At 37.5% G+C, this 72,089-nt stretch overlaps 2 long non-coding RNA genes and 1 other non-coding gene across 3 annotated transcripts; 2 read left to right on the top strand and 1 right to left on the bottom strand.

Annotated features, from left to right (window-relative positions):
* The first annotated feature begins 7,371 nt into the window (after positions 1-7,371).
* Positions 7,372-20,253, top strand: LOC143675935 (uncharacterized). Its single transcript, XR_013171698.1, has 5 exons — positions 7,372-7,427; positions 12,702-12,762; positions 18,722-18,811; positions 19,124-19,311; positions 19,699-20,253. It is a non-coding gene; the product is annotated as an uncharacterized LOC143675935 (long non-coding RNA).
* Positions 20,254-30,943: 10,690 nt separating this feature from the next.
* Positions 30,944-37,680, bottom strand: LOC143675936 (uncharacterized). The gene is made up of 3 exons (XR_013171699.1): positions 37,617-37,680; positions 31,606-31,666; positions 30,944-31,182 (listed from the first exon to the last, which is right to left on the bottom strand). It is a non-coding gene; the product is annotated as an uncharacterized LOC143675936 (long non-coding RNA).
* Positions 37,681-57,123: 19,443 nt separating this feature from the next.
* Positions 57,124-57,227, top strand: LOC143678460 (U6 spliceosomal RNA). Its single transcript, XR_013173269.1, has one exon. It is a non-coding gene; the product is annotated as a U6 spliceosomal RNA (small nuclear RNA).
* Positions 57,228-72,089: the final 14,862 nt, after the last annotated feature.

Raw genomic sequence — 72,089 nt, forward strand, 5'->3', positions numbered from 1 at the left:
TGGGAAGCTATATTAATAGCAGACATATTAGACTTCAAGACAAGAGATAAAGAGGTAATTTTCATAATGATAAAGGGACTATTTCTCAAAAATAATATATATATTAATGAATGGGCTTAATAACATATCTTCAAAATACATAAAGCAAAAAATAATAGAACTAAAAGGAAAAAAAGACAAATCCAAAATCAGTGGCTATGGGATGATTTAATACTCCTCCATTCATAATTAACAGAGAATAATCAAAGCAATAATGCAGGCTATAGAACATAAGTCACAATCTAGGATATAGAACAAGTCAATGAATATCAATAGATCACAAGCTTATATAGTACATTTTCTAACCAAAACAGCATTAACAATAACCAATAGCCAATTTGACACTGATAACTATCAACTCTCTAGTAAAGTCACAAATACTTGGAAATTAAATAACACATTTTTCAATAATACAGGAATTAAGAAAAACTCAGGAGACTAGCATTTTAAATGATGAGAATAAAACATGAAATATGTGTGATGCAGGTAAATCAATGTTTTGAGGAATATTTATAGCATTAATTTATTAATAATTTATGATTAATAAATAGTAATGCTATATTTTAAGAACAACTAAGGTTAATAATAAAGAGAACATGAAAAGTTTAAAATCGATAACATATTTCCATCTAAGAAGCTGGGCATGGGTGAGAAAATTAAAGAGGGTGGAAGTAGAATGAAGGAAATAATGAAAATAAAAGTAGAAATCAATGAAACAGAACAAATAGAGAAAATTCAACCAAGTCAACAATTGGTTCTTTGAAAAGATCATAATATTGATAAACCATGCAAAACTGATCAAGAAAAATAAGAGAAACCACGAATTAGCAATATCAGGAAAATCTAATAAACATCTCTAAAAACCCTTTAGCTAACATCATCTAAAATAGGGAAATATTGTAAACATTTCCCCTAAGATCAGGAAAAATGAAAATTATTTCCTCTCATCAAATATATATTACATAGGAATATCAAGTATGTCTGATAAGGCAAGAAAAAAGAAATAAAATCACAACAATTGGAAATGAAGAGATAAAATTATTCCATTCCTAAAAGAACAAATATTTGATAAAGGAATATATAAAATAAATATTAGTCCTAATACGTTCATTCAGCAAGGTCATTGTATACACATTCAACATTCAATATTTAATATATAATATTTGTATTAGTATTCTCTAAGGAAACAGAACCGACAGGATATATATAATACAAATGCTGATTTTTAATAGGAAGTGGCTCATGTGACTGTGGGGATAGCAAGTCCAAATTCTATAGGGCAGGCCACAGACGAGGCACTCCAATGAAGGTTTTCCGTCAATTCCCAGGGAAATTGGCTGACTGAAGTAGAAATGGAAATTCTCCCTTCTGACTGCTTCTTTTAAGTCCCTCAGTTCTTCTTTGAAGGCCTTCAACTGATTGGATAAGGCTTCTCTCATTGCTGAAGGCAATCTCCTCATTTATTGAAGATGTAATCAGCTGTAAATGCAATCAATTTACTGTTGATTTAAATCCAAAAATATCCACACAGTAACAATCAGGCTGGTGCTTGCTTGACCAAACACCTGGGCAATTGACACATGCACTTAACCATCACAATATTTTTAAAATACTGTTATATTCTAACAGTAAACCATTGGGTAATTAATAAGCTAATTCCATTAATGTAAAATCAAAGCATAAAATTATTAGAAACAAAAGATGGGAAAAACATCAATATTGAAAAATAAAAACCCTACTCTGAGACATTAAAGATTTTACTTATGAACAAGCTATAGAAGAAAAAGCATATGAACAATTGATACAACAATAGAACTATCTTTACTCATAGATGACATAGGTGTTTATGTAGAAAGCTCTGAATAACTGACAAAATAACTCCCAGAACTAATAACCAAATATAGCAAGGTTCATGTTATAAAATCAATATAAAAGAGTAATCTTACTTCGTTCAAAAACAATGAAAATTGGAATTTTAATTTTTAAAATAAGAATACCACTTAGTACAAGAAATGAAATAGCTAGGCATAAATCTAACAAGATATGTACAGGATCTATTTATAGAAAATTACAAAACCTGATGAAAGAAGTCAAAGAGGATCTAAATCAGTGGAGAAATACTCAATGGTTTGGAAGGCTCAATATTGTTAAGATATCAGTTCTTCCCAACCAGATCTACATATTCATTCAATCTCAAATCAAGCTCTCTGCAAAGTATTTTGTAAGATATTAACAAATTGACTCAAAAATTTATATGGAAAGGTAGAAGATTTGAAATAGCCAGTGTAACACTGAGGAACTGCAAAGGTAGATACCTAAGACTACCTGACTTCATGACTTCATTATACAGCTATAATAACCAAGCAGTGTGGTGTTAGAGGAAAAATAGACACGTAGATCAAAGAAAGTGAACAGAGAGCCCCGAAATAGTCTCACACAAATTTTTCAACTGGTTTTTGACCAAGGCAATTAAATAATGAAGAGAGGATATTCTTTTCAACAAATAGTCTTAGAAAATTTGATGTCCATTTGCAAAAATATGGACCTAGAAATAGACTTTGACCTTCCATGAACATTAACTCAAAATAGATCATAGGGCTAAATGTAAATGAAAAAAAAAGAGGCTAAAATCGAAATAACTTCGATTTTAGCTACTTGTTTTTAGGTATGACACCAAAAGGATGATCTATAAAAGAAAGAATTGATGTAAGATTTCATTAAATTTTTTTTTAAAACCTGCTCTGCAAAAGATACTATTAAGCAAATGAGCAAAAAGGTGCACGTTGGAAGAAAATATTTTCAAAACACATGTTTGATAAAAGACTTGTATCCAATATATCAAAAGAACTCTTAAAATTCAACATTAAGAAACCCCAATTAAAAATGGACCAAAAAATATGAACAGACAACTCACCAAAAAGCTATACAGATGGCACTAAGCATATTAAAGATGTTCAAGACCATTTGTCATCAGGAAAATACAAGTTAAAACAACAATTAGATATCAATAAACACCTATTAGAATGTTTAAAATCCAAAAAACTGACAATACCAATTCTTGGCACAGGTACATCAAAACAGTGACTGTGGGAATGAAAAATATTACAACCACTTTGGAATACTGTTTGACAGTTTCTTACAAAGCTAAACATAGTCTTACCATACAACCCAGCTATTGCATTCTCAGGTATTTACTCAACTAAATTGAAAACTTATGTCCACACAAAAACCTGCAAAGGAATGTTTATAGCAGCTTTATTCACAATAGCCCCAAATCCCAAGCAAACAAGATGTCCTTCTCTGCTACAATCCATACAATAGAATATTATTCAATAGTAGAAAAGAATGAACTATTAAACCAGGTAAAGATATGGATGACTCTCAAATCCATATTGTTAAGTAAAAGAAGCCAATTTGAAAAGGCTATATATATAAGGACTCATATAGTATGATTCTATTTACATGACAGTCTGGAAAATGCAAAACTACAGAGATAGTTAAAAAGATGAGTATCATTTTCAGAGGAGAATTGGGGAGGTTTAAATAAGTGAAGCCCAGGGGATTTTTTAGAGCAGTGAAACTATTCTGTATGATAGTTATGGTAGATACATGATGCTATGCATTTGCCAAAACCCAAGAACTTTTTTTTTCTTTTTTTTTTTTTATTAATGGAAAGAAAGAAAAAAAAAAAAGAAATTAACACAACATTTAGAAATCATACCGTTCTACATATGCACTCAGTAATTCTTAACATCATCACATAGATGCATGATCATCGTTTCTTAGTACATTTGCATCGGTTTAGAAGAACTAGCAACACAACAGAAAAAGATATAGAATGTTAATATAGAGAAAAGAAATAAAAGTAATAATAATAGTAAAAAACAAACAAACAAACAAAAAAACCAATAGCTCAGATGCAGCTTCATTCAATGTTTTAACATGATTACTTTACAATTAGGTATTATTGTGCTGTCCATTTTTGAGTTTTTGTATCTAGTCCTGTTGCACAGTCTGTATCCCTTCAGCTTCAATTACCCATTATCTTACCCTGTTTCTAACTCCTGCTGGACTCTGTTACCAGTGACATATTTCAAGTTTATTCTCGAATGTCCGTTCACATCAGTGGGACCATACAGTATTTGTCCTTTAGTTTTTGGCTGGATTCACTCAGCATAATATTCTCTAGGTCCATCCATGTTATTACATGCTTCATAAGTTTATCTTGTCTTAAAGCTGCATAATATTCCATTGTATGTATATACCACAGTTTATTTAGCCATTCTTCTGTTGATGGACATTTTGGCTGTTTCCATCTCTTTGCAATTGTAAATAACGCTGCTATAAACATTGGTGTGCAAATGTCCGTTTGTGTCTTTGCCCTTAAGTCCTTTGAGTAGATACCTAGCAATGGTATTGCTGGGTCGTATGGCAATTCTATATTCAGCTTTTTGAGGAACCACCAAACTGCCTTCCACAGTGGTTGCACCATTTGACATTCCCACCAACAGTGGATAAGTGTGCCTCTTTCTCCGCATCCTCTCCAGCACTTGTCATTTTCTGTTTTGTTGATAATGGCCATTCTGGTGGGTGTGAGATGATATCTCATTGTGGTTTTGATTTGCATTTCTCTAATGGCCAGGGACATTGAGCATCTCTTCATGTGCCTCTTGGCCATCCGTATTTCCTCTTCTGGTAGGTGTCTGTTCAAGTCTTTTTCCCATTTTGTAATTGGGTTGGCTGTCTTTTTGTTGTTGAATTGAACAAGCTCTTTATATATTCTGGATACTAGACCTTTATCTGATATGTCATTTCCAAATATTAAGACCATAAAACAGTTAGAGGAAAATGTAGGGAGATATCTTATGAATCTTACAACTGGAGGTGGTTTTATGGACCTTAAACCTAAAGCAAGAGCACTGAAGAAAGAAATAAATAAATGGGAGCTCCTCAAAATTAAACACTTTTGTGCATTAAAGAACTTCATAAAGAAAGTAGAAAGACAGCCAAGAACTTTTTAACACAACACATGACCTTCAATATATACGTATTTTAAAAAAATCTTTTAGAAGAGCAGGAGAGCCAAGAAAAGAAGGAAGAGTTGTATAACTCATACAAATGTATGAATCAACCTCACTGAAGGGTTGGTAAGAAAGTTGCTGACTTAAATAACTGACAATGAGCAGATCCAGTAAGTCTAAAGTCAAGGGAAATTGTACATAATCATGTTTTCTAGTTGATAAAGATGTTTCACATGTGAGGTGCTGGCTAACAATTTTGATACCACTATATATTTATAATGTAACTGAACAATGAAGCAGATGTGTGCTGGGAGTCATGCTTCTCCCCTGCTGCAGTGGAAGTTACACATAAGTGATGGGAGGAACCTAGAACTATCCACGTGGTAACGGGTAGAGTTGGAGTCATCGGCATGAACTCATTTGGAGCACACTAGACAAGCAGATGGGTACACACAGAAATACTTAAAGATCTGTGTGCATACATGGATTAGTATACACACACCTATCTCCTTGCTCTGCCAGCTGAGAGGGACTTGAAGCAATGACACCTAAGAAGCAACAAGCATATGTTGCACCCATATCTAGGTCTGTAATACAAACCCCAAAGAAAGGAACCAGGACTCTGAGAGAAACAGATAATTCTAGGACCAAAGCTGAAAAAATATGAGATGAGCCTGGAAGATGTAGTCTTCGGTGTAAGGAAGTGCTAAAAAAATGCAGCCAATGATGAGTACATGTCAAAGGGACACAGGAGCCAACTGGAAAATCTCCCAATGGCCAAAGCTGGAACAATTTGAGCAAAAAAATAAAAGTAGCATTGGATTGTATTCCAAATTATAAAATGAATATTCATGAGCCATGAGTCCATATTGATATAAATAAATCAATGGATGAATACATAAATGTGGGAGAACAGACAAATTGTAGATGCAGAAGTATTTCACATAATTTATGTAACTATTCCTCCCTCAAGGATGTAGAGCACAATTTCTCACTCTTGAACTGTTGGCTGCATGTAGTGATATCCTTTAAAAGAGCGCAGTATGGAGAAGGAGGGGAGGGAGAAGGGAGTAACTTCGCCTCAGAAAAACCTGACAGCCCTCCCTCAGCCAGATGATCAAGGTCAGCAAGTCATCTTGACAGCAGGTGCCTGGATATTACGTGATGAGAGTGGCTCTCTATCTCTGGGTTCTTCTTTCCCCAAACCAATAACCCCACCCCAGGCATGAGAACAGCATGGCACCAATTCCAATTGATAGGCCCTCTTTGTAATACCTGACCAGTACCCACAAAACTGCCTAGGTCAACAAGAATAAGAAAAATCTGAGAAACTGTCACAGCCAAGGGGAACATAGGGAGACTTAGTGAGTAAATGTATTATGTAGCCTAGATGGGATTCTGAAATACAAAAATGTCAATAGATAAAAAACTAAGGAAATCTGAAATAGTCTGGATCTTAATTATAATGTGTCAATATTGTTTCATTAAATGTGACAAATAAACCTCAATAATAAAATATGATAATAATACAGGAAACTGGGTATACAGTATATGGAAGATTTAATTAAAAGTTCATTAAAAATAATTACAGAATACCTAGAAATAAATACTGAAAAATAATGGGCAAGAGCTTTTTGGATAACATTGCAAAATATTATCAAGGGGCATAAATGAATATATGAATAAATAGATATTCTGTGTTTGTAGTGGAGAATGATCACTATCATTTACCTATCAATTATTCAGAAGTTAATCTATAAAATTAATATAATTTGAATAAACATCCCAAACAGGATTTTGGTAGAATTAGACAAATTGATTTTGGATTACATGTAGTTAAGTGTAAATTCAAGAATAGTAAAAAATTTTCTTATTAAAAAGGAGCATTATGTGGTGTATGCTAAACTGGATATCTAGAATTAGTATAAGGATGTCTTAATTAAAATTATAAGGTATTCATTCAGGGATAGACAGAGATCAATGGAGCGAAATAGTGGTATCAGATTTACACTCAAACACATATGGGAATTTGGTAAATGTGATGCAAAGGTGGCACTACAAATCAGGGGGAAAGGAAAAGAATATTAAAGAATGGTGCTAGGTGAACAAAAGAGGGAAAAGAAGTGTAATTAACAAAGTATCAGTGGCAGAGAGAGTTCAAATAGAGTCGACAGGCTACTCTGGAGGTTGCTCTTATGCAAGCTTCAGGTAGACCTTGCTACCTATCATAACCTGCCAACCCCCAACCAGGACCATTCCAGCCAATCTTAAAGAACACCTAGAACAATATGTAAGATTCCACAAGGGTTCCAGGCACTAGAGCAACTTTCCAGAAACCTGAAACCTCCAGATGGGTCCCTGGTCCAGGTAAGTCCTGAAACCTAATCCAGCGTCTCCAGAACATCAGATAGTTCCATCTCCCTACACCATGTTAGTGACAGACCCTTCCAATATCAAAAATTTAGAATTGCCATAACCCAAACAACGCCAAAGAGAAGTATGGAAAAATCAAAGGCGATGGTGGAATTAAACATAGAAGGTAGGACTTAAATGAATATGAATGTGGAATCATTAAATTAATATCTCTTTTAGTCTCTAGTATTTTAGAACAGCTAGAAGTAAAAACCTAAAAATTGTGAAATTGTAACCCATGTCAAAATCTGAAATATATTCTACAACTAATTGTGGTGCTATGCTTGGAAATTTAGAGCTTTTTGTATATATGTTATTATTCACAAAAAAGAAGGAATAAAAGCCAATTGTGGATAAAAAAAAGTATTTAAACCCTCTAACCTTCTATATTCCGGAGCAGCTAGAAGAAAAAACATGAGAGGATCATATGGTAGTCTGGGATCTATCCTGTAACCACTTTTTAAAGAGTGCTTTGAAAACTATTGCTTTTTTATTTCTTTGCTTTGCATATATATTATAATATATAATAAAAAAGTTTGAAAATGGTGCTAGGACTGTTTCCATATGGAAAATATTAATTTAGATATCTATGTAATCTCATATGGAAGAGTAAGATCCACATTTATCAGGATTGTAAAGCATTGTAAAGTTATTCAGAAAAAAATGATACCTTCTGAATGTTAATTGTGCTGGTTTGAAACTGCTGTATTTCCTAGAAAAGCCATGATCTTTAATCCTAATTCAATATTGTTTGGTGGGATCTTTTTGATTAAGTTGTTTCCATGGAGATGTGACCTACGAAATTGGGAGTAGGACCTTTTGATTAGGTTGTTTCCATGGAGATGTGTCTCCACACATTCAAGGTGGGATTGCTTACTGGAATCTTTAAAGAGGGAATAATTTTGGAAAAAGCTTCAGAGTCAACACAAGACCCAGACTTTTGGAGATGCAGAAGGTAAATGTCCCTGGAGAAGCTGTTTGGAACCAGAAGCCAAAGACCCCAGCAGATGCCAGCCACATGCTTTCCCAGCTGACAAAGGTGCTAATGACTCATTGGCCTTTCTTAAGTCTAGATATCTTTACCTGGATTTTTTAGTTTGGACATTTTTGTGGCTTTAGACCTGTAAACTTGCAACTTACAACATTTCCTTTCTCAAAGCCAACACAAGGCAGACCATGGTGGCTCAGCAGGCAGAGTTCTCGCCTGCCATGCCAGAGACCTGGGTTCGATTCCTGATGCCTGCCCATGTTAAAAAAAAAAAAAGCCAACCCATTTCTGGTATATTGCGTTCCAGTAGCTTTAACAAACCAAAACTTTAATAAACCCAAAAGAAAAAGTCTAGCGACAGAATTGGAGAAGATATTTCTAGTATATAAAATAGAAAAAAAAATATGTTTCCAGAACATATTTGACTGTTTAATAAGGAAACATTCCACATAATCAACAAGTAAGTGAGGGCAAGGATCAATTAAAAGTGTTCGGAAGGGAGAGTGGAAGTGAGTAGGAATAATATAAAACAAGATTGCTTATTATGCAAGATGGGTGACAGGTATATAGGAGGAAATGTCATTATACTATTTTGCCTACTGGGGAAATATTGGATGTATTCAACAGCCATCTCTCGGCATAATAATCATCAAAGCCCTGCTAATGTGCTGCAGTCACTGGTGTGGCCAGACTTTTTTTTTCTTTTTTTTTTTCTTTTTTTACATGGGCAGGCACTGGGAATCGAACCCGGGTCCTCTGAGCCGCCATGGCCCTCCCTGTGGCCAGACTTTAATGGTCAAGCTTGTTGAAAGCTAGGGGCTGATGTCAAGGCCTGACCCATCTCTGCTTTTGGGTTCAAGGTGGGAGGTGGGCCGATGTGAAAGTCAATGTGGAAGAGTATAGAGAGACCAAGGGGAGGGCTGCAGGGGAAGTCACAGATACACTCACTGGCCATCTTTCAGCCCTCACCTACCCTCTCCTTATCTCCTCTTGCTTGTCTGTGTGTAGGTGTGTGTTATGTGTACACTCTCATTTGTTTGCATGCAAGTGTCTGTTATGTTTCTATTTTGCAAGAGACCACAGCCTCTGGAGAAGACACTAAATCTTAACCAGCTCTGGCTGCCTCCTGGGGCATGAAGGTTGTTCACGGCAGTGTGCCCTCCCCTGGAGTATATAAAAACTCATCCCTCAGGCAGTGCAGGTGTCCCTCATCTCTGATGCAAAGCAGGAATGCAGAGCTGCAGCACTGTTGGCCTGCCTGGGGGATGAGTCACAATTGGTACCTCATCTCTAAAGCAGGAGTCCAGAGTAAAAGTGAGAGCAGTGGTACTGGAGAAAAGGTGCTGGGAGACCATGACAGCAGCCTATGGCATAAATGGGAAAGAGGAAATGCTGGAGTATCATAAAGTATTATATGTGGTACTCCACAAAAGTCATATTTAAAAGTTGTTCTCCATGTGAAAGAGAACAAATACAGATTAAATTAAACCTTGGTATCATGCTGCTTAATTCTAAAACATAAGAGTGGTTTTTGAAATCTTAATAACCCATTTTGTTGTAAAAATACTGTATATTTAATTAATTCATTTAATCTCTGATGAATGCATCTTAACTCAGTTATTACTTTGTAAAACAAAAATATTCATACATGTGACTTGTTTTTGGAATTTACTGTCATTTAATTTCACTCATCTTGATTTCAGTTATTTTATATTATGTATTTCATATTATTGAGGCATAATTAAAATGTAAAGCTCAAAGTTTTGACAAATATATAGCCAATGGATTTTCCACTAAAATCAGGATAGAGGATAAGCAGTTCCATTACTCAAGAAAATTCCTTCAGTTTGTAGCCAACATTTTCCCTTGCATTCAGGCTCCAGGAAGCCTTGATCCTTCCACAGAATGTCACATAAATAGAATTATTGAGTATGTAGCTTAGTGCTCTGAGTATATAACATTGTACCTTGGAGATTCCATTCATGTTGCTGCGTTCAGCAATAGTTTGTACCTTTTTATTGCTGTTACTATTCCATTCCATTGTACAGCTATATCGCAATTTGTTCATCCATTCACCAGTTGAAGGACATTTCATTTGTTTGCTGTTTGGAGTGATTGTTAATAAAGCCACCATATACATTTGCATACAGATTTTTTTGAACCTAAGTTTTCATTTTTCTTGGGTAGATACTTGGGAGTGGGTTAATGGTAGTTAGTGTATATCAGGTTGGATTTTTTTTTTTTTTTTGCTTTGTTTCTTTCTTTTGTGTTCCTGGCCAATTTAATAACTTTTAGTGATATCATATTGTGCTTTAATGTGCATTTTACTAGTGATAAATGATATCCAGCATCTTTTCTTGTGTTTTCTTGCCATTTTCATACTGCCTTTGGTGAAGCGTATGTTCAAAGCTTTTGCCCATTGTATTTTATTGCATTGTTTCTTTTCTAATGATGTGTTTTGAATGTTCCTTATAAATTCTTGACAGAAGTCCTTCGCATTTTTGTTTAGCAAATATTTCTCCCAATAAGTGGCTTGCTGTTTTGATTTTCCTAACAGTAGTTTTTCAAGAACAGAGATTTAGTTTTAGTTTTCTTTTTTTAATTTTAATGAAATTCAACACATTGTACTTTTATTTTCATACCCATGCAATTTTTCCTAACCCAAGTTGACAAAAATTTTCTCCTATGTTTTCTTCTAAAAGCTTTATAATTTTATGTTTTACATGGGGTCTGTGGTGCATGCTGGGCTAACTTTTGTATACGGTGTGAGAGTGGGTGACAGAGTTCATTTAATACTTATGTATGTCAGTATTTCCTGCACCAGTTGTGGAAAACACTGTCCTTTCTCCACAGAATTGATTGTGCTGCTGTCAAAAACCAATTGTCCATTTATGTATGGCTCTATGTCTGAGATCGTTCTTCATTGATCTATGTGTCTGTCCTATCATTAACATTGTAGCTTTATAGCAAATCTTCAGATTGGTTAGTAAGCTTGCTCCAACTTTATTTTTCTTTTTCAAAATATTTTGCAAATTCTAGCTCTTTTGCCTTTTGTATATACTTATTCCATTTTAGAATCAGTTTATCAAGTCTTTTAAAAAATCTTATTGGAATTTTGATTATGTCTGTAAACCAGTTTCGGGGAAGTAACACCTTAGCATTCCAAACTATTAACAAAAAATAACTCTCCCACATTTGGGGACTTTGACTTCTTACATCTGTGTTTTGTAGTTTTTGGCATACAGAACTTGCGTATATTTTGATAGCTATATATCTAATTCTTTTATGTTTTGGGTAGTGCTGTAAATTTTAAATTTTGATTTCCAGTTTTTCATTGATAGTATATAAAAATACAATTCATTCTTTTTTATTATTGTATCCAGCAACCTTGCTCAAATCCTTTTATCAGGTTGAAGAAGATCCCTTCTAATTGTAGTTTGCTGAGAGTTTTATCAGAAGTGAATGCTGATCTTTTTCAAGTCTTCTTTTTTCTGCATTTGTTGAAGGGATTGTATGTTTTTTCTTCTTCAGTATGTTGAGAGATTTTCAAATGTTGCTCCAATCTTGAATTAATTATATAAATACCATTGCATCATTTTATTATCCTTTTCATATACTGCTGGATTTGATTTGCTAATATTTTTGTTGTTTGTTTTCATGATGCATGTTGTTCCGAATTTTCTTTCCTGCTAGTGTCTCTGTCTTTTTATATTATTCATATAATGCTGACCTCTAAAATGAGTTGGGAAGTGTTCTCTGGTATTCTGTTTTCTGGAAACGTGACAGTTTAAAAGCAATTTATTGAGAGTTTTAAGTATATAAAATAATGTATACAAATACTGGTGTTATGAATTCATTAAGAAGTATTTCCACACAGAAGTGACTATATATATATAAAGCATGCATGGTCAGAAGGAAAAATAAATAAAACTATTACAAAACAGAGAATGTTAAATAAAGTTTATGTATTCTGGAATGATATCTGATACTGGGTATACAGATATACAGCAATATTGAGAAAAATTCAGAAAATTAAAAAAACACAATTTTTAAAAAACAAACAAACTAAAGATGACTGAATACTGATGCAGAGTAGTCAAAGACAGCTGAAGTCATGATGTTCATTTGTCATTTGTTCTTAGCAGCAGAGATTTAAAATAATGATATATTGATCACTTGAATGCAACTACATATGCAAATGTTACATGTATGATATTTATTTTTTAAAACATATTTCCCAGGACACTTTGAAAACATATGGAGAAAGATGTCCAAACTTCAAATGACAGAACCAACACTTAGGTAATTTCTAAAAACCCATTAGGGTGTTTTTATTATTCTAGATACCATAAAGGTTCTAATACATAAGTAATTGCTAGTAAAGTGTCAGAGGCATTATATTATCTGTTTGTTTCCATTGTTTTCATACAGGAAACTCTTACCCTTGGATGAAAAATAGCAATGTTTAAAAATGTGAACACATTATTCTTTACAGAATACTTTTACAGAAATGATTTCATTTATACAGTTACTTTTTCCCATAGCTGGTGACCATTGCTTCTGATGCTGAGGGTAGGATTTGGCTCAAGAAAAGATATTGATTAAAGTGGAAGTGAATAAAGTAAAATGAGGAATTGAAGGGACGGGGCATAAATTCAGTGAAACATGGTTTCTTAATTGGCATTAAAACTTTACTAAATGTCACAGTAAGCTTAAGTATTCATGACTTTGAAACATTAGAAAAACATACCATTTCTTTGATCTGGATATCTAGAAGAAAAATGGTATTAATGCTTTCTACACTTTAGAAAATGAGCTCAACAAGAATATGAATCATAAAATAAATTCTTATGTCCTCAAGTCCTCACCCCATGCCTGGCTCAATACATGGTTTTTTTTTTTCAATAATACATGATATAAAGAACTTTTGATTAGATGTCTTAACATTTTCAAGAAGAATCTTCTTTTAAACTTTTATGTATTAACTATATAGAACTATGAAATCAAAGTATCTTACTGCATAAATGGTCAACCAGTTTAACCCATTCATCTTTCACACCAAAATTTCTGATTGTACTCTCTTCTAAGAGTATCAAGTTCCATTCCTTGCTAATTTCCTTCTTTATTTTTTATCTGATTAATACATTTCCATTTGTATTAGGTCTAATAAATAGCTGATCTAATTTGGAGTTTATAAATTATACAGTTATATGTGAATTGACTATAGCACATAACTCTAATAGACTGGCAATCTTTTCAGAGATTAGAAGCGCAACTTATTCCCTTTCTATGGATGATTAATTTTCAGTGGTTATCAACTCTCAAACCGCGAATTAAGCAATACATATTTGCTTTGTGGATGACCAGTTTTATTAAGGTAGTAGAGTTGATGCAATTAATTATCGATACCCTATGAAGAGAAGCCAAAATTTAAATGACTTAAAGGAAGCAGGCATGTATCTACTGTTAATGGTAAAATTCCGTTACTATAGTAAGGAAATAGTGCCAGAGAGTTCATAATTTATGCAACAATCTGGAATTATGCAAAAAATATTCCTAGAGTTCCTGGTTTTTACATCTTTGAAGGACAAGTGGTTTATACCAATACCACTTAAGGTAGAATGAATCAAAGATGATAAATGTTTAACTTGACTCAAGAGAAATCTTTCCATCCTCCATGGGTGCTCAGCAGGTGCTGCTGCCTGGCGCTGGCCTATGCAGGACAAGAGAAGATGGTCGCTGGAGTCTAAGTACACTGCTTCAGTGCTGGCTTGAATAATATTTCCGAACTTAGTGTTGTAAGAACTAAGACTGGGCACATGATCTTTCATTGCTGGACCTAGATGGGAACCAGAGATTCTATGACAGCCCCACCACATCCCGCTGCAGGTTGGACCCCAGGATGGATGCTTCTCAGGGTGGTGAAATTGGCTCAAATAAGTCAACCTCTGCCCAGAAAGTTTTCCTGTTTCGCCTGGAATCCTCTGTGTCATAGTAACATCAGTGAGGTCACTAATTAAAATCTTGGATAAAATGGAAGATTTGTTATTTTTGTGCTTCTGGAGGGTTTGGGGCATAGCACTGAGGATGCCCATCACTCATGTTTCCTAGCAAAGTGAATTCTCTGGTCTTATCCTTTGTGACAGCTCGCTGAGAGGGTGGCCCAGGTAGTTAGAGTTTTGAAAGAGGAAAAGGTAGACCCAAAAGAAAATCATGCAGGTTGATGAGCACCTGAGGGGGACGTTGGAAGATTCCAAGTGTCAGACAGCCCTGGGCTTCCAAGTGAAGGAAACAAGAACAAAGTAATGCTGCTAACTCTGTAATCTTTGTCTGAATTCTTGCTTATGACAAACATAAATGGAGTTGCAATTTTTGACTAACACTAGAAAATCTAATTCCCAAAGAAGTCAAGATTTAGCTTCCAATCATGCCTTATTTCAGCATCATTCTTATAACAACTAAGTAATTCTCCAGAGAGCAAAGGCAAATAATAGAGTGTATTTTTCCTCCTCCTTGCAGTATTCGCTATTTCCATTGGACACTTAAATACTCTAATGGATAAATATACAAAGAGGGCACATTCTCTGCTATTCTGGCTGCCCTTGGGTTCACTGTGTATTTGCAGCCTCAGCTTATAGTCAGGGCTCTAGCCACATTGAACAACTTCAAGAATCCATGCTTTTTGTTATCTTTTGTGTATGCTATTTCCAAGGATTTCTGAGCTCCATTCTTTTGTCTGGTAAACTCCTATTTTCCTCCAAAATACAATTTAAATTGTGAAATGTTCTGTGAATATTGCTGTCCCCTTTCAAGGCAGCATTAATCTCAAGGTGATCAATTAATAATGACTTAGTCTCTAAAGGCAGAATGAGGCCATCCCTCAGCTGGCTGCATAAGGAACACTCAGTGGCCACTTACCAGCTGGAAGATATTGTGCGGGAGGTTTTAATGTACGATTTTATTTAATTTTCTTAAGAAAGGGATGAGTTAGGCACTATTATAATTCCACTGTACAACTCAGAAGACGAAGGCTCATGAGTTTAGGGAATATATCTATAGCCACAGAACTGATCAGAGGTTAAATTAAGGTTGCCTGACTCCAAAGCCATGGACATTACCAACATACATCACTGCCTCTCTTACTCTGAGAAAGCACACAAAACCTGAGACATATTGATAGGGTCTGGAAAGAAGAAACAGATATTTTAGGGCATCTTGGGCCTCAAAGAAGAAAGGATATCTTCAGGCATGATAAAGCAAAGCAACTATCAGACCTTGGAAGACAACTGTGGACAAGGAAAAGAAAATATCTTAAGTAGCCTTTAAAATATTACAACCTTTAATGAAAGTGACCAAATACACATTTCAGATCCACTGTATCTTTATGATTTTTGTAATTTATAATATAATAAATATGATTATACTCTATTAAACATTTATTACGTACTTAGGCACTGTCCTTAATGGTTTATATATTTTACCTTAATTCATCCTTATAATAATACCATGAGATAGATGCTATTATTATTCTCCCAATTCCAAGTGAGGAAATTTAGTAACAGAGAATCTGAATGACGGGCTCAAGGTCACATGGCAAATTAATGTGGGAGCAAGGATTTAACTTCAGCCAGTCTGGTTCCAGAGTCCAAATCTGTAATTGTGATATCTATTTCCAATAAGCATATTTTATACCACATGCACATATATACAAGCACACTCTCTAAGTATAGTTCTCATCTTAAATCAGGCTCAGTCTTCCTCAACAAATACTTTTGTTGTTTCCATGAATCATCAATATAAAGAACATTTTGACATATTATTAAATATATGTACCTGATAGATTCTCCCAGATTTTTTGAAAAAGAGAAGAGACGAAAAAGAAAGAGAGAGAATAAGACACAGTTTGTTAGGCAATAGTCCAAAAATTAATTTTAGAAAAAGGCAATCATGAAACCTGTAGCATTACACAGTAGACTTCTGATTTTGCAAGTGATCCGGCTTCCTTGTTGCAGCAAAACTTTTGGGGTCCTGAATTAAATTCAGTAATCTGCCCCCCAAAAAAGAAGGAGCATCATGATAAATGTGCATATTGTGAAATTAGAGGTAGAGAAATTTAGTTAATTAAAAAAACGATGAACTTTGGACAACTGCAGATGTAAAAACTTATCATTTTCTAGGGGAAGGACAAGCATCGGCATTCCAGAGACAATGAAGCTATTCGGCCTAAACCATAACTGCAGAATTTAAGATATCAGTGACTCTGAGTGGTAAAATATGTTTTGAGGTTAGAGGAGATGGGGTGGGAATTAGGAAGATCTTTATCTTTTACTGAAAATCTACAGAAATGGAAAAAGACATGTCTTTGAGGGGAAAACAAATAAATAAGCAAGAAAAAGGGCCTATGATTTTTTTTCCAGGGTGCAGGTGGGAGAGAGGGAAGAAAGCAAACACAGACTGGGATCTCCAATGTCACAGCTGTTCTGGCCACTCCCTTCCAGTCTTGGAGATGTTTCTAGTTAGTTTAATTTCTTAGTTGATGCTCTACTGGGTATACAAAAAAATGCATTTTAACTTCAATTAGAAATGTCTGCAAGCCTCACAACAGCCTCCAAATTACAGAAAAGTTACAAGAATGTTTGAGGTTATCCATGCTGTATATTAAGTTATTATTTTTACTAACTACTTGTTAAACTCCCACAAAATTAACAAAATGACAATATAATACTACCAGAGACTCAGCTGTTTTTTGCCATTTTGCTTCAGTATTAAAACACAAGCTCTGTAATAACCATGAAGGTTATTTGTACTTAGATCATGAATGGTTTTAATATAGTTTTCTTTTTCATTAAAAATATGAGTACCAGCCCATTCTAGAGTATACCCCCATGCTTAGGGCTTTTAATCGGTGGGCACATTGCACAAATGTTATTGAAAGTTTTACCTATGTGTAAACTATATGGATATCTCAGGTACTATTTAGATTTAAAACACATTAATGAAAAAAGAACAGGATTAGAAGTTATGAGACTTGTACCTTAGTCTCTGTTTTGTTACCAATTAGTTTGGAAAATTTGGCCATATTATTCAAATTTTGGGGGGGAGGGTCTCAGTTCCAGAAAGGAATGAGAAAAGGTAGGTCTAAAGAGATCTAGAAAGAAATCCTAAAATTCCATGTTTCTGTTTTTCAAGCACTGTGAAAGATCCTTCTCCAAGCTAACAGACGAGATGCCACAATTTGTGCATATAGATGCTGGTGGAAGATGTGAGACTCCTGGATCAGAGATGAAGGACAATATATTACTCCCCGTAATAGCAGCAACCAGGTTATCAACATTTTTTGTGCCAATTCCCTAAGTTCTGATTCCCATAGTACAACACAAAAAGATGAAATGATACCCCTTTTCAACATGAAAAAATTTAGAATAAGCGTAGCCCAGATATCCCTAAAGATTGGAAGATGGATCAAAGGAGAACAAGGAGTTAGAGAAAATAGGATTTAATAAATGAGTATGACTGCTGAATCACTATACTGTATTTCTCTTTAGTCTCCAGAGTCTTGGAGCAGCTAGAAGGAAACACCTAAAGTGGTGAAACTATAACTCATACCAAACTTTGAAATCTATAACTACATGTCATAATGTACTTTGAAAATTATCGCTTCTTTGTATATATGTTATATTTCACAATAAAAAATGTTAAAAAAAAAAAGAATTACTATAGAGCTGAACTTTCACAACTCTTTTGAGAAAATTACTAAACTGCTCTGTGCCACTGTTCTTGCTTGTTTTTTTTTTTCCTAATATATACCACATAAGGGTTATCTGAGGTTAAAATGAATTAACATTATAAAGCTCTTACTACACTGCCTGGCATGTCGTAAATCCTCTTTAAGTATTAGATATTATTGAGAAGGTAGGAGGAAAGACAATTGACTGAATTATGGTCAGAATTAGTAAGAATCTGTTATCTTCCTCCCCAAACTCTTTCCAAAGTTTGCTCTTTTTCAATGCCATTTTCCAGCTGTATGACTTGTGGCTAAACACTTAAACCTATCTTAACTGGTAAAGTGGGAATAATAATAATATATAATCTTATTAATTTGTTGTGAGGATTGAGATATGTTAAGTATCAATAAAAATGCTTGGTACACAGTAGATCTCAGTAAATGTAAGTTTATCATGATTACCTTATTACTTTATTGATATTAAAGCATGTACACACCATCTTATAACCATGTGTTTTCTTTTCTGCCTCCTAATAGGGTTTACGCTATTTTGGGGAAGCAAAGGAACCAGTTCAGTTTATCTTATTCTGTAGCACCTAGCACAGTTCCTTGCACAGATAAGAAAAGGTATGAAATATTGGGTAATTACTTTCTTTTATAGCGCCAGATTAATTGCTAACACAGAATAGTCTTCAAAACCTTTTCAGAAAACAACTTGAATGAATTGTCAAACCATAATTTGAGCCTGCCCATTTATTTATAAAATCTATTTTGAATTATTTGATAAAAAAAAAGTTTATTTGGATTTATCTGGGAAGTGATAGAAGTGTTCCATTGCATTCCCAGGGCTGCTTTAACACAGCCACAAACTAGGGAGATTAAAACAATTTCTCTCAGTTCTTTTAATTTTGCACTTCTTTTTTGAAATTTGTTTTTCAGACAAAAAAATATTTAGGGATCTTCTATAAAATGCCTGGTCAGTACTCTTCAAAATGTCAAGGTTATGAAAAATAAGGAAAGACTGAGGAATTGTCAGATTGGAAGAGACTACAGAGACTTGATGGCTAAATACAATACCGTCTCCTGCATTAGACCCTGGAACAGGAAAAGGACATTAGGAGAAAATGGTGAAATCTGAGTAACGTTTTTAGTTTATATAATAGCATTTTTCTGTTGTTAATTTCTTAGTTTCGATAAATAGTCCATGGTTATATAAGATGTTAATCTTCTAGAAAGCTGGGTAAAGGGTATACATGAACTTTTAATACTCTCTTTGCAAACTTTTCACAAACTTAAAATTATTTCATAATAAAAAGATTTTTAAAAGCCAAAATAGGAGCTGGCGTGGGAAACTATTATCCTGCTTTTAAAACAATGTACACTATCTTTACAGTAAAAAGCACAAAAGATTGCATAGGGAAAATTTAAAAAATATATAGAAATGGAAAAATATAATATGCTTATGGTTTGGGAGACCTGTATTAAGACATGACTAATCCTCGATTTACTTGTAGATTCAATGCCACCCAATCAAAATCTGAGCATGACTTTTTGATTCTAAAATGTATATGGAAATGCTAAAACAACAGAGAAAAGAGAACAAAGATGAGTGTACTACAACTCAATAATGAAAAAGACTACTGAATAAAGGTGGGATGACTTGAACTGAAACTTCATAAAACAGAACGTAGAAACAACTACATGGATGAAACCCGGAAGTATTACGTTATAACAAAGAAACCTGACACAAGAGCACATACTATATTATTTCATTTATATGACGATCGTAAACAAGCAAAACTAAGACAGAGAAGAATGCTGCCTCTGGGAAGGAATGTGATTTTACTGAAAACTACAAGGAAATCTATTGCAGTAATGGGGTATCTTTTTGTCTTAAATGAATTGATGGTTACACTGGTATATATTTTGTCAGAATTCGTTGTGCTATTCCCTTAAAATCTGGCATTTATTGTTTTCCCTAAATTGTGCCTTTAAAGATGATGTGCGTATTTAATAAACAAATTGTGCCCACAATTTTCACATTTTAGGTGAACAAATTTTAGAAAAATATTCCCACAAATTGTTCAGGAAGAAAAGTTATAATCCAGAAAAGCAAGATTTCTAAACGATTGGTTTAATATGCGAAAATACTTCCAATTCACCCCATTACAAAGAAATGAAGAAACTTGCATGATTATCTCAATAAATTCTGGAAAACATTTGTTAAACTTCAACATCTACTGATAATTTTTTTAAAGCAAAATTCTTAGTAACTAAGAAAAGAAGGAAAATTTGTAGTGTGATATGATAGTATCTACAAAAAAACCTAGAGCAAAAAATCTAAATGCTTTCTTCTGAGACCAGGAATAAGACAAGGAAGTCTTTTATTTCCATTTCATTATTTTTCATTTGACAAATTGTACATAGAAAATGTAAAATAGTCTAGGAAAATGTAAAACTAAGAGTTGGACAAGTTCACTCTTGCAATTATTACAAAAATTAGTTAAATTTCTCTAAACTAATAGAAATAAACAGAAATGTTTTGTTTTCCAACACCACATTTACATAGCCAGATTCTTTAAATAGGACATAAAAAGCACTAACCCATAAAAGAAAGTTTCGATAAATTTAACTACTTTAAATCAAGAATATCTCTTCATTAAAAGGCAAACCCCAAGGATTGAAAGAAGAAATTTGCAGTAAATATATGCAATAAAGTATCTAGACTATATGAAGAATTTCTACAGATCAATAAGATAAAGATACACAAGAGAAATGTGAGTGAAAGCCTCAAATGAACATTTCACACCCACACACACAAATCCAAATGGTTAAATAAACATGTGAGGTGTTTAACAACATTAATCAGACATATGCAAATTAATACTACAATTAGATACCACTTTACACGAATCATAATAGCTACGGTTTTAAAAATATCTGAAAATACCAAGTTCTTGAGAGCAGATGAAGCAACTAAAACTCGCATTCACTGATGGTTGGAATGGAAATTTTTAAACAACGTTGGAATGTGTTTTGATAGCATTTGCTAAAGCTTAACATAGGTTTACCTTAAGACACAGCCATTTCATTCCTTGGTGTATAACCAACAGATATGTATTCATTTGCACACAGACATGTGCTTGAATACAGCAGCACTATTCCTAATGATTCAGTACAGAAAACAACCCACATTTTCACAAACAGTAGAATGGATAAACAAATTACGGTAGATTCTAAAAATATGAAGTGTACAACGATGAGAATAAATAACTGCCACATGCAACAACATGGATGACCTTCAAAAATATAATGTTGACAGAACAAAAGCCATTACTAAAGAGAGCATAATGTAAGATTCTGTTTCTATAAATGTCAAAAATTGCCCAAACTAATTGATGGTTGTTCTAGTTTGCAAGCTGCCGGAATGTGATATACCAAAAATGGACCAACTTTTAAAAAGGGGAATTTAGTAAGTTACAAGTTTAAAGTTCTAAGAAAGTGAAAGTGTCCAAATTAAGGCACCAAGATGAGGTGACCTTCACTCAAGAAAGGCTGATGGGTCTAGAACGCTGTGTCAGCTGGGTATTCATGTGACTGGCATGTGCTGGTCCCTTTCTTCTGAGCTCCATTGCTGTCAGCCTCTGTTCCTGTGGGTTCCTCACTTTGCTTCTCCGGGGCTGGCTTTCATCTCTTGTCTTACCTTGGCTGTCTCCAGGTTCTGGCTCATTTAACATCTCATGGCGACATTTGCTGGGCTCCAAGTGTCTCCAAACATCCTTGTCTCTGCCTTCTCTGTTGGCCTTAAAGTTTCTGCAGGCTCCTGTCATTTCTCCAAAATGTTTCCCCTTTTAAAGGACTCCAGTAAACTAACCAAGACCCACCTGGAATGGGTGCAGCCACATTCCATCAAAAGATCATACCCATAATTGGGCACATCACATTTCCATGGAGATAATCTAATCAAATTAGGATTAAAAGAAGCCGCTGCCTCCACAAGATTGAATCAGGATTACAACATGGTTTCTCAGGGGTACATAATACTTTCAAATTGGCACAATGGTGATATAACAGTTAATTTTGTATAGGGTAGTGACTAGAAGAGGGCATATGAAAGGCATCCGGAATGCTGGAAATACTCAATTTTTTCATTTGGGTGGAGGCTACATGGGCATGTTCACTTTTTGAAAATTCTTTGAGGTGTGCACCTGTGATCAGTTCACTGTTTTGCATGTTTCTTATTTTTAGTAAAACATTTATGCATATATGTGTATAGATGATAAATAGTAGATATATTAAGAGATTTAAAAGTATTTAACATTTATAAATTAAGTGAATCTGAAAGAAGGACACTTCACCAAAACCATATGCCATTCCTTCAGAGGATGCAATGCATTGTGCTTGAAATAGCTCGTAATTAAATTAATTCAGGAATTACATAGAAATTGTCATGAAGTCTAGGTTTGCTGTCAGTACAATAAGACCTTTTTTATTAAATACCTATGGAAATATTTTGGAATCAGTTGTCAAATAACTTCACAGATATGCACATGCTGAATCAACATGTGCTGAAAACAGAAAAAATAGTTTTAATAATAAATACTATCCTACCTCAAATATACTGAAAAATTCAGTTTGAATATAATATATTTTTCCCCCCAAAAAATTATGTGTTCCCTTGATTTTGTTGAATTTACTAGTTAAATACTCGAGAACATATCTCCAAGTTCTAGGGATGTTTTCATTTAACTCACTATGAACAAACCACAGGGCTCCATATTTAATTAACATTGTAATTAACACATGTGAAACCAGAAGTTTTTAAAAGAATGGTTACTAGATAACAAGTTTGAAAATAATGGAAAGGCATGCATCTAATAAACATTATAGCAGGAAATGAATATCTTGTACCTATTTAAAAAGGGTTTTTGCCAAAACTCAGTGCTCCCAAAGCTCTAGCCAAGAGACCTTGTATGAGCTTGGGGCTGGGTTTGGGGACTCTGTCCCAAAGCAATCCTCAGTGAGGCTTCCTTCTCGTAAGCTTGGAGTCAGTGAGTGCATTTTATCTTGTAAATTGATTAGAGGCCAATGTGAGTGTGAAACCTAATTAAATATATAGGCAGAAATCACTTTTTTGAAATGTACAAGCCAATAACACCTGCAAAGAGCAACAGAGGCTGATATCTACAGCATTTGATTCTTCCAGAAAAAGTCAGTAAATCAGTCATTTGACAATGGCTTTCTTAATGCCAAGTATTCAAATATTTATGTCATTCAGAGTAAATGATGGCTTGCAATAAGCCAATGGACACTTTTACATTCTAGATTCTGTAGTATTGTGGAAATATCACTGGACACTGAGGAACACCATGGAATAAAAGAGTACATTTAATTTAAAATCAATGCAGTTGTGTAAAGTTGTGCAGAATATTCTTTGCACATATCCATGGATCACCATTTGCATAGATTCTGCAGGGATTGCATGAATGGAGCTCCCTGGAAATGTGCAATAGGGTGATCTTATAATACTAAGTTGATGAGAAGGAAAAATTTTATTTATCTCATAAAGATTGGTATATTGTATATAAAAAATACATATAAATATATTATTATATAAATAGAAAGAAATAAAATTATAATTTCACTAATGTCCTGATGCCAGGATTATCACTATTTACAATTCGCTTTGCAATTGTAAGCTTGGATATCTGGAATATCATGTAGCATTGGCCTCCGTGGTTCATAGGACATTAAGCAGGAAGAGGGTTTCTGTGGTACTTGCAATGAATGGATCCCAGAAAAGATCACGTTCTTAAAGCTAATCCATTCCTATTGTGGATGGGACCTTCTGATTAGATTACTTCAGTTGAGACTTGCTCCAGGTTGGTCTTAATCCTCTCATTGGAGTCCTTTATAAGAGTGTGAAATTCAGAGACAGAGGACAAAGAGCAAACAGAGAGGAAGCCACTGAAGCCAAAAGCTGGAAGCAAGGAAACCAGGAAGAGAAGGGAGAGACCAGCAGCCGTGGTTGTGTGCCTTGCCATGTGACAGAGGAGTCCTGGATCACCAGCAGCCTGTCTTCAGGAAGAGAGCTCTGCTTGTAGATGCCTTGATCTGGACATTTCATGGCCTCAGAACTGTGAGCTTGTAAGCTAATAAATCCCCATATAAAAAGCCAACTCATCTTATGGTGTCTGCATTCCAGCAGCTTTAGCAAATTAAAACATTATCATAGGACCTGTATCTTATTAGAGGACTCCTTGTTTGTTTTCAATTATATTTTCCTACAGACATAATTGTTTTGTATATTTCTTAAATATCTTTGCATCAATATTTATAATCGCTATAGTTCTATTTGTGTTAATAGACTACATCTTCCCAAACGCTGTTAATTACTTCTAATTTAACATCACTGAAAATGGCATCATTCTGCTTTCTGTACTATGTCCTGTTATTAATGAAGACATTGCATGTCAAGCAAGCCCTTATTAAACACATCTGTGCATCTTCAAATTATGTAAGTTTAAATTTGAATCATTTGAAGATATTACTTTATATTGTTCTTTGTTTACCATCTTTTAGCTCAATTCAGTTCTGGAGGCTGAGATTTTCTAGTTGGATTTGAATCAATTTTGCCAGTAAAATCTCACTCATTGTATATCAATCAATGTGAGAGGAGAATATAGGATGAACACTATACCCAATCCTCTCTATTCATCTCTGAATTTAGTAATTCTAATAAGAATGCTACTTAGTTGTGTGTCTGTTAAAGAATACACAAATGCCCCCCAAAACAGAATTTCTGTTCTGGGGGATATGCAGGATTAAAGAAGGAATGCAGTGAAGCTCAGACCATCATCACAAATAGCAAAGGAAAAACGTGGCTATCAGTGCAGTAGCCTCCTTAGACATGGGTAAGCAGGGCTCTTGCCTCAGGGGGCTCCTTTGATTTGATGCATCTTCCTTGAAAATTTCTAAGTCCTGCTCCAGCCCTCCTCTGATCTTGCTGGGGTCCTCCTGGACCTGGCTGGAGCCACAGCGCTCCGATGAGCCTGACGGAGGGGCTTTGGTCCCTGTTGCTCTCCTTCACAGCATTCTGGCACCCTCTTCCCGTATCTCCCTGTGTGCGGTCAATCAGATGCCCTGATGACCTCTGGGATTTGCCTGTGGTGACTTCTGGGCCCTATGGTTGAGCCCCCAGTACCAGGAATGTGACTTTGAAAGCAATTGTTCGCACTTGCCAGCTCAGTATTTCTTGCACAGGTTCATGAGAGGTGGGGCCACCATAATGTTGCTAACATGGTAATTTGGGGTCATTGAAAGTATTTATGTAGACAAGCGTGTCACAAAAAAAGTATTGCAGGGCTGGCATACTCTAAGGATGCTCTATGTTAGGAATGCCTGGATGACAGGAACTCCCTGTTCGTAAAGAGGAGAATCCAATGGAAAACCCATCTGGAGATCTCTTTTTACAAGATAGCTAAAAAAAAAATCTGGCTGCAGAGTGCATACACTTGGTTTGAAATCATAATATAAAGCCTAGGCATTGACAGCTTATAAATATGCTTCTGCACATTTTTTTCTTTTTTGCCTTTGAAGAAGTTTGGGAAATGTTCATCTAGGAGATATCTGATAACAAGGCCTAAAGAGCTAATGCATCTCTATGAAATGTTGAAATATATTACCTGGCATTTAGTCTCCCTGGCCCACTGTGAATGATGTGAATGACTTATTATTTCTTCACTAAATTACTGTGCCCAGAAGTGGAATACACTGGCCAAGCTGGGCCCCCTGTCCAGCTCTAGAGTCTTGGGTTGAGTCATCTCACCTTGGCAGCATGAAGAAACATTCAGAAGAAATGGCTCAGCAAAAGAAAGATGAATTATTTTACCATGTAGAAATGGATGCTGTACAGGCACTCATGGCCAATGCCTGGCAAAGAGGGCTTACACCATCGCCTTGTCTCAAAACTGATGTTAGTAAATTCCAAGCAATTCAAACCAAACAAAAAGTTAAAATGTTTTGAGATCTTATCAACTTGGATTATTTGATCAGGTAGGAGCCAAAATTTCCTCTCTATATACATTCTCCCCCCAACTCTCTCTCTCCTTCTGTATCCATAGATAGATAGATAGATATAGATAGATAGATAGATAGATAGATAGATAGATAGATAGATAGATAGATAGATAGATGATAGATAGATAGATAGATAGATAGATAGATAGATAGATAGATAGATAATGTAATGTACCAATGTATTGCATAACTTACATTCCAGAATCTTTAAATTTATGCTTTGAAATATTTTTTTTCCAACTGGCCAACATAGATCTGTGGTGACTGCAGTTTCAATGTTTGCGATGTACTTTTGCTGTCATTGCTTTTTCAGCATCTGGCTACATTTCTCATTTCCCTTGTTGCCACATTAGCTTCTGCTGCTTCATATCTACACTCTTTTTCCCTTGTTCCTGCGCCTGCTAAGAAGAGCAGTTGGAAAATTAGCATTTTATTGGGGGCATGATTCTATTCACTGAGTGATTAATTCTGTACATTAGACCTGAAATGAAACTTGGGTTCAGGGCAAAAGTGGAAGGGTCCAGCGTGGCCTGAGGATTCATCGTGACTCAACCTTAGCATTGACAACAGCACTGCGCTAAAGTGGCCCCCAAATCAAGAGATTTTCCAAGTAATCAAAGTTTATCAAAGAGGGAATTCACTAAGGGCCAGAGGACCCCTAGGAGTCCGGCAAAAGAGTTGGGTTGAATTGCAGCCTATGCCATGGGTTAGATTGACTGTGGAAAAGGTGGGATGTAGCTTTACTAGTTAACAGTAGAATAACCACATACACCATTGAGAATAATCTCCTTTCACTTGGGGATTGTGAGGTGCTCAGCCTGGCTGAAAAATGGGGGATATTTGGAAACTAAGAGAGACAAATACAGAAAGAAAAGTCGTGGCCAAACCGTAAACAGCTCTAGCTGCCACTCATAGTAATATGAGCTGGAAAGAGGGAAAACATTTTTGTCCAGGAAATAGCATGATGAAACAGATGTTTTAGGAAATATTGTTTGTTGTGTCTGTTCTCAGAGACAGTCTGGAACCAGGAACTGCTATAGAACGTTCTAACAAATGTCGCTTGAAATGGAAACAAATGGATGTTACCATCCATTTGGGATTTATGCCACTTTGCAGTGCTCAAAGAATACTTTTTAAAAAATGGGATAATAATGGACAAATAATGGGAAAATAGAATTATATTATGAAAGCATTAGAAACATGCACAGCTTTTCTGCATCATAATGTTAGTACAGTTATAATATATTGATTCATCATTTAAATTCAATTATGTTTTGAAATCAACTGTGTATGGATTCAGGCAGTTGAAAATAATAGACTTCTTCAGTACCTAACAGATGTCCAAACTGTGTCTGGGAGTGACAGAAAAAGGGAAAGGGAATTGCTCTATTTTACTTTAAGCAAATCTTGTTTGGTTTCAGATGTACCTTTAATTTGTATGGTGCTTTAGCTTTATGCTCTTCCTGGTATTTTCAAGCTGGTAATATCTTTGGATCTTCATAATAAGCCATACTACAGGTAAGGAAAATCATGCCAAAGCCAAAATATTCAGGAGGGATTGAGGATGAGTGCCAGAGCAAAGGGAGAACAAATAACTGATTTGGGTTTGAAAATTGGCAGAAATGAGTATTTAGACTCTGTTTATTTTCCCCAAATTCAATGTATTTTTCCCATCAGCCAAGGATATACAAGGTAATGATTCCCAGAAGTAGAAGCAGCTCCTTTTGCTTTGCTTCCCAGGCATCAAGGCATGTTCAAATTGAATGGGTCAATGCATGAAGAGCTTGCTATGTCAGGGAACTCACAAACTCTTATCCCACTCAGCTGGGAAGAGTGACATCAGCTGACATGGTAACACAGAATTAGGGCTTCTACTATGATTGTGTGGTTTGGGCCTTGTATGGTGTGTCCAACTGGGGGGGGCGGGGGGGGGGAGGTAAACTAACATCCAACCGGTATTCTTCTCCCCAAACCAGTTATGTCCTGGTGCATCTTTTATTCTAAAAAACAGTTTGCTCATTCTATTGCACAGTTTTACTTAGTTTTCTAAGGCTGCTGTAATGAAGTACCACAAACTCGATGGGTTAACACAGTAGAAATGTATTGCCTCACAGTTTTAGAGGCTGAAAGCTGTAGGGGAGAATCCTTCCTTGCATCTTCTAGCTTCTGGTGTTTTCTGGTAATCTTTGGCATCTGTTGACTTGCAGTAAGAGCATTTCAATGCCTGCCTTGGGTGTCACATGGTATTCTCCAGCCTTGTGTCTATCTGGTTCTCTATCCAAATTTTCTCTTCTTATCTAAGGCCCATTCCAACCCAGTATGGCTTTATCTTACTAAGCAGGTCATCAAAGCCCTATTTCCAAATAATATCACATTTGTGAGACTGGGAATTATGACTTGAACATATTTTTGGGGGGGATACAGTTCAACCCATAAACAGAGTCTACAACCACGGATGGGCACATCATTTGTATTACACAGAGACCAAGAAGACAAGTAGGAAGACAAGAAAAGAGAATGAACTATCGCAACATCCTCACCAACTTTCTTCCCATGCAAGCTGCCAAAATCCTTCACATGTTCCAGAACCTCAAGGTGTCATAGCTGGTTCCTCCATCTGCCCTTCTGAAACTGCCTCCTCCACCCTGGATTACATATTCAGTCACTCACTCCCTTTCTGGCCCCTCTGTGGTATAGAATTCTCAACTCTGACATAATGCAGCATTATGGATTGTACTTGGACCAATTGCCCCAACCTATGAAGCAGCTCCATTCCCTTCTTGCACCGGTTTCAGCAAACAGAAGTCACACAAATGGCCCTGCACTTGTGCGTATGGCTGCATTTCCTGAGCACGGTCCCACCAGAGACTTGACCAGATTACTTGTCTAAAGGCATATTTTGAGCTATATATATTTTATACTGAAAAAGCAGGTGAGTGCTATTGTGCGCCTAACACCAGTAATTTGGAAGGACAGGAACAGCAGGAGATTTCAGAGGGAAAGCTCCCTGTCAAACAAAAGCCCTCCCATCCTGACTTCACCTTTGGGATATGGACATCTGTGAGTTTGGGTCATGAACAGTAATTATCTGAATGAGCGTTCGTGATTAGTGAACGTCAATAAATGCCCACTTTGGGGGCGGGCCGCGGTGGCTTAGCGGGCAAGAGTGCTTGCCTGCTATGCCGGAGGACCCCGGTTCGATTCCCGGCCCCAGCCCATGTAAGAAACAAACAAACAAACAAAATATAATAAAACAAGAAAATGTTTAAAGATGTCTCCCTTTCTTCCTCCCTTCCTTCCTTCCATCCTTCCTTCCTTCTCTCTGTCTTTCCTTCCCTTCCTCCCTCTCTCTTTAAAAAAAAAAAAATAAATAAATAAATAAATAAATAAATAAATGCCCACTTTGGTATACCTTGTCAGTTACAATTCACATCAGTCCTCCTTCCTGAACTCAGGAGGTATGGAAAAGCTCAGGAAAATGCAGCCTCCATTGCCTGGTATTTGAATGGATGATGCTGTGAGCCAAGGGCTCCAGAAATCAGGACCTGAGTGCGGAAATCAATTGAGGGGAATCAACAAGACGTGCAATTAAGTGAAAGACAGATTTCAGGACAGGTACTTGGGATGTTCTGACTTCATTCCTGAAGGAAATAGTCAGGCTTAAAAGTAAATTTCAAAGGTCAAAAAATAGACTTGATGCCCAGCCTTGCTAAATGCATGAGCTCAGGTAGTAACAATATTAGTGACACTTAGGGTGTCCCAGGCACTGTTTTAAATTCCTTACGTACTTACTGCAAGGTAGCTCACATATCCTGTAAGTTAGGTATTATTATTGTCACCCCCATTTACGGATGAGAAATTGAGGCACAAAGTGATTAAGTAAACTTGCCCCAGGTCACATTGCATGTAAGTAACAAAAATAGTTCTTGGCTCCAAAGTACATGTTCGTAACTCTCATACCACCCTACTCGCAATAAAGGGGGCGAGTCTGGCTTCTCTGAAAACAATGAGAAATGTATCAGCAATAGTGGATTTCTCTTAAAAGCTAACAAAGTGAGAATCACAAAAAATCTGCCACAAGTAAAGGAAAGTAGGTAGAAATTAGACTTAAGTGGGTACAATGACTTGACAGAGACTAATCCCTTCCTTCAAATTTATTCTTCCTGCTCTCTTCTTCTGTGTGAAGTAGCACCACTGCTTCCTTATCCAGGTTAAACTTTGCAGTTTCTGTGCCTTTCTTTTAGATTTTAGTTTATCTCAGCATGAATTATAAGGTCCAACCATCTTAATAGAATCTCTTTTATCAGAGCAGTACCTAGCATCAGAAGACAGGAGCTTCTGAAATGGGTGTGGTGGGTAAAATAGATGGGCAAAAGGACTTATGGGAGAAAAGAGAGGACTCTATTACAAAGTTTGAAAAAGAAAGATGTTGTAAATATTTTTGTTGTTGTTGGAGTCAAGTGCTTAGCATGATACTATGAAATAAACTGGCTGCATTCTGAAAACATAGGGTGAGTGCCAATGGAAAATAGTTATATCCATATTCCCATGAAAAGACAAAGTGTGTGTGTGTGTGTGTGTGTGTGTGTGTGTGTGAGAAATACATTTCCATTAGCTTTTTTCCCATTAAATACTAAGGGCATAGAAAACATGGGAATAAAAAGGAATACATACCAGTGTTTTCCACATTCTGTAGATCAGGAGACTGACTTTCTGAGACATTGAGTAGCACATCCAAATTCATTCAGGTAGGCAGTGGCAGGGTCAGAATGTGCACTTGAGTAGCACAACTCCAGAGTCCGCACTTCTAACATCCATCCTGTGCGGCTGTTTAGGTGAAGGAGGTGGGCAAAATGCTGGCCAACTGATGGCCACCAGCAGGGACAGGGACCATGGCACTGCATTTGGTTTAGGATAACCTAGCGAGATTAAAACAGAACAACCCTTCAGTTCTACAAACATATACTCTATACCCCCCTTGTCTCAGGACTTTGCTGAATACTCCAAGGAAAACAGAAATAAGTCATCCTCAGTGCAGAAAGAAATACAGAAGGCAAGTTTTCAAAAGACAACCAACCCTAAGTCCAATTAGAGAAAAGCACACATCACCCAGAGGATCCAGTGCCCTTCCAGTTTGGGGGTCAGGTAGAATCAGCGAGGCAGGAGCTCCGGGGTACAAGGGGGTGGGTAAGGGGTGTTTATATCAAAGTGAGGAGGTTGAGCAAAGGCCCACGAGGAGCCTACAGTTAGGTCTGTGCGGGGAGCAGTTCTGGTTGAAATGGTGAGGACAGAAGGGAGACAGAAGGAGATACAACCGGTAGAGTCTATTTGGTTTTGCATACCTGGCAAAGGAGTCTCTAATTCTGGAAGCAGTAGCTTTTGAATATAGGGTCAGTGGGATACCTATAGACATATCAAAATGGAGAAATTGATATAAGTGAAAGATTCCAGCATTACCAAAATCATTGGGAAGGATAAAGCCATACATATAAATTTATCAACTGTGCTGTTAAAAAGGGATACATCACTGTCTGTTTTATTTTAGCTTTAAAAGTAATCTACTAGATGCATAAAAATTCAACACAAATGCATATGTGCAGCACAGGTGAGTGGGGCAGGGATGGAGCAGGATTCAGCGGCCAACCCATGCTGGGTCGGGGGATAAGACTTCAGGCAAGGATTAGGACCAGAGGAGAAGCTGAAAGTATGTGGTTGTATTTAGTGCAAAAACTCTAATCTCCGACTACAAGTCTCCTACCCTGGCTATTAGAAGAATCCCTGACGAGCCACTCATGCAACAAATGCCTTATTGCCATTGTTATCAGGCTCATAAGTTTGCACAGCATAAGTAGATGCATGCTCCATTTCATCTTGTGACTGGCATAGCTTTTGTTCAAGTTATCACATTCACAGCCTAGGACTATGCCATTTACCCTATCATGTATATATTTTTTTACTCAATTTAAATGCACAACATAAAAGATATGCATAATGCCAAATCACCACTCCCAAGGACGTAAATTCAGTTTAGAAGGGAAATTGGGAGGCATCTAATGTGTTCAGTTGATATTCGCTACATGAGATACAGAAGAAGTAATAATTTTGAACTAAATATTTACAAACTGATAATTTTGTAGATTGTTGGGTTTTTTTCCTCACCATGTTGAGGTAAAATCAATAAATCCACAGCCCTTTGTAATGGTAGATATAAGCAAGGCAGAAAACATAGATTTTGCCCCAAGGACTTTATAGCTTTTTTGGAAAGATGGGTCCTGCACTTCGGGTGTGAAATAGTGCCCTGCACTATGAATAAAGATAGAAGGGTTGGTAATTGCCACAGCTTCCCAGAATTATAGAGTCACAGAGCAAATAATTACTTCTAAAGTGCTTTAAAAGCAGCTTCATTCAACAAAGAGTTTTCCCTGGCCATTTTTTTGAGTGCCTGGTATGTCCTAGATACCAGAGGGACAAAGAGGACCCAAAATGGTTTCTGCCCTTGAGCAGGACATCAAGTAAAATGATGACATGCAAACAATAAAGATCCACATAGCAGGAAGATTACCCACCTGCCACAAAAGAAAGGCTGACTACCTCTATTTTTTAATCTTTTATGATTTCATTGTTCAACAAATTACCTTTTACAGACAGTTTATGATGAGAGACTTCTATCTAGCTTTTGCTACCATGATCACTGCATCTACATGAAACAAGTAACCCAGCTGACCAAATCTGAACAAACAATATATCCAGTCTTCTTAATTTTAGCCTAAGATGTATTAGAGGGCAAGAATCATGTCCAGTTTCAATTTGATTCCTGAATAAATCTGATGACCTGTAGGCATGATGAAGTAGCTAAGCATAAAGGCACATGGCAAAATCGAATTCAAGGGCTTTAAGATTTGGATTCTCATAGTAGTGTGAATCAGAGTCAGGGATAGAGTGAGGCAAATGGAGCGCTCAGGGCACAAAGCGTTCGGAGACCTTCACTCGCCCTTGCAAGATTTTGACATTGAATGCCTCCTTACATTTTGTACCCTAGCTGCCTCGCTTGCCTCACCTTATTCTCCTCACTTGCCTCACCCTAGTCCCAACCCGGGCAGGAATAATTTCAGGGAATGTTGCTAGAAGAAGCTTATAGTAGCCTTTGTCTACAGAAATGGACAAAGACCGCCCAGGTCAGAAAGGCCTTTTTCCACACCTGCTGGCCCCCTTGGAAGAGCCCCATGCTAAACCTTAGTAATTTCCTATTGCACACACGAGGCATGGAATGCACATGGGGTCTCTTTCTTCTTTGGCGTGAGCCTAGTCAAGGCCACCCCTGACCAAATCCCTGATTTGGCTGTCATCATGAAGGACACCTCAAAGAGATTCAAATAGGACTACTTTTGAGTGAATCTACATGTACCCAAATTTTAATATTTATTGTTCACATTTCCAGAATTCCTGCAGCCTGAGAGAGAACTGAGCTTTCTTATCTTTCTCAGAAATCATGTGGAGGCATTAATGCATCACAATTTGGGAAAAAAAAAATCACACACTCATGCACACACAATGACACCCCACAGACTATAATCAGAGGGCCTGGGCTTCCCAGAGTTTTCAATCCAGCATTATTTATGACTCTAACACTCTCTTTAAAAATGCATAGAGAGGGAGCTCTTACTGTCCTCTAGGAACACATTTTTAACATTTACACTAACTCTACACCCTAGGGTTTTAATCACCAAAAAGCTTACATAAAAGGTGCAAAAACCATGGGCTTCTTTCTGTGTTGTGTTTTGTGAAAGAAATAGAAAAGCAAAGTATCGAAGTAAAAGCTATGAAGACAAAGCTAAGTTTTCCCTGCAGCCAGTGGAAGCAAAGGTGCTGACACAGATGCCCAGGTTCCAAATGAAATTAAATGTGCCAGCAGACCCATCACAGTCTGCAGAAGTGACCACGACTTCGTTCTCACTCTGGGAGGTAGAGGGTGAGATTTTCAGTGCTAGAGAGCAGCCCGCCCAGGAGAAAATTGAAGGAAAGAGCAGCTTACAGTTATTAAGGTACTGGAAGAATGGCCTAACCAAAAAGCCTTAAAGGAGTAAATTTTGACCTGCTTGTGTCAATGTTGAAAGTGTGAAAAATAGAAATCATCTCAATTTCAAGATATCTGAGAGGCACAAACAACAAAGGGGCATAATTAGAGGCAACTGCTTTGTGAAATATTGATAACAGTTGCATGATCAATAATCTGGAATTAATTTCAGGCCTGCTATTTTTCCAAAGCAAGAAAGTCCAACTACAGAGCACTGTATCCTCACTTGTTCCTTCCTAGGAGCTTTCCCTAATCATAGCAGAAGACTTAGCATTCCAGTTTGTAAAGATTTCCAGAGAAACTGCCCATTCCAGGATATAACTACTGACCAGAAATCTTTCAGTCTATCCTAAAACCCTAATTCTGTACACAGGATCCAGCCCTCTTTTGTTAGCTTTGGTGGAGAAAAAAATCAAATGAAGCTAATTTCTAGCTGAGGCTTTGTTACATTTTTGCTGCAGGAATAAATCCCTAAAGAGCAGAGACTAGTCAATGAATCACTATTATAGAACATCTTCCCTGACTAAGAACCTGAGATTTTGACATTTTAGGGATGAGTCAGGACCTCAATTCCAGTAGCAAAGAGTTGACAAACTGAGCACCTGTAAAATAATGAAGCCAAAGAAGAATTGTGAATGGTCAAGGAATAAGATGTGACATCAAGTTGCTTTGGGGATGAATCTGAAATCAATGCAGCATCTCTGAGGTCCTGGAGAATGTACTGATCTTCCAGCACTAAGAATGGAAAATAACAAGAAAAACTCATCCAGCTACCTATTAAACGCAAAACAAAGAAACATAAGCAAAAACAAACAAATGAACAAATGGGGAAAGACAGAACCATTGAAAAGGACACAAAGTTTGAGCAATATCTGTATGTTATGACTAAATAACATTTTCATCTTAGTCAGTGTTCATGGGAGTTGGGGGTTTCAGAGCATCCCCTATTTGTTGCTCACAAATGCCTAGATTAGCTCAGCTTTCTGGAGCACAAACTGATATTGTGGATGAAAGATTTTTCAGACATGCCTATATTGCTGGTCTCCAAAATGCAGGACCCATCTTATTTCATGAACCTCAGTGCATCTCCAGACCATTTAGCAATGTGTCCAGGTCTTCCAAGACTCCAGAACTTCTGAGGGCTAGCACTACATACTCACCAGGCGCAGGCCTGGAGCCCATGAGATAGTACTGTTAGCAGGGTCTACAAGCCTTTTTAAGACATCAAGGCATGCTACACTGCCAAATAATGGTAAGGCTTTGTCTTCTGGGGAGTTCTGGGGTCTGTCTGCCATGCAGGACAGCCATCACATGTCATTTGTCTACCAGAAGTAAGAGAAGTTCCAAGCTAGTCAGGAGTGTGTCCCAGAGCTAGAATTATATCAATAGCAGCCTTCCGTTAGCAGGTGCCATTCTAAGCATAGTTTTTACAGTGGGATTAGAAAGTAAAGATAATCACATCGGTTTTTCCAGGCCAATCAGAACATCCATGGGAGTTAAGGTCATTAATAAAAGAAGTAGTAAGAATAAGAACCTGCTCAACAACCAGATCGAGGACACTGAAATTCTGCCTTGCCCTCCAGATTGGCAGGGATTTAGCAGGGACTGGCATTTTGGCACCTCTGCACATTTGCTCAGCATGTCCTCCTGCTCTGGAATATCATACCCTTTCTACCTCTCAAGCACCACTCATCCTCTACACCTTTGTAGGCTAGGCATTCAGCCATCCTGGAAAGCAGCCTTTCCAGTCATAGAAATGAAAGTATATGGTCATGAAAGTCTTGTGTGGGAATGTTTAGAGCAGCTTGATGCATGATAGCCAAAACTGGAAACAATTCAAACGTCCATTAACAAATGGTGGTATGTTCGTAGAGTGGAATAGAGACAGTGACTAGTTGTAATAAGCAACTGATAGATGCAAAATGGTGAGCTAATCTCAAAAACATTATTGTGAATAAAAGAGGCCATGTATGATTCCATTTATAGAATTCTAGAACTGACAAAACTAATCTAAGTTGAAAGAAATCAGAAAAGAGTTGCCTCTCATGGGGAGGGGTTGGATATTGACCGGGAAGGAGAAAATGAAAAGTTTATACAGGTGTATGCATTTCTCAAAATGGAACAAACTACATACTTAGGATCTGTGTGTTTCACCATAGGAAAGTTATTTCTCAGGAAAATAAGTGAATAGATGAAAATCCCACTGTAAGACCCAATTCTAGAGATGCATAAACTTGTGCTCACAGATCAGGAAGGGAGAGAAGGGACTGGTGGCAGACCCTACATAAGAGAATAGGATGGGCTCATTTCAGGACTCGACAGCCTCTCTGGCCCTAGCACACCGGCTGAAGGAAGCATAGGAGGCTTTATCCCTGCTGCACCGCTCTCAAGTCGATTGTTCCCTGTGGTCCCTGAAATTCGGAAATGCATCGAGTGTCCGCAGCTGACCACGATATGCAGCAGGAACAAGGGGTGTTCACCGGGCTCTAAGCCCCCAGGGACGACCTGCCAGATGTTCCCCCACCTACCCTCACCACTGTACCAGAAAGTGCCCTTCAATCCCCTCAAGAAAAGGGATGCTTGAAGCCCCAAGATTCTGTAGAATTCTTATAGTCCCAAGACTCTACATGGGCTCTTGACCTTCTGAGAGCTTCCCCAGTATCTAAACAGCATGGAGTAAAATTTCCAGGGTGGGACCTGGCCAGAGGAGAATGGCAATGGGGACTATTGCAAACAAATTGATGGCCCAGGCTGACAGTAAGGTGTATGGACACAGATTCAAGAGAATGAGCTAGTGGCCAGACAAACTTTAAGGTGCTATAGAAGGATAATTGCAGCTTAATTGTCTTAAGGTTCCGCATTCACTCCACTATAACCAGCACTTAGGGATGGCCTCACTTGGTTGGCCCTTTGTACCACTTGATTACAGGTTAGAAGGAGGGGCAGAGAGGTTGTCCAGTTTGAAAACACTTACCTTATCTCCAAGGTTTGATATAGAAGTAGGGTAGCAAAGTAGCTAAAAGCACAGACTCTAGGACCAGAAACTTAAATCTCAGCTTCACCATTCCTAGCTGTATAACCATATACAACTAACTTAATCTCTCCATAGTTCAGTTTTCTTCACCTGTACAAATGGCATGCGATGTCTTCCTCAGATGGCTGTTGGGGGGATTCAGTGGGTCAATTAAATGGGTAGAATGTGAAGGAGAATGTCAGGTAAATGGTCAGTACACACTAAATATTAGTTGTTGTTATTAAATTTGTCTACTTGCTACTTACATTATACACAAACGTTACATCACAGATTTCCAGAGATCCAAAAAGATTAAGAACCAAGGAAAAACCACCCCTATAATTCTAGAATTATAGAATTATAGAATTCTATAAATGGAATCATACATGGCCTCTTTTATTCACAATAATGTTTTGAGATTAGCTCACCATTTTGCATCTATCAGTTGCTTATTACAACTAGTCACTGTCTCTATTCCACTCTACGAACATACCACCATTTGTTAATGGACGTTTGAATTGTTTCCAGTTTTGGCTATCATGCATCAAGCTGCTCTAAACATTCCCACACAAGACTTTCATGAAAGTCATTTCATGATTAAGGAAAGACATTTCTTAATTTTCTGATTCCATAGATACTCTACTAGAACTAAAAGTAGTCTAAATACTTAGGTCAGATTTCTCCACATCCTACTTTCCCTCTCCCTACCCCTCTTTTTCAGTGTTACTCAGGTACCTGGAGACCCATAGCTTCCAAAACATTCCAAGATATAATTCCCTCTGCAAGAAGTATATGCTGAAGTACTTCTCTTTTGAAACCTGTGTCTATTTTTACCCCTTTGGCTAAAATTTCTAGAGCCTGAATTTTCCACTAAGGAATCTACTTTCTGTCTTTATTTTTGGGTTTGTTTGTTTACAAGTTGCATTGACTTTAGCAAGTCCAATATACAAGAGCTTTGTTAGGATGGAATCCATTTCACTGATTAAAGACAAGTCAGCAACCTTCTCACTGAGCAAACATGAGCAGTGCAGGATTAAAGCAAATAACACCGAAAACATAATTAAAGGAAAAAGCCTAGAAAGTTTTAAGCAGATCTATAATTTTAACTATAATTGAGATTATTCTCTGTCTTCTGCTTCTCATTCTGCATAAGTTTTAGAAACCTGAAATTTAATTCTTTCAGTTATTCTTTTCAGATGTGTATCCAGAAGCAAAGAGACAGAAGTGAAGAGTTTTCTTGGCCAGGAGATTTGTTTCAGTAACAAAAGTTTATTTTTATGTTCCCGTTTTCTTTTTTTTTAACCATGAGGTAATTTGACCCATGATTTTACAAATGCTGAATGTAGAAGAGGGTCATTCAATCCTGATAGCCACAATAATTCTACTCTATAGATTTGGCTTGATAAGATATAAAGATTCCAGACATTTTATTTTGGTGAGAAAATAAATTGAATGCATGACTTTGGCCTGCTGATATGGTTTCCATAGTCTGTTGTTTTCCCAGAACTATGAAAAATATAGGATTCTTTTGAATTCATTCAAATTGTATATATGCACACTCACTTGTCAACCACTTTTGTAGTGTTATTAATAAAGATGTGCTAATTATGCTAGTAAGCTAGTTATACCTGTACTCATATTTGTAATGGCCTCCATGTCCTTTTGCTTCTTTTATCTACTCTTCCAGTGGGTATTCAAACCTGGCCTCTAATATGTTTCCACTTTGCTCCACATGTATAACTTGATCCTGGATTATTATATTTTAATGCATTATCTATTCAACATAAAATATCCTTTCCTTTAATTCATTTATTGACCACTACATGTTTTGCAAGTAACACTGCAGTGGTTTAGAAATGTCTTTGGTAGATCATTGATTGACCTTTTCAATCACCTAATTAATCACAAATGGAAGATTTAACTAAGTTATTTTTACTTAAAAAAATATGGATACATTACAAACCAGGTGAAAACAAATTACTGATATGGCTACATTATTATTGTATCCACAATACTGAATCATCCTCTATCAGGAAATGGAGCAGAGGTTTGGCACCTCTTGCTAACATATATGTAATCTTATGGTCTTTCCCCGCAAATGCCTTCCAGGTCATTGTACACACAGAATGCAATTACTGAAAAGCAGTGAAGGCATGACTTTTAAAGGAATATGATGCCCCAAGCCATCAGTCGCTATAGAAAGTGTAATGAAATGCTATGCCTGCCAGTTAAGCTGAGGGAACCGAAGGAACAATTTCAATGAAATGCACAATGTTCATCTCACAAGGATATTTTCTTTAGTACCAGGTTGTAAGATGCTACTGTCAGAGAACTTTCTGGTTTTCTGACTTCTTACATGCATTATATACAATGTCTATTATGTATCTTTACCAAAGTGGATTGTAGTGAAAAACAACTTCACAAAAAAAAAAAAGGGTAATTTCAAAAAGCATTGTGCGGAGAAGGCAGGCACTTAAGGAGTAAAACGCCCTTTTCTATTTCTCTAGGGTGCTCATCCTAGAACAATTGCTCTTGGAAAAAGTGCAAATCCCTTTGTCCCCTTCCCATCCCTGAAATAGCCACACTGACAGCAGAGTTGCTGGAAGATGACTTAAGCTTCAGGGTGGAATTCAGGCCAGCCTTAGTTGTTGAGCATCCCCTAGGGGCCGAGAGGTTAGAAAGAAATCAAGAAAGTATGAGAAAATATGGCCCCATATGGGGTTTACAGTTTAATAGGAGAGGCACTTTCAGATGTCCCTTAAAGCATCCAGGACAGAAATTCACTGAATAGCTCAGAGGACCAAAAGGACTAAAATAAAATGCTCATCTCATTCCCTTAGTTTGCTTGCTTTAGCAAATTTTATGATTCTGGCTAAAGTGTTGTTCTGAACAGAAGTCCTGTGGGGTGGAACTCACAAGTCAGGAATTCCAGGAGGACCAGATGGGCAGAGACTGACCTAAGTTGGAAATGGACAGGCTCCTGTGTCGAAGTTCCAGGCTCTGACACTAGCCCTGCTGCTCATTACTGACTCTGTGAACAGGGCAGCCATGGAAATATTTCCAATTCTATGATTCCCGCCTGTGAGGTAAAGGGATCATTTCTCTTGGTTATAACTCACATTTAGGAAAAAGGCACCCTACAAGTACCAACAATTATTCCAAGTGTGTGATCATTTTTACCATTAAAATCTCATTTTATTTCCTTCTGAACATACTTATTGAATAATTGTATTTAAAATAGTCTTTATAGCTTCCAAATCTGGCTTCTCCTAACCACTCCTATGAGTTGTGAATCAGAAAGGAAGATCCACTAGCTGGAAAATTGAAAAATCAACTAGCTATTTAAAAATTCATCTCCACGTTAATTTTACACCGTGACAATCATGATTATGTGTTTTCTGTTCAGTTATTGGACCTAAGTCCAAAAGATCTGAAGAATACTCTGAGTCATTTAATTCCTTTGTAGTAGTATCTGACCTATTGTTTGCATGTGAACATATATAAGCATGGCTGTTTTTATCTTTCATTTTTGAAAGGAATTTGTACTCAATAAATGTTCTCTGTCCACATTTAAATAACTAGTTAGCCAATACTGGGAATATCATTTTCACTGTTACAATTACAAGTATCCTGGGAAAACTTTCAGACATTAATGATAGTCAGAAGTTGGACTGCTGCTAATATACTAATTTGAACCTAGTTATCAGGCAACATGATGCTATAAACTCTTAGTTGAAGAAGATCTCTTTAAATAGACTGTCTTATGATTATTAAATTTATCTCCTATTATTTAGTTTCAAGACCTAATTTTGAAACCATCAGCACTACACAGCAACAGCAGAGGTAAATAATGGAGGGAGGAACAAGAGCTAAGAGGAGGTTTAGATTTCCTATTTGGTGAGGGTGTGTTTATTGGTTTTCTGTCTCTTGGGAACAATGAAATTATCTAAAATTGAGAATGTCAATGGACTGTGGACTCTGGGCCCTATACATGATGCCCGATGAATGCAGGTGGCTGAAGGATGCACTAATGAAGAAGTAGATTGGCAAACAATGGTGTATACTTATGAACGAAGATTGTGCTACTACAAAAAGGAATGAAGTCGTGAGGCATGCAATGATGTGAATGAACATGTGGGATATTTGGTGAGACAAAAAAAGCCAGAAACAAAAGAACAAGAATGGAATGGTCACCTTTAAAAAATGCTTATAAGAAAACAGGGGCCTAGATTGCAACTTTTAGAGCAGACACATTAAGTCCGTAGTGGTGATTATTATTTCTGGATTTTGAGAGGCTGTTTTATAGATATAACCTGATATTTAGAGATAAGAATGAAGCCAAACAGGTTGAGGTTAAAATAATTCAGGAAACAGGGGTAAGGAAGACAGTGTTTATGTTTTAGAACCACACATATTCTCTAAGACCAATGGAAGAAAGGTTTATTTGGTCTGCAACTGAAATTTTCTGTAGTGCATAATCTAATTCAACCTATCTGTATAGCTTATTTGAACAATTGAAGTACCAGGAGCACAGAATAATAAAGAGGTCCTTTAATCCTGTACAGATTATTGCAATGCCTGGAAACACCCTAGAGTATATTAAGCAGATAATCAAAAAGAATTGGCAAAGTCCCCTGAGGAAGGGGAGAAAGACACTGGAACTAATAAACCTTACCATCAGGGAATCCCCTGATACCATGGGGAACACCCAAATCAATAGGCCGTGCCCTTGAGCATGAGGCTTACTCTTGTGAAGCTTATGTAGGTAGCAGAGAAGCTTAGACTACCTTTAAGCATGCCTAAGAGTTACTTCTAGAGGACCTTTGTTGTTGCTCAGATGTGGCCTCACTCTCTCTAAGCCCAATTGTGCAAGTGAAGACAGTGCCCTCCCCCCTATGTGGGACATGACATCTAGGGGTGAAAGTCTCCCTGGCAACGTGGAAGATGACTCCCAGGGATGAATCCAGACTTGGCCCCATGGAATCAACAATTCCATCCTGACCAAAAGGAGGGAAAGAAGTGTAACTAATAAAGTATCAGTGACAGAGAGTTCAAATAGAGTAGAGAGATTACTCTGGAGGTTCTCTTAGGCAAGCTTCAGTTAGACCTTGCTTCCTATCATAACCTGCCAACCCCCAAGCAGGACCATTCCAGTCAATCCTAAAGAACATCCAGGGCAATATATAAGATTCCACATGATTCCAGGCACTAGAGTAACTTTCCAGAAACCTTCAACCTCTAGATGAGTTCCTGGTCCAGATAAGTCTGAAACCTAGCCCAGCCTCTCCAGAACATCAGAAAGTTCCATCTCCCTACCCCAAATTAGTGACAGACCCTTCCAATATGAAAAATTTAGAATTGCCATAGCCCAAACACCCCTAAAGAAAGAGACGGAAATATCAAAGGTGATAGAGGAGTTATAAAGATAAGATAGATTTAACAAATGAATATGAATGCTGAATCATTAAATTGGTATCTCTTTTAGTCTCCAATATTTTAGAGCAGCTAGAAGTGAAAACCTAAAATTGTGGAATTGTAATCCACGTCAAAGTCTGAAATATGTTCTACAACTAACTGTGGTGCTGTGCTTTGAAATTTATAGCTTTTTTGTATATATGTTATTTTTCACAAAAAAAATGAAAAAAGTTGATTGTGATGATAAAACAATACTTAAGCCTTCCAGCCTCCCATATTCTGGAGCAGACAGAAGGAAAAATATGAGAGGATCATATGGTAACCCATGACAAACTCTGCGATCTGTCCTGTACCTACTTGTTAGAAGAGTGCTTTGAAAACTATTGTTTCTTTATTTCTTTGCCTTGTATATATGTTATACTATACAATAAAAAAGTTAAAAATAAAAAAGAACTAATTTTATCCACCATAGAAAATTAAATTATGAAATAACAGAACCTAAGTGTGATTTATATGTATGACTATTTATAACAAAAATGTCCAAAGGTCAAAGTTAATGTTAAAAATGAAATTCAGAATTCCATTCCAAATGAACTGATGTTGTAAACCTATCATCCTCTATCACTATAATTCATAGCAATTGTAGAAAAAATATAAAATAAGAATATTAAAATGTAACTAGAGAGAGGAGAAAGATGGAGGTATAGGTTTTCGTCCATCCTCCAGAGAAGGTAGTAAATAGCTAGGAACTGCCTGAAACAACTGTAGGGGGGAATTTAGAGAACAAATTCAAATCATACAGTAACCAGGGATGAGTGAAGATGCAAGACTAATAAATTGCAGCTGTAAGTAAATTCTTCCATGCCATGGAGGTGCCCCTCCACTGCTGGCATGGCAGGCTGACTTGAAGTCATTCCCTGGTGAGAAGCAGAAGCCTTCTCTACTAGGAGCAAAGAAAGGCAAGCTCAGTCAGGCTCCGATTGCAGATCTGATTAATGAATTTGGGCTGCTGAATATCATCTCCAAGCACAGATAAATTTACAATGTAAAGATAGGAACCAGGAGTTCTGTTTCAGCCTCACCCCTAGGAGGAAGGAAGCAGAGTTCATGGGGGAAAAAAAAACAATACAGGATTCTGGAGTTGGCTGAGCTCAGGTTGCTGGAAAAGGGCTGTGTTCCAAGAAAAGGAACATATAGATGGGAGTACCAACTATAGTTCTTGAATGGCAAACTCAGGCGGCTGGGGACCAGTTCTCAGAACAGATATTTTTTTAAGAAGCCCATTAAAGAAAGCAGCTAGCATTCTCAGTTTTCAGTCCAGGCAAGGGCAGAAGTGTGGTTGACTAAAAGACAAAGTAACTAATCAGGCAAAGGAGATAGTTCCCTAAAGGGCATATTTTCCCTTAGATAGGTAGGGCAGGACTCAGCACAAGTGCTAGCTCTCTTTAAGAGAATTTAGACCCCAGTGGCTGGAATATCAGCAATAGTTTCAATCTACAAAAATCGGATCCCAGCTTCTCTCTAAAATATGTCCTGGCTGGTGTGGAAGTGGGACTGCTTGAGAATCCTGCAACTTTTCCAACCTGCATGGAATAGGGGGCTGCAGAGTGCCCCCCCCCGCCCCAAGAAAGAAGGGAGGTGAGGTCCAGCACAGGTGGTGACTGTTATTTAGAGAATTAAGATCTCAGAAGCTGAAAAACAGAAACAGTTTAAGCCAAACTTCAGCATCAGCCTCTGTCTAACCACACCCCTGGCAGGAGCGGGATCTGCTGAGATTTAAAGGCACAGTACCTCTTTATGCCCATGGAAAGAAGTGGACTATTAATTGTCACCTGCTGGACAGGACAGGAAAAGCACAGAATCAGTAGACTTCACAGGAAAAACTGGAAACCTTCTGGTTCTCATCCATAGGGAATCTTGATACTAATCTACATCTCCCTCCATGAGTTCTGGGCTTGTCTTTTCTGGGAAAAACTGACCGGGGTAGATCCACTTTGAGGAGACCCTTCTACCAGAATCAGCCCTCCAGGTAAAAGTTGCTCAACATAATGAAAGGAATGTTAAAAGCATATAGAGGCAATTAAGAAACAAACCAAGCAGATAAACACTCCCTGAAGAGGAAGAGGGAAGAGAAAGCTTTTCCTGGGTATGAAACATCTGCACAAAAAGGGTAATTTTCAAAAACATTTCATATATGCAGGGCAAGAATCATAAAAATAAGAGCTGAAAATTTTAGATCAGTTAAATGCTGATAAAGAAAAAAAAAGAGGTGATGCAAATAAATAAAATCATAAATGGAAGGAGTTACATTACTCCTGATACTGCAGAAATAAAGAGATAATGAGAAGATCTGATAAGTACCAGTATGCTAACAACTAGTCAATTTAGACAAATGGACAACTTCCTAGAAACACATGAACAATCAACATTGACTCAGGAAGAAACAGAAGACCTCAAAAACCAATCACAAGTAAAGAGATTGAATCAGTCATCAAAAACCTCCCAAGGAAGGAAAGTTCAGGACCAAATGGCTTCACGTGAATTCTACCATACATTCAAGGAAGAATTAGTACCAATCATGCTCAAATTCTTTGAAAAAAACTGAAGGAGGGAAAGCTACTTAACTCATTCTATGAAGCCAGCATCATCCTAATACCTAAGCCAGACAATATACTATAAGAAAAGAAAATTACAGACCAATCTTTCTAATGAATATAGATGCAAAAATCCTCAACAAAATACTTGTAAATAGAATTAAGAAGGACATTTTAAGAATTATACATCATGACCAAGTTAGTTTTATTCCAGGCATGCAAGGAAAAAAACAGGTACATGGTTTAACACACACACACACACACACAAAACCAATTAATGGTGGTTCACTGGTAGAATGCTCATCTTCTATGCAGGAGACCCAGGTTTGATTCCCAGACCATGCACCCCCCCCCAAAATCAATTAATGTAGTGCACCACATCGACATATCAAATGTATAAAACTACACAATCATCTTGATTGATACAGAAAAGGTATTTGACAAGATTCAGCATCTTTTCTTGATGAAAACACTTTAAAAAGTAAGAATACTTTACTTCTAAATGTTGGGTTAGAATCTAAATGTTGGGTTAATTTCTTTTTTTTCTTTAATTAATAAAAAAAAAGCTATATTGAGATATCTTTACACATATACAGTCCATTCAAAGTATACAATCAATGGCTCACAGTATCATCTCATAAAAAAAAAAATAAGAATAGAAGGAAACTTCCTCAACATGATAAAGGGAATATATGAAAAGTCCACAGCTAATGTCATACTCAATGGTGGAAAGACTGAAAGTTTTCCCTCTAAGTTCTGGAACAAGACAAGGATGCCCACTGTCAACAATGTCATTCAACATTGTGCTGGAAGTTCTAGCTAGAGCAATTAAGCAATAAAAAGAAATTAAAAAAATCCAAATTGAAAAGGAAAAAGTGAAACTTTCACTGTTTTCAGGTGACATGAGCCTATATGTAGAAAATCATGAAAAATCTGGAGCAAAGCTACTGCAGCTAATCAATGAGTTCAGCAAAGTGACCATATACAAGATCAACACGCAAAAATCCGTAGCGCATATATACACTAGTAATGAGGAATCTGAGGAGGAAATCAAATAACACCATTTACAATAGCAACCAAAAGAATAAATATTTAGGAATAAATTTATTCAAGGACATAAAAGACATATACACAGAAAACTACACAACATTGCCAAAAGAAATCAAGGAAGTCCTAAATAAATGGAAGGAATACCATGTTCATGGAGTGAAAGATTAAACATAGTTAAGATGTCAATTCTACCCAAAATGATTTATAGATTCAAAATCCTAACAACTTACTTTGCAAAAATAGAAAAACCAATAATAAATTTTATTTGGAAGGGCAGTGGGCCCAAATTGCTAAAAAACATCCTGAGAAAGAAAAATGAAGTTGGAGGTCTCACACTACTTGGCTTTAAAGTATGGTATAAAGCTACAGTGATCAAAAGAGCATGTTACTGGCATAAAAGTAGATATATGAACAATGGAATTGAATGAGAGTTCAAAGATAGATCTTCTCATCTGTGAAATATTGGCTTTTGAGAAGGTGGCCAAGTCCACTCATCTGGGACAGAACAGCCTCTTCAACAAACAGTGATTACAGAACAGGATATGCATATCCGAAAGAATCAAAGAGGACCCCAAACTCACACATAATACAGAAATTAACACAACACAAATCAAAGACCTAAATATTAGAGCCAAGACCACAAAACTCTTACAAAAAATGTAGGGAAATATCTTAAAGATCTTGTGGTAGGAGGTGGTTTCCTAGACCTTAAACCCAGAGTATAAGCAATGAAAGAAAACGTTGAGAAATGGGACCTCCTCAAACTTGAATATTTTTATGCATCAAAGGACTTTGTAAGGAAAGTAAAAAGGCAGCCCCCTCAATGGGAGACAATATTTGGGAACTACATATCCAATAAGGGTTTAATATCCAGAATATATAAAAAGGTCCTACAACTCAACAACAAAAAGACAAATAACCCATTTTTTTAAATGGGCAAAAGACATGGATAGACACTTTTCCAAAGAAGAAGATAATACAAATAGCTCAAAAGCATATGAAAAGATGCTCAACTTCACTAGCTATTAGGGAAATGCAAATCAAATCTGCAATGAGATACCATCTCAGACCTATTAAAACAGCTAATATAAAACATACACACACACGTACAGATAATTACATGTGCTGGAGAGGATTGGAGAAATAGGAATATTTATTCACTGTTGGTGGGAATGTAGAATAGTACAGCTGCTCTGGGAGGCAGTTTGGTGGTTCCTCAGGAAGATCAGTAAAAAATCCCATACTGACCCGGCTCCTCCGCCACCGTCCTCGACAGCCTTGCCACCCTCACCTTTCCTCCTCCAGAACAGCTACTAGGGGAGTAGAAACGATACAAAACAGCTCCCAGAGCCATGACAGAGATCAAAAAGACAGCGTACCCCATCCTGGAATGGCTGACTGTCTGGGAGAACAAGCTCCGGTGAGATCGCCAAGGGGCGCGGGCTTTCCCGGGCAGGTCGGCAAGCGTCCGGAGTCCCTCCCTTCCTCCTTCCCAGGCCAGCTGGCAGAATTGGGCAGGCGGTCCCCTCAAGCTGCGGCGGCTGGCGCCCCCATTATGCGAGGCCCCCCAGACCAACTGAAAGAATTGGATCGGAAATCCCCAGACCGCGGAGAACGGTGACCGGGGGGTTCCCTTCCAAACATGTGACTCCCTGGTCCGGCTGGGAACGGTGCACTCTCCTGGGCTGTGGCGGCTGGTGCCCTCCCGCCACGCTTGGCGCCCCGGCCCGACTAGGAAATTTGGTCGGGCGCTCGCCCGAGCTGCGGCAGCCAGCGACCCTCCCCACATTCGGACCCCCGGGCCGGCTGGCACTCTTCCAAGCTGCTTGGGCTGGTGAACCTCCCCCACGGTGAGAGTTTTCCAAAGTTAAAGGATCCACAGCACCTTTTACTGGTGGGACCCGCAGACAAACATGTGCCACGAATGCCACCTACTGGGCAGGATAAGAAAAACAGAACCCAGAGATTTCACAGAAAAATCTTTCAACCGGTTGGGTCCAACACCCAGGGAAATCTGACTAAATGCCCAGATGCCAGCAGAAGATAACGGATCACGCTCAGAAAATTGAAAATATGGCCCAGTCAAGGAACAAACCAATAGTTCAAATGAGATACAGGAACTGAAACAACTAATGCTGAATATACAAACAGAAATGGAAAACCTCTTCAAAAATGAAATCAATAAATTGAGGGAGGACATGAAGAAGACATGGGCTGAACAAAAAGAAGAAATAGAAAAACTGAAAAAACAAATCACAGAGCTTATGGAAGTGAAGGATAAAGTAGAAAAGATGGAAAAAACAATGGATACCTACAATGATAGATTTAAAGAGTCAGAAGATAGAATTAGTGATTTGGAGGATGGAACGTCTGAATTCCAAAAACAAACAGAAACTATAGGGAAAAGAACGGAAAAATTTGAACAGGGTATCAGGGAACTCAAGGACAATATGAACCACAAAAATATACGTGTTGTGGATGTCCGAGAAGGAGAAGAGAAGGGAAAAGGAGGAGAAAAACTAATGGAAGAAATTATCACTGAAAATTTCCCAACTCTTATGAAAGACCTAAAATTACAGATCCAAGAAGTGCAGCGCACCCCAAAGAGATTAGACCCAAATAGGCATTCTCCAAGACACTTACTAGTTAGAATGTCAGAGGTCAAAGAGAAAGAGAGGATCTTGAAAGCAGCAAGAGAAAAACAATCCATCACATACAAGGGAAACCCAATAAGACTATGTGTAGATTTCTCAGCAGAAACCATGGAAGCTAGAAGACAGTGGGATGATATATTTAAATTACTAAAAGAGAAAAACTGCCAACCAAGACTCCTATATCCAGCAAAATTGTCCTTCAAAAATGAGGGAGAAATTAAAACATTCTCAGACAAAAAGTCACTGAGAGAATTTGTGACCAAGAGACCAGCTCTACAAGAAATACTAAAGGGAGCACTAGAGTCAGATATGAAAAGAGAGGTATGGAGAAGAGTGTAGAAAGAAGGAAAGTTAGACATGATATATATAACACAAAAGGCAAAATGGTAGAGGAAAATATTATCCAAACAGTAATAACACTAAATGTTAATGGACTGAATTCCCCAATCAAAAGACATAGACTGGCAGAATGGATTTAAAAACAGGATCCTTCTATATGCTGTCTACAGGAAACACATCTTAGACCCAAAGATAAACATAGGTTGAAAGTGAAAGGTTGGGAAAAGATATTGCATGCAAATAACAACCAGAAAAGAGCAGGAGTGGCTATACTAATATCCAACAAATTAGACTTCAAATGTAAAACAGTAAAAAGAGACAAAGAAGGACACTATCTACTAATAAAAGGAACAATTAAACAAGAAGACATAATAACAATCATAAATATTTACGCACTGAACCAGAATGCCCCAAAATACGTGAGGAATACACTGCAAACACTGAAAAGGGAAATAAACACATATACCATAATAGTTGGAGACTTCAATTCACCACTCTCATCAATGGACAGAACATCTACACAGAGGATCAATAAAGAAATAGAGAATCTGAATATTACTATATATGAACTAGACTTAACAGACATTTATAGGACATTACATCCCACAACAGCAGGATACACCTTTTTCTCAAGTGCTCATGGATCATTCTCAAAGATAGACCATATGCTGGGTCACAAAGCAAGTCTTAACAAATTTAAAAAGATTGAAATCATACACAACACTTTCTCGGATCATAAAGGAATGAAGTTGGAAATCAATAATAGGAGGAGTGCCAGAAAATTCACAAATACGTGGAGGCTCAACAACACACTCTTAAACAACAAGTGGGTCAAAGAAGAAATTGCAAGAGACATTAGTAAATACCTCGAGGCGAATGAAAATGAAAACACAACATATCAAAAATTATGGGAGGCAGCAAAGGCAGTGCTAAGAGGGAAATTTATTGCCCTAAATGCCTATATCAGAAAAGAAGAAAAGGCAAAAATGCAGAAATTAACTGTCCACTTGGAAGAACTGGAGAAAGAACAGCAAACTAATCCCAAAGCAAGCAAAAGGAAAGAAATAACAAAGATTAGAGCACAAATAAATGAAATTGAAAACATGAAAACAATAGAGAAAATCAATAAGACCAGAAGTTGGTTCTATGAGAAGATCAATAAGATTGATGGGCCCTTAGCAAGACTGACAAAAAGAAGAAGAGAGAGGATGCAAATAAATAAGATCAGAAATGGAAGAGGAGACATAACTACTGACCTCACAGAAATAAAGGAGGTAATAACAGGATACTATGAACAACTTTACGCTAATAAATACAACAATTTAGATGAAATGGACGGGTTCCTGGAAAGACATGAACAACCAACTTTGACTCAAGAAGAAATAGATGACCTCAACAAACCAATCGCAAGTAAAGAAATTGAATCAGTCATTCAAAAGCTTCCTAAAAAGAAAAGTCCAGGACCAGACGGCTTCACATGTGAATTCTATCAAACATTCCAGAAAGAATTAGTACCAATTCTCCTCAAACTCTTCAAAAAAATTGAAGTGGAGGGAAAACTACCTAATTCATTCTATGAAGCCAACATCACCCTCATACCAAAACCAGGCAAAGATATTACAAAAAAAGAAAACTACAGACCAATCTCTCTAATGAATATAGATGCAAAAATCCTCAATAAAATTCTAGCAAATCGTATCCAACAACACATTAAAAGAATTATACATCATGACCCAGTAGGATTCATCCCAGGTATGCAAGGATGGTTCAACATAAGAAAATCAATTAATGTAATACACCATATCAACAAATCAAAGCAGAAAAATCACATGATCATCTCAATTGATGCAGAGAAGGCATTTGACAAGATTCAACATCCTTTCCTGTTGAAAACACTTCAAAGGATAGGAATACAAAGGTACTTCCTTAAAATGATAGAGGGAATATATAAAAAACCCACAGCCAATATCATCCTCAATGGGGAAAAATTGAAAACTTTCCCCCTAAGATCAGGAACAAAACAAGGCTGTCCACTATCACCACTGTTATTCAACATTGTATTGGAAGTTCTAGTCAGAGCAATTAGACAGGAAAAAGAAATACAAGGCATCAAAACTGGAAAGGAAGAAGTAAAACTCTCACTCTTTGGAGATGATATGATACCATATGTTGAAATCCTGAAAAATCCACAGCAAAACTACTAGAGCTAATAAACACGTACAGCAAAGTGGCAGGTTACAAGATCAACACTCAAAAATCTGTAGCATTTCTATACACTAGTAATGAACAAACTGAGGGGTAAATCAAGAAACGAATCCCATTTACAATTGCAACTAAAAGAATAAAATACCTAGGAATAAATTTAACTAAAGAGACAAAAAACCTATATAAAGAAAACTACAAAAAACTGCTAAAAGAAATCACAGAAGACCTAAATAGATGGAAGGGCATACCGTGTTCATGGATTGGAAGACTAAATATAGTTAAGATCTCAATCCTACCTAAATTGATCTACAGATTCAATGCAATACCAATCAAAATCCCAATAACTTATTTTTCAGAAATAGGAAAACCAATAAGCAAATTTATCTGGAAGGGTAGGGTGCCCCGAATTGCTAAAAACATCTTGAGGAAAAGAAACGAAGCTGGAGGTCTCACGCTGCCTGACTTTAAGGCATATTATGAAGCCACAGTGGTCAAAACAGCATGGTATTGGCATAAAGATAGATATATCGACCAATGGAATCGAATAGAGTGCTCAGATATAGACCCTATCATCTATGGACATTTGATCTTTGATAAGGCAGTCAAGCCAACTCACCTGGGACAGAACAGTCTCTTCAATAAATGGTGCCTAGAGAACTGGATATCCATATGCAAAAGAATGAAAGAAGACCCATCTCTCACACCCTATACAAAAGTTAACTCAAAATGGATCAAAGATCTAAACATTAGGTCTAAGACCATAAAATAGTTAGAGGAAAATGTAGGGAGATATCTTATGAAACTTACAATTGGAGGCGGTTTTATGGACCTTAAACCTAAAGCAAGAGCACTGAAGAAGGAAATAAATAAATGGGAGCTCCTCAAAATTAAACACTTTTGTGCATCAAAGAACTTCATCAAGAAAGTAGAAAGACAGCTTACACAATGGGAGATAATATTTGGAAATGACATATCAGATAAAGGTCTAGTATCCAGAATTTATGAAGAGATTGTTCAACTCAACAACAAAAAGACAGCCAACCCAATTACAAAATGGGAAAAAGACTTGAACAGACCCCTACCAGAAGAGGAAATACAAATGGCCAAAAGGCACATGAAGAGATGCTCAATGTTCCTGGCCATTAGAGAAATGCAAATCAAAACCACAATGAGATATCATCTCACACCCACCAGAATGGCCATTATCAACAAAACAGAAAATGACAAGTGCTGGAGAGGATGCGGAGAAAGAGGCACACTTATCCACTGTTGGTGGGAATGTCAAATGGTGCAACCACTGTGGAAGGCAGTTTGGCGGTTCCTCAAAAAGCTGAATATAGAATTGCCATATGACCCAGCAATACCATTGCTGGGTATCTACTCAAAGGACTTAAGGCCAAAGACACAAACGGACATTTGCACACCAATGTTTATAGCAGCGTTATTTACAATTGCAAAGAGATGGAAACAGCCAAAATGTCCATCAACAGAAGAATGGCTAAACAAACTGTGGTATATACATACGATGGAATATTATGCAGCTTTAAGACAGGATAAACTTATGAAGCATGTAATAACATGGATGGACCTAGAGAACATTATGCTGAGTGAGTCCAGCCAAAAACTAAAGGACAAATACTGTATGGTCCCACTGATGTGAACGGACATTAGAGAATAAACTTGGAATATGTCATTGGTAACAGAGTCCAGCAGGAGTTAGAAACAGGGTAAGATAATGGGTAATTGGAGCTGAAGGGATACAGACTGTGCAACAGGACTAGATACAAAAACTCAAAAATGGACAGCACAATAATACCTAATTGTAAAGTAATCATGTTAAAACACTGAATGAAGCTGCATCTGAGCTATTGGTTTTTTTGTTTGCTTGTTTGTTTGTTTTTTACTATTATTATTACTTTTATTTCTTTTCTCTATATTAACATTCTATATATTTTTCTGTTGTGTTGCTAGTTCTTCTAAACCGATGCAAATGTACTAAGAAACGATGATCATGCATCTATGTGATGATGTTAAGAATTACTGATTGCATATGTAGAATGGTATGATTTCTAAATGTTGGGTTAATTTCTTTTTTTCCGTTAATAAAAAAAAATCCTATACTATGTACATACTCAGAAGAATTGAAAGCAGGGACACGAGTAGACATCTGCACACTGATGTTTATAGTGGCATTATTCATGATTGCCAATAGATGGAAACAGCCCAAATGTCCATTAACTGGCGAACGGATAAACAAACTGCAGTATATACACATGATGGAATATTATGCAGCTGTAAGATGGAATAAAGTTATGAGCATGCAACAACATGGATGAACCTTGAGAACATTATGCTGAGTGAAATAAGCCAAAAAACTAAAGGTCAAATACTATAATCAGTCTCACTAATATGACCTAACTATAATGAGCAAACTGAGAGTTAAGTTCGAGAGCACAAGTTATTAGGAGATAGAAAGGTGGTAGAGACTGGGTGTTTAATGCTTAAGGAGTACAGAATGTTTAAAAAGATTGATTGTAAAAGTTCAGAAATGGATAGCACAATGCTGTATGATGGTGGCACAATATTGTAAGTATAGTGAATATAGCTAAGTGTGAATATCATTGAAAGAGTAAGGCAGAAGCATTTCTGGCACCAGAGAGAAAGTGAAAGGATAAAAACTGGGAGTGTACAACTTAAGTGAAATCAGGAGTGGACAATGATGCTGGTTAATTTTACAAATATAAGGTTTTTACATGAATGAGAACAAATGTATGCCTGTATTACAGGGTGTTAAAAGTGAGATAGTAAAGGTAAAAAATACAATTGATGCAAACTGGGGTCTGTAGTTAACAATAATTTAATAATTTTTCATTAATTGTAACAAAGGCAATCTACTAAAGCTAAACGTCGATAAGAATGGAAAATAAAGGAGGAGCATAGGATTTTTCTTTTCTTTTCTTCTTCTCAGAAGGCATGGAAATGTTCTCATATATGCTGTGGTGGTGAGTGCATAATTGTATAAGCTTGGGATGGATTGTATGGTGCATGAATAAAGCTATTTTTAAAAGTAAACAGAAAACTACAAGTGCTGGAGAAGATGGGGAGAAAGAGGTGTACATAGTCACAACTGGTAGGAAAGTAGAATGGTGCAGCCCCTCTGGAGGGCAGTGTGGCGGTTTCAGTTCTGTTTAAGAACTGAAAGCAGGAGCATGAACAGACATATGCACCCTTTTTTTATGACAGCATAATTCATGATTGCTGAAGGATGGAGGCTCCCAAGGGCCCATCCATTGATGAGTGGAGGGTGAACTATGGTGGATACATAGGATAGAATATTGTGCTGCTGCAGAAGGGAATGAAGTTGTGAGGCATGCAGCAAGGTAAATGAGCCATGAGGACATTATGGTGAGCAAAATAAACCAGAAAGAAAAGGACAAATGTTGTATGGTCTTAGTAATATGAACTAACTATATTGAGCAAACTCTAAGAATTAAATTCAAGAGCACAGGTTCCCAGGAATTAGAAAGTGGGCAGAAATTGAGCAATCATTGATTAAGGAGCACAAAATGTTCAATAAAGTTCATTGTAAAGGTTTAGAAACGGGTTGCACAATACTGTGTGACGGTCATACAATATTGTAAGGGTGATTAAGAATTAGAGTGTGAATATGGTTGGAAGAGAAAGGCTAGAGTCATGTATGTCAGCAGAAGGAAATCTAGAGGGTAAAAACTGGGACTGTATAGCATAGCAAAATCCAGAGTGAATAATGATAGTGGTTAATTGTATAAATATGAGAGAGTTTTCAATGAATTAGAACAAACATACATCACTATTACACAGGGCTAATAATAGGGTGTTATACGGGATTAAAAAAACAATTAATGGAAACTAACATCTTTTATTAACACTAACTGAAATATTACTTCAATAAGTGTAACAAAGGCACTATACCAAAGCTAAATATCAATAATAGGAGGACATAAGGTGTATGGGACTTTTTCTTTGGAAGAAATTATAATATTCTCATATTGACTGTAGTGGTGAATGCATAACTAACTGATTATACCAAGAGCCACTGATTGAACACTTAGGACGGATTGTATGGTGGGTGAATAAAACTGTTAAAAAAAAAAAAAAACAGGACAAAAAGAGAAACTAAATCTCAAAACAAGATGAACTGAACAACCTCAATAAACAAAAGCCTAAGGCTCTTAGTCTGGTGGCTGCTGAGGTTGGAATCTGTGAGACCTGGCTAGGATTCCTTTAGGGTAAAAGGAACCAAAACGATCCCCTCACAAGGGTGGCAATCAGAGATGGGCTGTTACTGAACTGGTCACTGAGTGGGGCTTTCCACTACTGCAAGGTGCATAGGAAAAAAAGCTGTGATCAAATACTTTATTCAGTAATAAAGTAATTTTAAAATCACTTGAAAATGTCAGCTCTGGCACGTAAAGAACTGAGAAGTTGTCACTTCTGCTCCTTACAAGACAAAAGCTGAACAAACTGAAAATCAACTACTTTTCTTGGAACTGTCAGAGGACTGAGGTCATAGAGCAAACTACCACACTGAAATTTGGAGAGGGGTGAATCCAGAGCCATAGCCACTGAGACCTGCTTGCCTGAAGCAAAGCCCTTCATGCCCTAAGCTGGCAGGAAGATTCGGACGGTAAGTGTGATACATTATTGGTGGCTAAGTGTAGACGAATGTGAGAGTGAGAAACACTTGCAGACCAGTCTTATTGTGGGGGAGGGGAGTTCCACCTTTTGTAAATTTTACTTCCAGGAATCCCACCAGAGACACCTGGGGAAAAGCCTAGGAAGATAACCTGGGGGCTCCATCAGGGAAGGGGAAGGCATAATGAAGTGTGCCCTAGAGCCTTCTCCATAACAAAGGCCAACTCTTCAGTGAAAAGAGATTTTATAAGAAACTCATCACACTTGTGGGAAGGACATTTCACATCACAGCTTCCTCTAGCTTACCTGTATTTTTTGTTTTTGTTTTATGACATGGGCAGGCTCCAGGAATAAGGTCTCCCCATGGCAGGCGAGAATTTTGCCATTGAGCCACTATTCCGCCACCCTACCTGGCTTTTCAAGTTTAAATTAAAAAAACTAAGAAACCTTCCTGAAGGTCTGAGTCCAGCAACACAGGCTCACAGAAAGACTGAGATTTAATCATAAGATTAACATCTCCCCACCACCCCTTACCACCACACCAACACAGCTCCATTATAATAGCAGTGGATCATGGCCAAGACGGCTAAAAGATGCAGACTCTTTTTGAGGAAGGGCACTTACCAAAGCCCAAAGTCAATAGGGGAGACAAAAATACAAGGACACTAAAGGAACTTGAAGCCTCTGGCACCTACAACTAACAACAAATATTAAACACAAGCCACTTCTAGCTAAATTAACATAAAATCCCCCCCAAAGGTAAATTTATCTCATGTCTTATTACCCAATACATCATACACAGTTTTCCACACACACACACACACACACACAAATTGCAAAGTGTGCTCACTTCGACAGCACACACACTAAAATTGGAATGATACAGAGATTAGCATGGCCCCTGCGCAAGGATGACACACAAATTCGTGAAGCGTTCCATATTAAAAAAAAAAAAAAATTACAAAGCAAGGGCAGGATGAAAGGCAAAAACAAACCAAAAAAATCCCCAAAACACACAAATAAAAACCAGAGTCTAAACAAACAAAGCATCAGAACAGAACCAGATATGGCACAGGTTTTGGAGTGATCAGACAGGGAATTTACAATAACTATGATGAATATGTCAAGGTCTCTAATGGACAGAATAGATAACCTGCTAGCACAGATGGGTGAAGGAAGAACAGAGATGGAAATTCAAAGAAAGTGTCAAGAGGGAATGTAAGAAATCAAAAACACTGTAACAGAAAAAAACATTGTCTTTAATGGACACAACCAAGGAAGGAATCAGTGAGTTTGAAGATAGGTCAACAGAAACTTCCCAAACTGGTACATGGCCAAGGAAAGACTCAACAAGCCAGGATAATGGTGACAAGAAATGTCCTGAACTGAAACGCAAAGAGAAAAAGTCATGAAAAATATGGACAGAACTGTGGGACATTATCAAAAGATCTAACATATTTTGGTTGGACAGCTGAGAGAAGAAGAGAGAATGAGGCAGGAGTATTTATGTAATCAAGGAGAATTTTCTACAATTAGTGAGAGACAGAAGCCCTGAAACATTAGGCAGGATAAAAACAAAAGCCAAACACACACAAACACAAAAACAAAAAAATCCCTATACCTGGGTATCTCATATTCAAACTGCAGAAAACCAAACTCAAAGAGAAAATATTGAAAGAAGGCGGTGGGGGGTGGGGGGGAGTTGGTATAACACCCTACCAAAAGAGAAGCCAGGATAAAAATATCAGTGAACTTTCTCATCAGAAACCAAAAAGAGAGCTAAGTGAAATATTTAGACTGTTGAAATAAAACACACCAATTTAGAATTCTACCTCCAGTGAAATTGTCCTTCTAAAGTGAAGAAGTAATAAAAACATTTTAGGTACACAAAATCCAGGAGAATTCATTGCCAGCAAACCTGTCCCACAGAAATAATAAAAAAGTTTTTCAGAGAAAAGAAAAAAGATATAGGTCAGAAACTTGGACCTCTGACAAAGTTTGACCTTGGCGGTGCAAGGGTAGATCAGTGGTAGAATTCTCGCCTGCCATGTGGGAGACCTGGGTTCTATTCCTGGCCCATGTACTTCCCCAAAACAAACAAACAAACAAATAAACAAATTCAACTAATGTGTGTTGCAATAATGAGATACTCACGTGGAAAAAGAATGAAATGCGACCTCCACCATACAGCATATAAAAAAAAAGTAAACTGATGTAACCTACTATCTAAACAAGCTAAAGAAGAAAAAGCATATGATCATAGCAAATGATACAGGAAAAAAATATTCAAAAATATCAAAATTAATTCATCATAGAAATACAAGGCTATAGGGAACCTCTTTAAACTCATAACATCTCATTTAATGGTAAAAAACCAGGCACTTTACCTTTACCCCTTTATGATAAGGAATAACGCAAAGATGCTCCTTCTCACCATTCTTATTAAAATCATGCTGGAATTCCTAGCTAGTTTAATAAGAAAAGAAAATGCAATAAAAGTTACACAGATTGGAAGAAAAAAAGTAAAACTGTCTTTGTTTGCAAATAATAAGATTGTGTATTTAGAAACTCTCCCAAAGAATCAATCAATACACTCCTGGAACTAATCAGCAATTACAGTCAGGTCATGGCATATGAAATCCTTATACCAAAGTCAGTTGCTTTCCTATATATGAGTAATGAACAATTAAAATTTGAAATTAAAAACACATTACTATCCTCAACAGCATCCAAAACTGAAATACATAGGCAGAAATCCAACAAATATATATAAGATCTATCTGTGGAACAGTACAAAACTGATATAAAATAAATATCTAAATAAATGGAGGATCATTTCATGTTCATGAATTGAAAGACTCAATATTGTTAAGATGTCAGTTTTTTCCAACTTGGGAAAATTCAATGCAATCTCAATTCAGATACTAACAAGCTATTTTGTAGATATAAACAAATTGATTATAAGTTTATATGGAAAGGCAAAAGACCCAAATAAACAACACAATACTGAAGAAAAAGAATAAAGTCATAGAACTGACACTTCCTGACTTCAAGACTTACTAAAAGCTACAGTAATTGAGACAGCATTATATTGTCAAAAGAATAGACACATAGATGAGTGGAACAGAATAGAGTCCAGAAATAGACCTACACAAATACAGTCAACTGATCTTTGACAAAGGAACAAATCAATTCAGCAGAGAAAGGATAGTCTTTTCAAAAAATAGTACCGGAACAATTGATGTCAGAATTCTACAAACTTTAGCAAATTTCTCAAGTGAAAATCCAGGACGCATTGCTGTTCCCTTGGCAGGACACTGACAATCAGGTCTGTCCTGAGAGACTCTGGATGAGTTGGGCCTGTGACCACTTAGTGGCGGGGAGCAGGCCCAGAGATTTCTTTCCACCATGAACCAGGAAGAGATGTCACCCCATGACCACCATGTTCCTTTATTGTCATCCATATTTCCAATGGATTTGGAAGTGGGGGGGTAGGCAATTGTAGCACCCACATTAATGAATGGTTCTGTGCCTTCTTCCTAACAGTGTTTATAACCTTAGAATAGAAGAACAACTGTGTGAGTTCCTAAGGCAAAAGAGGAAATAACTGGAGTCTCAAATAGCTTCTGCTATCTTTCACAAGCAGCTAAAGATGTCCAGGGAACGACAGGCAGGGTTTGAGAACATGATTCTGGGAAGACATGTGCAGACTTAAGATATCTTACCCCCATGTTTTTTGTGATATACCTCATATCTTAAGGCTTAAAAGAAAGGAAAGGTAGGGAAGATACATTTGGATCCTAGTCCCATGTCTTGAAAAGGAAGCTCATTCACATTTACCTTTCGTTTGGCTTGGGGCAAGGAAGCCAAATTTAACACACTTAAAAGAAAATTAATTTGTATTATTATCATTGGCAAAATGTTTTACTCAATCTTAATTCTGGGTACTAATGGCTGGCTTAATGTGGGCATTAGTAACCAGCCAAACTACAAAGCGCTGGGATGGGGGGGTGGAGGGGAATTGGCTGAAGAGTTGAAGAACTAAGAAGATGCTTATTATTAAACAGTCACAGATATGTAAGGCTAGATGGACTCTGTTAGATTGTTGTTTAGAAGCCTGTGTATGTGTGTGTGTATGTGTGTGTGTGTGTGCGGATATTTATGCATGTGCATGTATGCATAGGTGTGTATGTATAGTATGCATGTATGTATGTACACTTTTCAGTAAAAAAAAAAGTAAACATAGAAATAGACCGGGCAAAAATAAATAACTAGCACGAAGATTGGTCAAATATATAAGTAATACCAACTAACGTTTGAGGGCAGATATTATAATAGTAATGTTTTTTATAAAAATGTGGAATGTTATAATACTTTGCATTACAATAATAAGGATGACAAGAATATTCAGTGGCTAAAGTGTGCTAAGCTTTTGCATTATTTGGAGGAAGACATATAGTTAACAAGAGAAAAACATGAAATTAATGGCAGTAAAAAATGGAAAGATATTTAATTGCAATTGAATTATAGATGTTACTTTTTAAAGGCACTTAAAACAGGCATATTTTTGCATAAAAAATGGCACAGAAAGGTTGATATAAATGGATTTACATAGACATAAAAGAAAAATACTAACCAATATAAAAAAATTGTAGCAATATTAACATTAAAGGAAATTGAAATAAAAACATTAATAGAGATAAAGAAGGATAATAATTAATAATAAATGTGACACTAAAATATATTTAACAATCAAAAATTAGGTGCACGTATCAGCATTTCCTAAAATCACATTTCTATCAGAACGTTTTAAACCAGGAAGACCATAGGTTAATTAAAATGTATGCGATGGATGTGTCAGCTTATCTGGGTTATGATGTCCAAGCAAACTCCTGCTTGTCACTGTAAGGGCAGATGGATTTATTTCATTAATCAGGTGATCATAACCAAGGCTGATTACATTTAAAATCATACAGGAGATTGTCCTCAGCGGTGAGGGGAGTCTCCTCAGCCAATCAGTACAAGGTCTTACAGTGAGAGCTGAGGATTTCATAGTCAGAAAGAATTGCTGCCTTTTCTTCAGCCAGCCGACTTCTCCTGCAGAATACAGCTTCACCTTCATCAGAGTTTACAGCTTGCAGGCTGCATTATAGAGTTCAGACTGATCAATGCCCACAGTTTTGTGAGTGAATTCACATAATAAACGTCTTTATCTTCTGTCTATGTATCTATCTATCTTATTGGCTATGTTTCTCTAGAGAAAGCTGATGAATACAAAGCAGAAGAAAGGAATAGCAGAATTAATAAGATCAATATACAAAGCACCTTCTCTTAACACAGGAGCATTTACAAAATTTGAATAGGTGCTAAACTAATAATTGATAACATACAGTATACTGTCTCTGTCCACAATACAAATAAATTAGGAATCAGTAGTAAAAGATAGCACTATAAATCCACGTATATTTTGAAAGGAAATACTCCTAAATAACTAATGTATATAAAGAGGAAGACACAATGGAAATTATAAAATATTTAGAACTCAATAACAAATGAGGTACACATTAAATACTTGTTGGTTGTAGCATAAGTAGAACTAGATATCCATTACAGGATTAAAAACACCATTTTAAAAACCAATGATTAAAAATAAATGAGTTTAGCAGTCAACTGAAGAAGCTAGAGAAAGGAAAATACCATAAACCAAAAGAATGAAGAAAGGATGGAATAGTAATAAAAATAAAAGCATTAATTAATAAAATAGAGAAAATTAGACATGATCAGCAAATTAGAATTTGATTCTTTGAAAATATTCACAATATATGTGATCCTGAAATAAGGCTATTAAACAAAAGACAGAGAGAGAGAGAAAGAGAGAAGGAGGAAGAAAGGAGAGCAAGTCAAGAACGAAAAATATTTAAGGATATGATTCCATATATGACATTTTAAAAAAGACACATGAAATTAACAGGAACAATCGTTGCCAATAAATTCCACAACTCAGAGGAATGGGAAATATGGAAAAACAGAAATGACCAAAATTGACTCAAGAAGGAAAAGAAAAATTAAATTGTTTATAAAGCAATAACTCTTGAAGAATTAAATTGGTGGTTCAAAAACTTCCCTGCCCTCTCCCTGCCCTAAAGCCTCTGGTTCTACTTATTCAACAACTAATTCAATCAACAAATGTGAACTGAGGCCTTGGATGCATCAGACACTGTTCTAGATAGTTGGGTGCATCAGTAAACAAAAGCAAAACCACCGAAAAGGCTGTCCCTAGATGGTGAAATTTGAGTGGGGGAGACAACAATAAACAACAAAAATGAATAAGCAAGTGTGTTATATTTCATATTAAAAGGTGATTAGCATTACATTGATTTTTTTTGTCTCCAGTATCTTAGAGCAGCTAGATGTAAAAATCTAAAATAGTGAAACTATAACATATCGAACTCCGAAATTTGTTCTACAACTAATTGTGCTGTGCTTTGAAATTTATTGCTTTTTACTAATCATGTTATTTTTCACAAAAAAAGAAAAAAGTCAATTGTGATGATTAAAAATATGTATTTATTATTCCTTCTAGCCCCCAGTGTTCTGGAGCAGCTAGAAAGAAAAATCCGAGATGATGGTATGGTAGCCCATGACAAACTCTGGGATCTGTCCTATAACTACGTGTTGAAGAGTGCTTTGAAAACTATCCTTTTTTTATTTCTTTGCTTTGTATATATGCTATATTATATAATGTTCCAGTTTGCTAACTGCTGGAATGCAACACACCAGAGACAGACTGGCTTTTTTTTTTTTTTAATAAAAGGGGATTTATTTTGTTAGTTCTTCAGAGGAAAGGCAGCTAACTTTTAACTGAGGTTCTTTCTTACGTGGGAAGGCACAGGGTGATCTCTGTTGGCCTTCTCTCCAGGCTTCTGGGTTCCAACAACTTTCCCCAGGGTGATTCCTTTCTGCATCTCCAAAGGCCTGGGCTGAGCTGCGAGTGCTGAGATGAGGTATGCTGAGCTGCTTGGGCTGTGCTACGTTGAATTCTCTCATTTAAGCACCAGCCAGTTAAGTCAAACATCATTCATTGCAGCAGGCATGCCTCCTAGCCGACTGCAGATGTAATGAGCAACAGATGAGTTTCATGTATCATTGGCCCATGTCCACAGCAACAGAACTAGGTACCTTCACCTGGCCAAGTTGACAACTGAAACTAACTACCACATATAATAAAAAAAAGCTGTTTTTTTTTTTTTAAAAAAAGGTGACTAGACCATGGGAAAGCAAGTGGGACAGAGTACTGGCGACTAGGGGCAGGGCACGATGGAAGGCTGGGTATGCTAAGTTGCAGGTCAGGATGGGCCTCCTAGAAGTAGGTTCAGGAGGGGGTGGTGACCAGGCTGGCAACGGGGCCAGAGCACCCCAGGCAAGGGAAAGAGCTTGAGTAGAACCTGAGTGTGGCTGAGGCCTCGCGAGTGCCAAATATGTCCCAGAGAATGTAGCACTGGGGTGGGAATATGAGTTCAAGATGATGGTAAAACTATTTCACCAGTAAATCTTCTCTAAACCCCAATGAAGAGATAATCCAGTTTCAAAGAACAGAAAAAGAGGTTAAAAGAAATACCCACCTTCTTTTATGAAACTGACTTAATCTTGACACCCAAATTAGATAAGTAGAGAACTAGATAATTATAGACCCTCATCCGTATGAACATAGATAGAAAAATCCTAATACAATATTGGCAAATCAAATCTAGCAGTGTGTCTAGATTTAATTTTGCCTGCAAAAAGGTTTTCTTAAGAATGGAAGGCTGGTACAACATCAGAAAAAGTCATCAGTGCAACATATTAATAACGGAGAAAATAAAATCCATAATGATCTCCACGGACTACTTAGGATGACAAGGGTAGAAGTCATACCAGCACTTCCCTTCACCAAGACTAGAGTGGCTGCTGCTTGGCTGAGCACCCAGTTTGCAAGCAACACAGATGAACATACTTGCAGAATGACGACCACGTGGTAGGTACCTTTCTAACAACAGTGTGGGGAACAGCAATTTGTCTTTGCTGAAATAGGATTTACTTCTTCTAGATTGCATTTTCTTTCCCTACCCTTCATGTCTCTCTCCACTATATCATGTGGGATCTAACTGCATGCCGGGGTGGATTACACAGTCAGCTGATGGAGGGTGCACTCCTTTACTGCTGGAGGGATGAGCTGTTCTCCGCACACAGCAAACACGCTTCCTGGGGACTGTTAAGGGAGCTGCCTTGCACAGTTCACACCTCTTTCCAGGGTGTCCTGCATCCAGAGACTGGTTGATGCAGGAGAACAAATCCCAGTCCGCCATGCTTCAGCAAACAGCTGTCCCAGCTCCAGAGCTTCCTGAGGCCTTTATTACAACAGCATTGCAATGCAATTTCTCCCTATGTTTCCTTCACCTTCCTCACTCCCTTACATGAGCTGTTCCAGAGAGCTAGCTCTAATAAACCTCCTGCACACAAATCTATTTCAAATTTTGTTGCCCAAGGGACTCAACCAAAGAAAAATGCCTTTTTTTCCGCCATCTTAATCATCTATATTATAGCGTATCCTACAAAATATCCTATTTAATGGAAAACAGGGAAGATAATGGGCTAGAACTCATGGCTTTTGTCGGTGCTACCATGCATCCCATCCTAACAGAAGTCATGTGGCCTCCTTGCAGATTCATGTCTCAAAACAGTGGAATGGACAACTGAACACTCAGTGGCATCATCAGTTGAAAGACACCACCTTGCAAAACTATCCCTCCCACCTATAGAATGTTTTATATGGTGGTGTTTCTCCCCTGGCTTGAAAACAGGCGAAAGGGAACCATGGCTGTACCTACCGATCAGGCATGACATTTTTGTATTCCCTTCAAGTAAATCTAGGCTCCACAGTTTTAAAGCACTTAGCACCTTTAAACGGAGGAATGTTTTCACCAGGAGGCACAACAGTTTATCCGGAGAAGCAGAAATGGAGAGTCCTGCCTTACTTGTTTTCAATCTCCATGTCACTGGATGAACAAGCAAGGAAATCAAAAAGGAAGTGTTGACTGGGATGAGTGATCTTGATCTGTTGCTGTTTACAGAAGTCATTACATACGTCTGTTCCCTTATATTATGTAGCCGTTCCTTCTGGGCATACGGTAGGATTGCATATCTCTGTATCTTCAAATTCAGTCATGGCTTTATATGCCTTGTGACTTGGCCAAAGACAATGAAATGTGAGCAGTAGTATGAAGAGAGAGTAAGAGATTTGCTGCCTTTTCCTTTTCTCTGTCAGATAAATACGTGTCAGGATGGAACCTGAGTCTCCCACAGCTCAGGAGGAGTGGAGTCCCCAGTTGAATTAGTTTGGCCCTAGAGCATAAGCAATAAATAAATCATTTATAAAAATGGCTGGTTGTTTCTGCAGCATAGCTAGACTCTGTTACAAAATAGACTACCATAAAATGGAGGCAGGGAGGAAAATACATGAAACCCAAGAGGTATAGTACAATCCTTCCAATTGTCAGAGGACAACAGAAAGTTGTAGCAACACCATGTATATATATATAGGCAAGACTACAAGGACTTAGAGCTTTAGGTACTAAGAGCTCAATTATCCTATCAGTAAAGAACTCACATCATGTAAGTGGCTGGCAGAGGGCAAGCGTAATTGCAGTAAATAGTGAATGTCGCATGGCCTCACTGACTGAAGATGCAGAAGCAAGGCCTAGCATAGCTAACCTTATTTTCTCCTTGCTGAGTTATACACATGCGTTATCTAAGCATGTGTCTTTGTTTTCCAGGACTGCCATCTGCCATAGCGAAGTACCACAAAGTGGCTGGCTTAAAACAACAGAAGAGCATTGTCTCACAGTTTTGCAGGCTAAAAGTTTGGAATCAAAATGCCAGAATAGCCATGCTTCCTCTGGAGTTTGTAGAGAAGAGTCTGTCCTTGGCCTCTCAGCTGTCCTCTAATGGCCCCAGAGGTTCCTTGGTCTATGGCTGCTTTTGCCTTGCTGGCATCTTCTCTCTGGGTCTGCGTCTCCTCTCCCCTGCTGATAAGGACTCCAAAAAAAACTGCCTTCAGGATCCTCCTTACTCTAGATTGACTTCTTTTTAGCTTGCCTAATTCCATCTATTATGACCCTATTTTCAAAAAAGTCACATTTTGAGGTATTGGGATTATGATTTCAATATGCGTTTTCGGGGAGTGTGTGATAGGTAAGATTATATTTTAGTCCATATTTATGAAATATCAATAAATGATCACAAAGGAGTTGGATGAATTGGCATTATCCAAAGATCTTGACTCTTGAGCTGGTCAGAGTAACTGATCATCCTCTTGAGAGAGAATGACCAGGTTCAATTTTTTAGAATTTTATTTCATTTTTTTGCTCACTCATAAATACACAGTTTTATTCAATATTTTCAGGGAAAACGTAGGCATTAAACTCTAAGTTAATAAAATAACAAATCCTAAAATATATAAAAGCACAAATATCTCCTTAGAATAAATTTTAGTGAGCTAAATCTTAATATCTTTAAATTTAACCACAAGACTACCAATCTTGTCAAGATCCCAAATTAAACAGCAGTCAACAGTTTCCCACAGAGAGTCACCATCAGGACAGAGTGCCACCTCTCCCAGGGTGCCGCCCAGGAAGACAGGGTCAGCTGGGGGCCCAATCCACTTTCTAGAGGGGTTTTAATAAATTGTTTAAGCCAAACATTTAATGACAAACCACAGACCTTACAAAAAGGAGGAGGCAAGTCTTAGATGCTTGGGAACTTGGCAAAGGAGAAGACACAGGCGTGCAGTCCCTGGAGACGTTTGGCACTAGCTGGCACAGAAGCCTGGGATCTATTCACCAGCAGACCCAGGAGCCAGTTTGCACAGCTGCCCTCAGGAAAGCTTGGGTTCAAGAAGGAAAGAGAGCTTCTTGGAGTGCTGACAGTCCTGCTGCCAGCCGAGTTAAATCTATGTTCAAAGCATGCAAGGAAAGGGGGAGTCAAGGTGTGTACAAACATCCTGAATTTCCAATGGGACCCAGAGCTTCAGCTCGGGAGGTCAGGGAGCAGCAGCCCTCCCCGCCCCAACCACGCCACAGACACAACAAAGGCACCAGAAGATGCCTGCTTCTGCTCCAGCCAGCTTATGGAGGAAGAAAAACCTCTACCTTGCTCCAAATCATTTAACAAATCATTAGGCATTTCTAGAAAGTAAAATCATTCTGTAGTCTACCAACACTTGGAAAAGAGGATACAAAGTTCTCTCACTTGGAAAACACAAATTGAGAAAACGTGGAATGGTGGTTTGGAGCTGTATGCACCCCAGATAAACAGGTTCTTAAATCCATTCCTGGGGTGTGAACCCTTTGTAAGTAGGACTTTTTGATGAGGCTACTTCAGTTAAGGTATAATCAGGATGGGTCTTAGTCCTATGACTGAAGTCCTCTAAAAGCACAATGAAGTTCAGACAAGCGAGAAAGCCAGGTGGGGCGGGCCGGAAGTCGAGCATCATGGAACCGGAAGAGGAGGGAGTGCCTGAGAGGCCGCCCACTGCTTGACCCAGGAGAAAGCCAGGTGGGGCGGGCCGGAAGTCAAGCATCATGGAACCGGAAGAGGAGGGAGTGCCCTGAGAGGTCACTCTGTGCCTTGACTGAGGAGCCCAGGACCAGGGATGGGCAGTGGCAGGCCCGGCAAGCCAGCCGTTTCCAAACTCACTCGGCTTCTGCATGCACAGATCAGGGGAGGCCGAGAGCGTGGCCGTGCGCAGACCGGACCTGGGCCGGCCATGGTGGCTACAGAGCACTGCCAGCCAGCGAGCCCGGGAGGAAGACGCAGACTCCGCCGCCACCCCCTCGCCAGGGAACGGGACGGGAGGCACCGGGTCACCAGGCACTGCCCCAGGGGAGGTCCGGCTGCTGGTTGTGGACTGTGACGTGTAGCACCAGGCACCGGGTCCCGTAAGGGATTTAACAAACTGAAGAATCACTCCCCGAACCTGGCTGGGCATCCATCCTCAGTGCAGTGTGGCCCGGGTCACGAGCTGCTCTGCCGGCGCCCACTCCGCAGGGGTGTGCCCACGCCGAGGACCGAGTGCCAATGTGTTGGGTTGCAAGACTGATCTGAAAAGAGTTAAGTAACTATACATTTTTAACTGGGAATTTTAGATACAACTTATATCCTGGTAGGGTCTTTAAGCTAGCACTTTGGAGCCTAAGACTTTATTTAAAAGCAAAAGCAAACATTATGATTATTAGACAGAGTACTAACCCCAACAAGCTTTCAACGAAATCACCAAATTAATTGTTATTTCTTAATTCTTCAAATGGCCATTGTGTCATGGGGAAAAGACGACCATTGAACTCAGAGTTCAGGATCCCACATGGGGTTCTCTGGAGGCTGTGAAACCTCAAGCTGTGAATCTTTCTGAGCCTGGGGTAGTTATAGGAACTGAGCAGGTTTTAATATCACAGGGTACTGCAGAGAAAAGTGTGATAAAGGATGTAAAATCTGTAAGAGGTACGGATTTGTCATGTGCTGTTTCGTGTGAACTTCCTCACGAAATCCAAGTGAAAATGTTCGGGATACAACTGTGACCAGCTTTTGCAGGTAAGTTCTCTGAGAAGTTGAATTCTTCGCCCGTGTTCCCAGTATCTGCTGGTGAATGGGAAGCCACGTGGGTCTGACTCCCGCACACAATCTCAACAATGCAAAGTATAAGGAAGGCATTGTAAACCTAACAGGGGTTACTATACAAATATAAGTTTCCTTTTAGACAGTTCCCACTCAGAATTCCTGCTTTGCTTCCTGTATTTAATTTTTTTTTTTTTTTTTTTTTGGTCCATTTCATGCATATGGTTGTGAGTCATGAAAAGTCAGCAGAGGCGGGTCTGAGGCTTCCGTGTTCATTTCTGAGTTTCCTTATCACAGTAATTTTATATGGTCTTTCCCTGTATCTCTCTTTCCCTCCTTTTGTGCAGAAGACTCTGCACTTTTCTCTCTTCCTTATCCTCTCTGGATTTTGACTTCCAATTTCATTGGTGATTTAAGAAACTGTTTTCCCTGAGGAAACACTGAAATTTCTGAAGGATAGCCAGCTTTTAATATTGTCAGGAATATCATACTCCCCAAAGAATTCATCTCTTGCATGCCCTTATTCTTGAGAACTGATACCAGGAGGTCACTCTGGTTTTAGGTTTTGGCTACAGCTTTGTCTCAGGGACCTAAGTGACTCTAAAGGCCAGCAGCAAGAGTGATGGCTGCTCCCAAACCAAATCAGTATTGTCTGAATTATGACAAATTTTAACAAGCTTTCCACTGATGTAAACAATGTAGCCCCTTGGGTTTTGTAAATCTGTAATTTTCACTTGAAGTGTGTTGTGTCCCAGGCAGTCTACAAGGGGAACTGTGAAACCAAACTGGTTTTATCGCTTCTCCCCATGGAAGGAAGTTGTAAGTCCCCATCCTGGGAGGATCTGAGTAGGTATCACAGCTCCAGCCAGTGGGGCAGCACTCTGAGCTTGGTGTGTGTCCCAGGGACAGGGCAGAGAGAGAGATGAGCACTGAGAAGAGCTTGGTATTTGCATGATGGGTGTTTAACTCATTGCGAGCCAGAATATCCCAGCATGGCTTCCTTATTTTGTTTAAAACCATGTTTCCTTAACTATATTCTGTGAAATATTAGTCATATTAGATATTCTGTGGGAAAAGGAGCTTCACAGCGTAGCTTAACATATCTATTATGTTTTAAAGATCTATTTTAAAAATCTTCCCATAAAGAGATCTATTCGGCTTTGTTTATATACTCTTCCTCAAATGTATTTGATCTAGGAACTTATCTTTTCATACCATACCTTTAAGCGTTTCCAAAGGAAGTATTCTGGAAATTCCATTTACTCTCAATACCTAGATATGACAGTCATATTAAAATATAAATGTTAAAAGTACTTCTCAAGGGGGTGCAAGGGTAATTCAGTGGTAGAATTCTCATCTGCCATGAGGGGGACCTGGGTTCGATTCCCAGTCCATGCATGTCCCAAAAAACAAATAAGTAAAATAAACAAAACAAAAATTTAACAAATGGTGCTGCAACAAAGGGACACTCATATGGAAAAATAATGAAATGTGACCCCTGCCAGAAAGCACAAAAAAAAAAAACTTCTCAAATAAACTACCCATAGTTTATTGTAGAGAATTACATGTATCTCTCTTTCAATCCACCATGGGCTACAGCTACTAAACAATACCAGATAATATGCATTATCTGTTTGAAAAAAATTTTTAACTGCAAATTTGTCATCATACCTTTTTGGTTATAGAACAGCTGATTCATTTCTTTTTTTTTGTAATAGATACCTAATTTTTGTTCATTTACAAGACTATCAATGATATAAATACTCTTTAAAACATTTTTATTGAGTTTTTAATTGTTTTTCTTTATTAGAAAACTTGTGAGTTTACAAAACAATCATGAATAAAATAGAGGATTCCCATATATCTCAAATTACCATCATCATTACCCAAATATTTCCATTGTTCCATATAAGAACTTTGTACATTTTTTAGCTTTACTTAATCATTCTCTATCCTGATCCTGTCTCTGGGTAACCTATATTCTATATTCTGACTCTATGAGTTTTGTTAATCTAATTATTTCATGTCGGTGAGATCATACAGTATTTGTCCTTTTGTATCTGGCTTGTTTGACTCAACATGTTGTCATCATGGTTCATCCACGTTGTTGCATGTGTCAGAACTTTCTTCCTTTTATGGCTGCATAATATTCCATTTTGTGTATATACCACGTATATATTCATTGATTTATCCATTCAGCAGTTAATGGCCACTTGGCTTGCTTCCATCTTTTGGCAGTTGTGAATAATGCTGCTATGAGCATTGTTGGGCAAATGTCTGTTCAAGTCCCTGCTTCCAGTTCTTTGGGGTTATATACCTAGAAGTGATATTAATGTGTATGTCATATGTTTATTGTATACTTAACTTTCTAAGGAAACACAAAACTGTATTCTTCAGGGGGCTGCACCATTTTACATTGCCACCAGCAATGAATGAGTGAGTCCTCCTATTTCTCTGGACAATCTCCAACAGTTGTAATACGCCTATGTTTTACTACTAGCCACTCTTTAACAGGTGCGAAATGGTACCTGGAGTTGTTGATTTGCATTTCCCTGATAGATAATGATGTTGAGGATCTTTTCATGTGCTTTTTGGTCATTTGTATATCTTCTTCAGAGAGATGCCTATTCAAGCATTTTGCCTATTTTTTAACTGGCTTTTTAGCTTTATGTTTTTACATTTAGATATTTCTTTGTATATTCTGCATATTATATCTTTGTTAGATATGTGGATTCCAAATATTTTCTCCCATTGTGTAGATTATCATTTTACTTTAATGATGAACGCCTCTAAAGCACAAACACTTCATTTTGATGAGGTCTTCTTTATCTGTATTTTCTTTTGTTGCTTGTCTTTTTTTTTTTTTTTTTTTTTTTTTTTTTTTTTTTTTTTAAAGGAAAGACAGAGAGAAGGAAGGAAGGATAGAAGGAAGGAAGGAAGGAAGAAAGGGAAACATCTTTAAACATTTTCTTGTTTTATTGTATTTTGTTTTTTTGTTTTTTGTTACATGGACTGGGGCCGGGAATCGAACCGAGGTCCTCCGGCATAGCAGGCAAGCACTTTGCCCGCTGAGCCACCGCGGCCCGCCCTGTTGCTTGTCTTTTGAGTGTGAAGTCTAAAAATCCATTGCCTAATTCATGGTCCTGAAGGTGCTTCCTTA

Source organism: Tamandua tetradactyla, chromosome 3 (assembly GCF_023851605.1).
Source record: "Tamandua tetradactyla isolate mTamTet1 chromosome 3, mTamTet1.pri, whole genome shotgun sequence".
NCBI lineage: Eukaryota > Metazoa > Chordata > Mammalia > Pilosa > Myrmecophagidae > Tamandua > Tamandua tetradactyla.